Source organism: Carya illinoinensis, chromosome 1 (genome assembly GCF_018687715.1).
Source record: "Carya illinoinensis cultivar Pawnee chromosome 1, C.illinoinensisPawnee_v1, whole genome shotgun sequence".
Lineage (NCBI taxonomy): Eukaryota > Viridiplantae > Streptophyta > Magnoliopsida > Fagales > Juglandaceae > Carya > Carya illinoinensis.
The window spans coordinates 56,046,323-56,115,406 of record NC_056752.1 but is presented as its reverse complement, the minus strand read 5'-3'; the positions used below and the strand labels follow the sequence as shown (position 1 = coordinate 56,115,406).

Sequence of the window (69,084 nt, the reverse complement as noted above, 5' to 3'; positions counted from 1 at the left end):
CATTAAAAAATTATATTATAACAATATTTTATTCAGTTTTTAACAAAACATCTAATCTCATCTCATCTGTATAACCAAACGGGTTAGTATAGTCCAAGCCAGTTAGTTGCCTATCAAATTGGAGAAAGTTCAACCAGTTGATCGAACGCTACCAATCTACCACAGTACCACCTTAATTTTAGACAATGGCCAAATTGAGATGTTTATTTTGGATAGCAATAACTGCATATTTATTTCATCTTATTTCATCTAATTTTATCTCAATATCCAAACAACATAAATAAAAATATTTTTTAATTTCAAATTTTCAATTTTTTCATTTAATCATTATATAATCTTTATAACTTTTTCAAACTTAAAGATTAAACATAAAAAGTAATTTAACTTTTTCAAATTATTAAACAAGAATAATATTAAAAAATTATATTCTAACAATATCTTAAGTTTATAATGTTTAGATTTAATATTTTCTCTCTCTTTTCTCATAAACCCATAAAATTTTTCACTTAAACTATTTCATTATTATTTACAAATTATCTCATATCTTCTCACTATGCAAACGAGTACTTAATTCTTCAAGACTTCAAATACATATAATATTCCGTCTCTTATTGATTTATCTCATTTTTAGCTTATTTATTTGATGGTTTGAATCATACTAAATAATACTAATAGTCACTCCAGAGTTATACAAGTGTACCTTTGCACTGTATTTGGTCGCCATCACAATTGATCTTTGTATTGTCGCGTAGCTCATAACTTTTACTATGCATGCATCTTCGTGAACATTATATATAATATATGAGAAATGATAAAATAACAACTACTTTACCATTTTTATACAATATTTAAATAAAATAATATTTTATGAAATATTTATTTTAATTTTGATTTTGATGTGATGGATTTGAATTTAAAAAAATATTATTTTATTGACAAATTGTAAATAAAGTGTAGTTCGGTTCTCAGTCTATCGTTGCTCATAATATATAAGATGCTTTTATTTTTAAGCCTTCCCAAAAATAAAATCTAATTAATTTCCTGCATTATTCTCAATTTTAAATTGACTCTAAAAATGAACCCACCTCTCTCGATTAGAGAGTCAAGAGACCTGACAAACGAATGTGAAGTGAGAAAACTTCCCTCAGAAATCTTGGCCTAAAGGAAAAAGAAAAAAAAGGGAGGAAGAGATCAAAATCGTCCATGAAAGCTTCATTTGTTTGGTTGTTAAACCAAATTAAGCATATCTCAAATTAATTAATATTAATGATGAGATTTACTATTTTTTTTAATTTTTTATAAAAAGTTTAAACTTATTTAAACTTACTTGATACATTTCAATCGAAAAAGTTAAATGCATCTCAATTTTAAAAAGTTAAATTCATCTTAATGAGATTTATAAAATATTACTATTTACAACTGAACTCAACTCACCTCAATATTCAAACGTAATGTTAGTGTTTTACAACTAATAATATATTGTCAAATTATTACAACTGAAATAGGAAATAAGGGCCTGGAGCCAAGCTGGTTGTTTTGTATCCTAGGGCTATAAATGAATCAGTCTATTTGATAGCATGCTCAGTTAAACTTGAATCGAATTTGACTCGTAAAAAAAAAAAAAAAAAACTCGTTCTTGAAAGTAGATACCCGCTCAATTTGTAAATGACACATACACAACAAAACTCGATTCGACTCGGCTAAGACCCGTTAAAACCCACTTGTTTATGCTCGACTCGACTCATTAGCTCAATTCGATTAAAACTCATTCATATATTGATAAATATATACATACACCTATGTATATATACATATATATATATGTATTAGCTAAAAATATAAGCATACAATTTTTATAATTATATAATATGTAGAATTTTTACAATTTTGCCTATAGTAGTATGTAGAAACCATATATAAAATAGATATATGCTATCATATTAAGTATGTGTATAAATAATATATGTAGGCAAATAATATATTGTTATTTTGGATAAATATCAACTATTTAGATATTAATTATTTATAACATTTTTAAAATTTTATAATTCAATAGATGTTCTACTTGTTAGTTGTATAAATTCAATATTAGATATTTTATTTATTTATTTAATTTATTAATTATTAAATCTTATTAAAAAATAATTTAAACTCGACTCGAACTCTTTTGTAGGATGAGCTCGAGTTGAGAGTTTGGCTTATCGAGTTGAGCTAAACTCTCAACTTGAGCTCGAACTAAAAAAAAAAAAAAAAATCTCGAGATTAAACTTGAATATTTTGAATCGAGCTGAGTTCGGCAAGCTAAAGATCAGTTCGGCTCGGCTCAACTCAACTCAATTATAGCCCTATTTGTATCCCCACTCAATTTGAAAATTAAGATAATGAAAAGAACCGGCCGGCGGCCAGGTACCACTTAATTACTACTTTGAAAACGATATAAGAAAATAAAATTTAATTTAATTATATGCCAGCTAGCTTCCTCATTAAGAAAGTGAAGCATGTATATTATAATTTAGATGGAGGAAAATATTGGCAAAAGAAAATACCACGAAGTTTCTTAGATCTATGACTTTATATATATATATATAGTCTATCTTCACTTCGCCCTATATATACCTAATTAGATATTCGTCTATGTTTTAGAACCCTAGCTTCTTTATTTCTCAGCTGACCTAAAAAATTTACAGACTTGTTTTCAGAACTCCATGAAGTCCATGGTACTACAGGAGCAAGGATCTGCACCCAACCTTTTCTTTTCTGTTTTTGTTTTTTTCTCGGTGAAAAACTCAAAAACATATATATATATATATAAAAAAAAAAAAAATTCTAAGGGGATCGATATAATGCAAGAGTAATGATATACTTATAATTCTTTTTTATAATTTTTATATAATCATATATTAAATTGAAAATATTTATGTAAATTGATATTATTACTGATGCAAAGACAGAGAAAAAAACAAAACAAAAACAAAAGGATAACACGAGAAAGAAAGTATCACGCGTCTTTGAAAAGTCCTTTTTTTTGAACAACTTGTCAATTAGGACAATGCTAGGATAATCGAAAAAGGTAATATGCATTAATTATATTGATAGTACAAAATTGTACTTTTATTATTATTTTTTTATATATTTTGTAAATCACCTTAAACATTTTGAGAAAAAACAGAATTACAAACACATTAAACTAAACTTCCTTAACCAAGTTAAAAAAAAAGGTCTCCCGATTAAGTATTCTCGTTTTTATCTTATTTATTTGATGGTTTTATTAAGCATACTAGCTAAACGATAGTCACTCCCGAATTATATAATGTGCATCATGAAATTAACGAGTAATAGTCCATCCGAAGTTTGAATAATTGTACCTTTGCTCTGTTATATAATTTGGTCGGCATCACAATTGATCTTTTTGAATTGTCACACTGGAGGCTCATAACTTTTACCATCTTCGTGACCATAATATATAAGCTGCTTTTATTTTTAAGCCGTCCCAAAAATCTGTAACGAGTTTCAAAAATAAAATTCAATAAATTTCCTGCATGCATTATTCTCAAATTTAATTAAATTGTCTCTAAAAATGAACCCACCTCTCAAGAGATGATCAGTCAAGAGGCCTGACAAATGACACACCTGGTCATCAATTAGATAGATGCAGATCACCAAATGCACATCTTATTGTTTGTATCCCCACTTAATTTGAGAATTTATAAGGTCATGAAAAGAACCGGGCCAGGTACTAATTACTACATTGAATTAAAACTGAAAGAAAATAAAAATACAAATAAAAATAATTATATGCCTTATATGAGCTCATAAATAAAATGAAGTTTATAATTTCAACAACGTCACAGGGAAGAAAATACCACGAAGTTTCTAATAATTATAGGTGTATGCAGACTTTATTATATATATATATATATATATAAGATCTGCCGCGCATACTCGCGGCAATGAATGGAGAAATGAACAAGTAGAACCCTTCTTTATTCCTCAGTTGGCTTGAGAGACTTGTTTTCAGAACTCCTTGCTTCAATACGAGGAAGAAAAAAAGAAGAATCTCGCAGAACTTTGGTATGATCAGTATCCGATCATATTTGTTGAATATATATATATATATATACTACTTGCTTTTTCGTTTTTATAATATATATATCGTTCTCATTGAAGATCATATCATACTGCATGATCACCAGTTATATATTCTTTATATGTGGAATTTCATTTATTCTTGTTACCGGATCATTTATCATATTATTTATCCAAATTTATGAATGTTTTCACTTGAACTGTCTAGGAATTCTGAGATTGACAAATATACGAGAAGGGAAGCGACAACAGGCAAATCAAATCTTCTAATTAGAAGGCATGACGAAACTCACCGAGATGGAACATCCTAGCCACAAACATTGGCTTAAATTGAAGCGTTCCTCAGCACCTTATAAGTGCAACGGCTGTGATGAACTAGGGTTTGGTGCAAAGTACCGATGTAACAAAATGCTGTTTAAATGTAACTTTCATCTTCATGAAGAGTGTGCTTTACCCGATGGCGCCAAGAAACACCGCTTCTTCGAGAGCGATTTCACATTTCATAATTATAAATCTCCTGCAGACCCGGCCGCTTGCGTCAAGAAACAGTACCCCTTCTTCAAGAGAATGATCAACTGCATATTTTGTAATTATAAATCTCCGGCTGAGCCTCACAGATTTTGTGTTGCGTGTGGGAAGTACGTTGGAGGGTTCGGGTACCGGTCTTCTCGTAACGAAGAACGTGTCCTGCACCCTTGTTGCTTGAATCTCCCACTTAGTATACCTATTAACTTGAACCTCCCAGATCATAATGTTTGTACTGAGGCGATTCTAAACCTTGCTGAAAATACCCCATCAGACTGCCAACTATGCCGCAACGAGAGAAAGGGTTGGGCTTATGTCTCCATCTGTGGCAATCACTGCTATCATGTGGCTTGTATCCAGGAATCTCGGCTGGAAAGTTGGAAGAAGAATCGTTTCAACCAACAGAGTACCTCGAGTTTGGGGGTGTCAGAGATCATAAAAGTGGTTCTTGAGGTCATCATTCCTGTTGTTCTCGGTGCGACGGCGACGTAGCAGCTCCTTTGCTAGCTGGTCTATTACAGAATTAACTAGTCCCCGGAAATAGAAAGACGCCCCCAGCAGCGAGTCCCAATATCAAAAGATTCAAAACTGCTTGAGGCAACTCTCCTTTCCATTTCCATGTTGGGGGCAAGTCGTTGATTTCATATTTCTCTTTTTTTTTTTCTTTTTTTTTATTGTATTAATTAATTTGAAATGATTATAAGAATCTCACATCTTTTTGACTTTTTTTACTTTAATTTCTATATATTGTATTTCAAATTCTGTCAAGACGAGGTGTTGCCATGATCTATCATAATCTTCCGCAAATATTTATATAATATTGGGTCTGGTCAATTGTTAAAGCTTGCATTGACTCCACAGGTCCTTGATATGGGACTAGATCAGAAGTGTGTCGCGTAATTTGGTTTTCGAAAATGTCCTAGTCAATTATTACAGGTCAGAAAATTTGTCGATGTTTAACCTACGGTCTGGGTACGGGGTTTAATTATCTAGAAGTGGGTAGGGTATCGAAAAAAAGACAGGTGTATCCATTTTCAACTTAGAAGTATTTGACTTATCTTTATGATTTGTGTAACGTGTTCATACTGTGCAAAGATAAGCTAGCCGTAATTAGTGAATAAAAATGACTCATATGTATTAACTGACAAGAAAAAAAACAAAAACAAAAGGGTAACGTATGGGAAAGAAAGCCGACACTTGTGAGCTAATTATATATTATGATCGATCGATATAACAATGGGAGTTAATTAATATTTAGTTTTAGAAAATTTTAATAGTTACCTTTTGTAATGTGTCCAATTAATTATTATAGGTATCTGGAAACTACGTACACTTAATTCTTGCAATTATCGATCATTGCATTAATTGTGAATTGTTTTCAACAATCGACCCTCTAATTCGAGATTTAAGCAGCGATATATGTGCCTTCTTCATTAATATTTACCCAACCATAAATTAAGGTTGTGAAATAGACTAAATAGTACTAAATTGTCAGATCATTTTAACGATCGAACTGCATGCACATTGCAACTAAGGTTGATCACCTAGATCGAGATCCTGGTCTTTAAATCATTAACAGTAGCATCAATCACGTTTAGACAAGAATGAATCACGTGGAGATCATTTATAAGAAATCCAAAAATTACCAATAATTAATCGCACAATAAGTCGACGTTGACAACGTACGTACAGAAAACACCACGAAGTTGGGTGCATGCAGCATGCAGTGAAAAGCTTATAATAATATAAATTGATTTACAAGTAATTAATTAAGGACAAAATATTTGAAATATTCTTGCAAGTTGAACGATTTTGATGTGGTCCCAAATTAAAAGAGTTAGATCTCCGGCCGCGTGGAGAGAAAATTAACAGCTTGTTAGGAAAGTACCGCGAATTTGAGAAGAAATTAATAAGAGAAAGCGACGATGGACCAAATAGAAATTATTCTGCAAACTAGTTTCGATAGATAATTCACATGGAAGGAAGATAAGAGAATCGTTCAAAACACAAAGAAAATGACTCTGATGTTCAATTCAAAATTATCAAAATCTAAGAATGTCGAAAATTAAATCCACCCACAAGCTGGGCTGTAATAATTGTAAATTAGTAATATCATAATTTTACTAAAAATAGCAAAATCTCAATAATCACACAAAAAATAAATACATAATCAAAGAAGTAATTTGTCAAAAATCTAGCCCAAATCAAGTTTAAAATTACTTCTTAAAGGATAAGTGGAATATTATCACAAAAGTCAAAAAATAGCTAAAAATGGGGATTTGGGATCATATCTACGATTCTCATACCCATAGCCAAATTTATGACAAAAATATCAAAACGTGCCCAAAATTGTCACAATCAAGAAAAGATCACGATTTTCTGCCATCTTTACACTAATCTACCACCTCATAGTATTTAAACGTCATCAACGTGCAATCTGACAACTCAGCATCACCTGATTTGGATCTTCTTGCATCAGAAAGTGAACAGAACAATTCATGGTATATATATATATATACTAGGTCAAAATAACGTGCAAAGCACATTTGTCTTACAACTAATAATATGTTTTTTTATAAAACTTATAAAAATAGTTGATGGTATATATAGCTTAAAAGACATTGCTTCAACAATTATACAAGTAATATAATAAATAGAATATTACAAAGAAACTTTAACAAATAAATTAACTACTACTATGCTAATGTCAAGCTATGGAATGTGGTTTTTAAAATTTAGAAGCTTATTTCAACAAACCCAACTTTGTGACTTTTTTCAAGAAAATTCAAACTCCAAAAAATTGAAAAAAAAAAAAAAAAGCTTTTTCTCTTAGAACTCAAAATACTGATCCTAAACTTGTGGGACAACATGATTTAACAAGCAACGTGTTGCTTAATGAAACCAACCGGCTTAATTAATTGATTGAGAGAGAGAGAGAGAGATATATATATATATATATATATATATATATATATACCAATGTTGAGCGAAATCAAAATGCAGAAACAGCCAGAAAATGACTTGTAGTTTGGATATCTAACTTCCATCTTCTTCCTCTTCTTTTTCTATTTCTTCAGCTTAAGCTGTTTTAGAAACAGAAAAACCTACATCGATGGCACTGATCCGGAATCCGATGCCATCCGGCATAGAAAAGGAAGGTAGATCATTATTATCTCTCTCTCTAAAAACCACATTCCAGAGCTTTTTTTGATTTTTTTTTTTTTTGGGTTTTCTTGTTTTTTGTACTAAGTGTTCTTGGTTTTAGGCGTTAAGAACACGATTTTGCCTCTACGAATCTGAAGCTCCATTTTTTAGATTTGAGATTTTTTTATTTATTATTTTGTTCTCCTTGTTTGGAAATATCGGTGAAGCATGATTCTTTGATGGTGTCCGAGGAGGCAAAGACGTGGTCGCATAGTATTCTCTCACCAGTGAAGAGCGTCCTTATGGATATTCATTGTGTCCAACCAGTTCTTGATTTTCAACTCAGGACTTCCCAGTCCATCTCGTTGATCTGCGTTTACTTTAACGGAAAATAACAAAAAGTGTTTAAACATCCGTTAAAACAATAATTTCTGTTTGATAGTCACTTTATATATATAAAGAGATATAGTAATGAAGATCAGATTGCTATCAATTGGTATAACTTGGACAATGCTAGTCATGTGCATGCAGTTAGCGGTTGACAGTGACTAGTCTACCGTCTGGAAGTGGGACGGGGTTGAAGGGGTGGCACCGACGAGAATCATGACTTAACTCAATGATCTCAACCCCTTAATTTGGACTAACTGGTATAAACATATTTATCTTTAATTAGATAATAAGCTGGTCGACCAATTAGGAGTTGTAGGCCGTATGATTGAGATCATCAGGCTCATCATGACTTCGAGTACTAATTAATTAATGTTGTTTGTTTAATATTCGGCATGCAACTTGTAAATTATTATTAATTGGTGCGATCAGTGGAAAGATAATGCAAGAAAACATTGAAGAGGTCGGTTTAAAGTAGGACTGTTCATCCGGGCCAGTTTTTATCCAACCCGGCCTGGAACCCGGATAACCGGGTTCCCCGGTTATGGGTTTCGGTCCGGATTTGACCCGGGCCGAAACCCGCATTCATATAATCGTTCTACCCGGTCCGGACCCGGGTATGATACCCTGGTTATAAAACAGAACCCGGTTAACCGAGTGTATATAAAGTGAAAAAAAAAACCCTAGCCTCTGGAAGCCGTCTCCTACCTCTCTCGCGCGGAACCCTCTCTCCGAAACCATAGCCATTGTCCCTCTTTGAGTCTTCCCCCCTGCGTGTTTCATTCCTCTTACTCTCCCGAAACCTAGCTAACTCTCCTGATCGAAGCGTCCTCTTCATCCTCGTGCCGTCGTCTCTGTTTTGTGGCTCTGTCTTAGTCCTCTTCTCACTCACTCACACACACACTCTCTCTCTCTCTCTCTCTCTCTCTCTCTCTCTCTCTCACGCCAAAACCCTAGTCTCATCTACCGATCAAAGCGTCATTTTCATCTACGGGTATGTCTTATTTTCTTTGTTTGTTTTTTGTTGATTTTGGGTTTGTTTGTTCTCTCTGAAATGGCGTGAAAAATTTTATGGGTTTGTTTGTTTTTTTCTACATTTTGTTTTGTTTTGGAACCTGTCGAATGGAGTTTTTCTTGCTAGTTTATTTGGTTGCTCTGTAACGTAACCTTCAACTTGGATGTGTGCTAGTTTTGTTTTGTGTAGATTTGGTGAACTAGGTCTCTTTTTTGTACTTGGAACTTGTCAAATGAGGTTTTTCTTGCTTTGTTAGATTTATCTATACCTTGCTAACAATATGAAGTCTATTTTTGTAGGAATTACCTCACATTGCTTTGGCTTCCAAGTTAATATTGATGGAACGATATCCAAACAATTTATTTATCATATATGTGCATGAACCCAAAAAACTACACACTTCTAATGATGATGAGTACTCCTAACATAATTACTTTGTATAATATTAGGCAACAACTAAGCAGTTTTGAATTGTCTTTGCTGTCTTTCTTAATTTGTTAATTTAGGTGGTGAATTCGGCCAATGCTATAAATATATATATATATATATATATATATATATATATATATATATATATATATGTGGGTGTGTGTGTGTATAACCACAAATTTAATACCATCTTGAATATTGAAAGAGATGAAAATTGGAGGAGTAATATATACCTACAACTATTAGCCATTTACTAAAATCCTACAACTAAAAACAGAGCTTACATAAAAATAAAAATAAAAAATAAAAAACAAAGCTTACAATACATACATAGGAGATGACTAGGAGCTAGCTTTATACCTACAACTGTTAGCCATTTACTAAAATCCTACAGCTAAAAACAGAGCTTACATAAAAAAATAAATAAATAAATAAAGATCAGCAAAACATCAAGCAATACCAACAATAACTTGTTTTTTAATGTGTTTTTTATTACTTGTTTGGTTCTATCCCTCCACAAGTCATTAATTAGTTGATTGCTAGCTACATTCTAGAAGGATTAATTACATCATCCCTAATTTCTTGCATACACAGTAATATTGTGGAATTTATTGGCCATCATTTTAGGGGATTTAAATTTACACAAAAATGCTAGCCCAAAAATGAGTGGTAGAGATATTACCAATGGCAAAAATGAGTTGTTTGATGTCTAGAGCATGATAATTTTTGATCAAATGTTTTTGTATCATATTATATAATCATTTCAAGGTCTGCATAAAAATTATTGATTAGACTTAGTCATACACTCTTTGCAACTTTGCCAATTGTATACTTGATATATGCCAAATATTGAAGCTAGATACAATTATTTGATTTCTTTTTTTGTTGCTGGCCTGGTCTCTTGAGACTAAAATGTGCAAAGAGGTAACTTTAGTTACAAACTGGGAAGACGAAGCAGATTTCTCCTGTTTCTATCCATCTCAGGATTTTCTAGAACGACGAGAGTTTAGTTTTTCATTTTATATAAGAGTAATCCTGAGATTTTAGTCCCTTTTTTTTTAGCCTTGTCATGACCTTGCTTAATTATTAGCAAGAGCAGTTCTTTTTAAGTTGAGAAATCTGAAATTTAGTTTTTTTTTTTTTTTTTTTTTTTTTTTATATAGATAAAAGAAGAAATCTAAAATTTAGTTTCATGTGATGTTCATTAGGTCAGTAGATATTTTGACTATGAAGATTCAAATGGAGCAGTGAAGGAGATCTGGTAGAGTATTGCAGAAGCTCCTCCTGATTTAATTGATGATGATTAATCTATGACAATGACTTGTAATTTTATATTTTGTAATGTAATTAAATACCAAATAATGTAATATGAAGTGAGTTGAATTATGTGTTGCATGCATTTTACATTATAAATATTGAATTTCTATTTTTTAGATGCATTTAGTTAAAAAGATAATTAGTTTTATATAAAATATTTTTTCTTGAAAGGAATTGTAATAGATATAGGCTTTTAGGGACAAAAAAAAAAAAAAAAGAGAGAGAAGATTTTCAGCACTATCTTTTTCTAGAAAAAAAAAATTAATCATATAGCCTTTGTGGTTAAAAAAAAAAAAAAAAATTCGGGTACACCCGAAACCCGGAATTCCGGGTTGTTACAACCCGGAATCCATCCAGGTTTCGGCCCGGGTCAAAACCATGTATATCCGGTCTGGAATCTGGCCCAGATTTAAAATCTGGGTTTCGGGCCGGATATACTCGGATGAATAGTCCTAATTCAAAGTTACCGTCGAGACTATTAATGCTGCGTAGTACCTACATTAAGCAGCCTATACCAAACCTTTGATCATTTTCTATTTTTGTTTTTTATCCATCAAAAACATATATATTAAAAAACTTCCAAGGGGATTGATATCATATTGCAAGAGTAATGCTACACTTATAATTTCTTTTTATAATTTTTATACAATTATGCATTAAATTGAGAATATTTATATAATTGATGTTACTTATATAAGTTATTTTATAAAAATATCTCTCATTTACACATATTTGAATAATAATTATAAAAATACTAGTAATTATATAATTTTTCATAGAAAATAACTTCAGACCGGTTTATCCTACCAACCCTTATTATTGGAAGCCAATAGGCAAAAGCCACATAAGGGCTACATCACCAACTTTCCAAACTGCGGTGTAGGGGAACTCCTGCTCTCTCTCATGCAACACGAAAAGTGAAATTCCTCTCTGTGTGCTTCGAACCCATCAAGCAAAACCCTTCTCTCTCTCTTCTCGCTATCTGATTCACCCATCAAACAAAATCCCTCTCTGCTTCGAACCCATCATTTGGTCTTTCTTTCAATTCTTTGCGTCAGGATGCCCCCTCTCTCTCTCTCTCTCTCTCTCTCTCTCATCTCACTATCTCCCTCCCTCCCCCATAAAACCCTATCCCTCCATCATTTTACAATGAAGAACAAAGTTCGAAAAACAGAACATGGATAAAGGAAAAAAATTTCGACTTCCATTTTACAGAATGAAGGTACTTTTCTCTTTGGGTTCGATTTAATCTCTAAAAAGTTGGACCATCTATCACTTAATGATCAGAGGGATCTATAGGAATTTCTTTTTAATTTTTACAACAAAACTGACCCATCACCACAAACAATAGAATACCAAACAAATTTAATACCATGTTAATAGAATACCGAACAATAGAATACTGAAAATTTGTATTCGTGTTAATGGAACCAGCTCAAAAACCCCAATGGTAGCTGTTGATGGATTCCTGTTGCTTGCTTGCAGTATGAGAGAGAGAGAGAGAGAGAGAGAGAGAGAGAGAGAGAGGTGTGGTGGCTGGACAGAAATAGAGAAAAAAATTACCTGCAGCGCGGCACACAAGCTAGTTGAAGGGTCATTTATGTGTCACTATCTCATTCGTTTCTGTTTATCTCTACTTAGAGGATTGTCCTGCTAGAAGCGTTTCTCTTTTCCATAATTTGCAAACCATCGGTCCATGTAGAATTAAGGACCTATATATTAAGGCAAGTTGGCTGATCTTTGAATCAATTATGACAAGCTACAAGCTAGTTTTAAGGGGTCAATATATATATTATGGTGGATAAAAGTTCTAATATAATAAATTTCAACAATATTCGACCCTCTAATATTTCGAGATTTAAGCAGCGACGTGCCTTTTTCATTAACATCCAACTATAAATTAAGGTTGTGAAATAGTAAATTGTCAGATAATTTTAACGAAGTACTGCACATTGCAACGTCTTAATTATAAGGTTGATCATCTAGTTCGAGGTCTTTAAATCATTAACTGCATGAATCATGTTCATACAAGAATATATGAATGATCACGTGGATCATCGAGATCATTAAGAAATCCAAAAATTACCAATAAATATTATCGATAAGTCGACGTTGAACACGTACAAGAGAAAACACCACGAAGTTGGGTGCATGAATGTGAAAAGTTTATTATATAAATTGATTTACAAGTAATTAAGGACAAAATATTTGAACTAGTCTTGCAAGTTGTACGATTTTGATGTGGTCCCAAATTAAAAGATCGAGTTAGATCTCCGGCCACGTGGAGAGAAAATGAAAGTACCGCGCATTTGAGAAGAAATTAATAAGAGAAAGTGCTGAACAGAACAATTTGTTCCAGTACTCATATATATACATATATATATATATATATATGCAGTACTGAAGATCAGTTTGCTATCGAGTTTGCTAGCTAGCGACCGCTGCATATATCGATCACCGGCCAATTTGTTTCTTCAAGTGCGAAATAATCTTTTTTCCTGGTAAGCACGTACGTATCCTGGTATCGAATGTTTTTTTTAAGACAGTACTATTATTAAGTACAATTCATATAAAAATCCAAATTCATTTACGTTTTCGAGCAAATTAATGCATATGTGCCAGGTGATCAGGAATATTTCGATCAGAGACTGACAAACAACAAAAAGGCCAACAGTAGTGATAATCGATTACTCAAGTTAAGCTGCTAGCTAGTTTCTGATATTCATTGTGAAGTATGGTGAGACTTCCTGAGTTAGAGCACTCTAGCCACCCAGAACACGTGCTAAAGTGGATCAATGGCGTCGAAACACCTTATAAATGTGATGGCTGTAAACAAGAAGGGTTTCATCCTTGTTACCAGTGTATCGAAAATGGGTGCGACTTTCATCTTCATGAGCAGTGCGCTGCGGTTGATCGCCTCAGCTACATCACCCACCCGTTTTTCGGCAACACATGGTTAATATTTCATAATAAACATCTTCCGGCCATCAAGGTCTATTGGGTTGTGTGTTGCTTGTGGGAAGGGCGTCCAGGGGTTCAGGTACCAATCTTATTGTAATAAAGCACACGTAATACATCCTTGTTGTTTGAAGCTCCCGCCCGCTTTGTCAGCTCCTCAAGGTGATCAGGCGGTGAACCTGGAGCTACATAAGAAGGCCAAATGCTGGCCCACCTCAAAGTCATGTCTAAGATGCCAAAACAGAAAGATCTCAAAAGGTATCCATGGCTGGGTTTATGTCTCCACCAATGACGATTTCTGTTACCATGTGGCGTGCGTTCAGGACTTGATTTTGGATAAATGGAGGACCGATCAACTCCAATCTCCAAATGGTGATCCGGGAAGGCAAACCATACAATTGGCAATTGAGATAGTAAGTTACCTACAAGGAAGGTTCGCAAGATGCACTTGGGGCTGATAAAAATGGCTCTTCATCTCGTTATTACTGCAATCTTAGGAGAAGCAATAGGTGGGATGATTGATCTTATTTGATAGTTTTTATTGATCATGATCAATTTGTAACCGGACCCGAAAATAGAGAATTAATTACTCTCAGGCTTCAGCGGGCAGTACTCCCAATATGCTGCATGCATGTTCTAGTCATCTACGTATATGAATTACCTTTTCTTTGTATCCAGTCATCTACATACGCGCGTACAGGTCTTATCAGCTTTTCAAAAGTCTATGTTATGTACTTCTAAAAAAACAAAAAAAAAAGTCTATGTTATGCATGAGTACGTAGCAATGAGCTGATTTATTTCAAAGAGTGGATGGTGGTGGTGAGCTCAATTTTACTTTCTCGTGTTAGCTCTTTTCATTTATTTAGATTATTATAATTTCAATATTTTAACCATAGAATGATTTTTTTATCAGCATGCTACAAGAAAAACGAGTATTAATTATTAGAAAACAAACTTATTTTAATTAAAAATAGTCATTTACGCAAGAAATAATTAGATATATACAAATAACTAGTTTTCTTGTAATGTGTGCAACTTCTTAGAAGGCCTTTCTTTAAAGAAAACAAAAGAGTTATTTACCATTATTTTTATGATCATAATTCTTTCATTATTTCTTAATATGATATCAAATAATTGGTATATAAGTAAAAAAAATATATAAATAGTTTTCTAATAACTTGATGCCATATCAAACCGATGAATAAATGATGATTAAATTAATGGTGATAATTAACAACACTTCTCTCCACCAAAATATTGTACGTCTTTAACTTATAATATGAGAAATATTATACATTCATTGAATCATTATTCTTCTAATTTTCATATTTTTATCATTTGCTAATGTGATATTAAATGATTGCCACTTTAAAGGAAGATAATTAAAAGGACGATTAACAAAAATCTTTTAAAGGAAATTTTTCTTCATTCTAGTTTTTATCATCTCTAATTTTACCAGCTAATATGTCAAATCTTAAGTAGTTTTTATCTAAGTGGTTGAACTATATATATATGAATAATAGTATTATCTTTTTATATAATAAATTATTCCTGCAAAACATATTAATAGAAATCGCAAGTGCAAATTTCATATTTAGAATAATGATTAAAATAAAAACATGCAAGCTGGCTCGATCCAAGAAACAAATAAGAAGTGGGCTCTTTACCTGATGCATGGTTAAAAGTCATGTTGATAAGGAATTAATGCTAGTATCGTAAAGTTTTCGACCCAATTATCATGATCGATATACAATGGGAGTTGATTAATATTTTGTTTTTGAGAAAATTTTAATAGGTATCTTGTATAATGCGTCCAATTAATTATATGTATCTAGAAGTTAAACTTAATTCTTGCAATTACCATTGCATTAATTGTAAATTGTTTTCAAACAATCGACCATTGAGCAGCGGCACTCAAGCATCAAAGAACTCCTAAGCGATCAGGTCGGGGTATTCTTTTGTGGTAGAGCTAAGTGCTCTCCGATAGAGTCCCGATCATTGCAGAGAAGGAGGAGCATTCGGAGGGAACCTTGGCTTCCTGAAGTTCTCGACATAGGCATGCACCTGGGGGTTCGAAAGGAGGAAGGACAGACTTAGAGCATGCAGATCCGTCCTGGAATGCTCCCGCAAATACTCGCACAGCCGTTCTAGGCATTTCCTGAGCCGTACACCTAGATCGTGTCCCAAATGGCTTGAGTATTCGCAATCTAAGATTTGATCTCCACGAAGTACTTGGCAGTGGTTTCCCAACCAGACCTCATAACTGAGATGTCAAGGTCCCGAGCTATGATGGTATTATTCTTCTCAACCACCTCCTTTACAAGGGTGTTGGCCCAATCATTGGCCCGCTGCAGCTTTGAGCATTGCCTAATGACCGATGCCCGCTCCCACCGAAGCTCCTGAAACCTATTCCAGGCCAACTCAAGCCCTGCCTCCCTTTCGACCTGGCAAAGGGCATCCTGGAGGCGTTTGCACTCCGACTTCCACCGGGTGATTTCATCTTGGGCCCTAGCTAACTCCCACTTCACCGCTTTCTTCTTCACCTTGAGCCTTTAGGTGTCCTCCTTCAAAATCTTGTTACGCGTTTCCTCTGGTCCTCAACCTTCTCAATCAGCCTGTCCCACTCCATTGAAAAAGGGTGTTAATCTCCTGCCCCGCCACACGAAGTTTAAAGTGGCCAAAATAGACCAGCAACCCAAGCGATCGGTTAGCCTCCTCGAGCTCCTCGTGCTCCTTGCCGATCATTCCCGCCAGCTGCTCAGCAGCCTACAGTGCAAGGAACTGTCAGGAGTGGAAAGAGAAAGGCTCACAGAACAAATGAATTATAAGAAATATACTCGGGCAAAGAAGAGTCACAGTCTCCAAGCCATCCGCTCGGTTGCTTTGGCTCGGGCTTTGTCAAGACCCGGGTGAGTGGTTTGGCTCGCTATGGCCCCAGCATGAGAGGAGGGACCACCATTCTCCAAATGCCATGAAATGCTCCGCACGCCCTTTGCAAACACCCCAAAGACAATGATTTCCTCCTGCTCAGGAACCTGACCCTCCTGTTTGGGGGAACCTTCGTCAGCCACATGATGTGTCTTGTCCCTAGAAGAGCCCATGCCACCGGAAGAGGGAGTTTGTTGAGACGACCCCTCTAGAGAGGCAAGGTATAAGTCCATCTCAGGCCCTTGGGAAGAGTACGAAGAAGATGACCAGGCCGATTCGTCATCATCACTTAGCTCTACCACGGATTGTGAGCCTTGCTTGGCTTCCACGCAATCCTTAGCCCCCAGGCCGATAAAGGAAGAGGGGGAAGGCCCGGCTCCAACACTTGGAGAAGTGGATAGAACGACTTCTTCCTACCCTTTGGCCCCGGTGGCAATCGGGGTAGCACCGAGGGTAGCCTCTTGCTTTTCTTCTTGGCCCTCTACCCCGGCAGCAATTGAGGGGGCATCGAGGTTAGCCTCTTGCTTAAACTTGTCCTCAAAAGACACAAATGGCTCCACCGCCCTAGCCTTGCAGGGGGAAGGGGGGTGAGATAAGTGAAGGTGCTGAAGAAGGTAGCCTAAAGATCATTGGCGTCGCCTTCCTCCTCGAGTGAGAACACCAGGTCGATTAACAGAGTGGCGAAGGTCGTGCGCGGGCTTGCTGAAGAAGAAGAAGGCCCAGACGTGGTGCGCGACCCACTTTGAAAAGGATGTGCTCCCCTAGGTAAAAGAGATTGGGATCTCCGGTTACTTCTTTTCATTTGTTCAGATGATAATTATAATTTTAATATTTTAACCATAGAATAATTTTTATACTAGCATGTTACAAGAAAAATGAATATTTGTGATGAATTATTTACGATAAAAATGATTATTTGTGACAAAAACAGACTTATTTTGACAAAAAATAATCATTTTTACAAAAAAATAGCTGATCACAAATAAGCAATTTTCTTATAATACGCGCTGCGCACAACTTCTTAGAAAGCCTTTCTTAAAAAAAAAAAAAAAGGGTGTTATTTACCATTATTTTTATCATAATTCTTTCTCTATTTCTTAGTATGATATCAAATAATTGGTATATAAGTAAAAAATATATAAATAGTTTTCTAATAACTTATTGCCACCTCAAAAACTGATCAACAAATGACAATTAAAATGGTGATAAACAATACCTCTCCCCACCAAAACGTTCTGCCACATTAATTAGCTTATAATATGAGAAATATTATAAATTCATTATTATTCTAATTGTCATATTTTTATCATTCGATGAATGATATTAAATGATTGCCACTTTGAAGGAAGATAAATAAAAGAAGGATTAACAATAATTATTTAAAAGAATATTAGTTCTTCATTATAATATTTATCATCTTCAATCATACCATCTAATATGTCAAATCTTAAGTAGTTTTTATCTTAGTGGTTGAAATATGAATAATAGCATTATATTTTTATATAATAAATATATTTACAAGTCTCCTTGTTGACACACTTAATATACTAATAATGTGGAAGTTGAAATATCAGTTTAGACAAAAAAATATTGATACTTTGAGTTTGATTCTTTATGAATGCAATGAATCTTAGATGTATACACAGTCTCGAATTTAAAAATAAATTCGAATGCAAGTTGTAGGCCATATGATTGAGATCATCAGGCTCATGACTTCGAATACTTAATTAATGTTGTTTGTTTAATATTCGGCATATATACAACTTGTAATTTATTATTAGTTGGTGCGATGAGTGGAAAAATAATGCAAGAAAACATTAAAGAGGTTGGTTCAAAGTTACTGTCGAGGCTATTAATGCACCTGGGGGTTCGAAAGGAGGGAGGACAAACTTAGAGTATGTAGATCCGTCCCGGAATGCTCCCGCATATACTCACACAGTCGTTTGAGGCCTTTCCTAAGCCATACACCCAGACTATGTCCCAAATGGCTTGAGTATCCGCAATTTGAGATCTGATCTGCGCGGAGTACTTGCAGCGGTTTCCCAACTAGACCTCATAATCGAGATATCAAGGTCCCGAGTTATGATGGTATTATTCTTCTCAACCACCTCCTTTACAAGGGTGTTGACCCGGTCCTTGGCCCGTTGCAGCTTCAAGCATTGCCTAAAGACCGATGCCTACTCCCACCGAAGCTCCTGAAACCTATTCCAGGCCAACTCCAGCCATGCCTCCTTCCCGACCTCGGCACGGGCATCCTGGAGGCGTTTGCACTCCGATTGCCACCGGGCGATTTCCTCCTGGGCCCCAGCCATCTCCCGCTTCACCGCTTTCTTCTTCACCTTGACCCTTTGGGCGTCTTCCTTCAGAATCTTGTTATGCTTCCTTAGGTCCTCGACCTCCTCAATCAGCCTGTTGCGCTCTACTGAAAGGATGTTAATCTCCTGAACTGCCTAGCGAAGTTTAAAGTGGCCAAAATGGACCAGCAACCCAAGCTATATGTTAGCCTCCTCGAGCTCCCTGTGCTCCTTTACAATCATTCCTGCCAGTTGCTCAGTGGCTTGCAGTGCAAGGAACTGTCAGAAGTGGGAAGATAAAGGCTCAAAGAACAAATGAATTATAAGAAACATACTTGGCAAAAAGAAGGGTCATAGTCTTCAAGCCATCCGCTCGGTTGCTTCGGCTTGGGCTTTATCATGACTCGAGTGAGTGGTCTGGCTCGTTCTGGCCCCAGCATGAGAGGAGGGACCACCACTCTCTAACTGCCATGAAATGCTCGGCACGCCCTTCGCAAACACGTTAGAGACAATGATTTCCTCCTGCTCAGGAACCTGACCCTTCTATTGGGGGGGAACCCTCGTCGGCTGCATGATGTGTCTAGATGAGCCCAGGCCATCGGACAAGGAAGTTTGTTGAGACGACCCCTTCGAAGAGGCAAAGTATGAGTCCATCTCAGGCCCTTGGGAAGAGTGCGAAGAAGATAACCAGGCTGATTCATCATCATCACTTAGCTCTACCACAGATTGTGAGCCTTGGCTGGCTTCCGTGCAACCTTCGGTCCCCAGGTCAACAAAGGAAAGGGGAAGGCTCGGCTCCAACACTTGGGGAAGTGGATAGAACGACTTCTTCCTACCCCTTAGCCCCGGTGGCAATCAGGGGAGTACTGAGGGTGGCCTTTTACTTTTCTTCCTAGCCCCCTGCCGCAGTTGAGGGGGCATCGAGGGCGGCCTCTTGCTTAAGCGTGTCCTCGAAAGACACAAATGGCTCCACCACCATGGCCTCGCTGGGGGAGATGGGCGAGATAAGCGAAGTTGCTGAAGAAGGTAGCCTGAAGATCACCAGTGTCGTCTTCCTCCTCGAGTAAGAACACCAAGTCGACTAACAGAGTGGCAAAGGTCATGCGTGGGCTTGTAGAAGAAGAAGAAGGCCCAGCCGTGGCGCGCGACCCACTCTGAAAGGACGTGCTCCCTTAGGTAGAAGAGATCGGGATCTCTTGTTGCCTCTTTTCGTTTGTTTAGATGATTATAATTTCAATATTTTAACCATAGAATAATTTTTCTAGTAGCATGTTACAAGAAAAAATGAGTATTTGTGATGAATTATTTACGATAAAAATGATTATTTGTGATAAAAATAGATTTATTTTGACAAAAAATAGTTATTTTTATAGAAAATAGATGATCACAAATAAACAATTTTCTTATAATATGCGCGCAACTTCTTAGAAGGTCTTTCTTTAAAGAAAAAAAAGTGTTATTTACCATTATTTTTATCATAATTCTCTCATTATTTCTTAGTATGATATCAAATAATTGGTATATAAGTAAAAAATATATAAATAGTTTTCTAATAACTTATTGCCACCTCAAAAACTGATGAACAAATGATAATTAAAATGGTGATAAACAATACCTCTCCCCACCAAAACGTTGTAGCACATTAGCTTATAATATGAGAAATATTATAAATTCATTATTATTCTAATTATCATATTTTTATCATTCGATGAATGATATTAAATGATTGCTACTTTGAAGGAAGATAAATAAAAGAAGGATTAAAAATAATTTTTTAAAAGAATATTAGTTCTTCATTATAATTTTTATCATCTTCAATCATACCATCTAATATGTCAATTCTTAAGTAGTTTTTATCTAAGTGGTTGAAATATGAATAATAGTATTATATTTTTATATAATAAATATATTTACAAGTCTCTTTGTTGACACACTTAATATACTAATAATGTGGAAGTTGAAATATCAGTTTAGACAAAAAATATTGATACTTTGAGTTTGATTCTTTTATGAATGCAATGAATCTTAGATGTATACATAGCCTCGAACTTAAAACTAAATATTTTTAAAATTTTAAATTTATCTTCTAAATCAAATTATAATATACATGTTTTAATTTTAAAGCTTGGGCCGGATGATTTGGGCCAACGTCCGTTCTGGGCCAACTCTTCATGATCCAATCACATGTCAGGCCGGCCTCGGTACGGTATATGCACTATTCCAGCATGACAACTTGCACGAAAAATGTAGCGACCAGGGTAGCAACTAGCAAGAACCTGCTACTCCAGCAACCAAACAGACCCAAAGTGCACGCCGTCTGGCGTCTCCTCTCCTGGCTACAGCAGCGCAGAAAGGTAAGAGAAAAAAGGAAAGATCAAATCTCCGCATCGGAGAGAAAATGTTCCCCCAATTTGGAGCCACTGCGGAGACTCTGAGCAAGGCGTCGACGATGGTGTTCCGGATCGGAACGGATGCACACCTGTACGATGATCCGGAGGATGTAAACATTGCCCCGCTCCTTGAGAGCAAGTTCGACTCCGAGAAGTGCGAGGCTCTCAAGCGATTACTCGCTCTCATTGCCCAGGGCTTCGACGTCTCCAATTTCTTCCCCCAGGTCCCGCTCTTCACACCCGAACGGTCACTCGGTTTATATTTATAGTCTTCTGCTTGATTCCCGAGAATGAATAAGAAAAGAAGAGAAATTACAAGTCAGAAAATTAGAGTTGATCATCATTTTATGAATATCTCCCCATGATTTATGAGTGTGTTAGTTTTTGTTACTTATTTTTACTAAATCCGGATTAGTCGAATTGCAGGTTGTTAAAAACGTGGCGTCTCAGTCATTGGAAGTAAAGAAGCTGGTTTACTTGTACCTGCTCCATTACGCGGAAAAGTACGTCGACTCGTTGATTTTGCATTTTTCACGCTTTAATTTCTTTCAAATTTGACAGATTGTAAATTTGAGTATTTTAGTGGTAGTTCTGTAAGGTTTGCTGCGACATTCACTGAATACATATTACTGTATCCCACACGCACTGGGGCACTTTTAGTGGGGGGTTGAAGACTTAAAAATGTATTATTATATATAGCTTTTAATTATCTCAGGCTTACATTGCGCGGTGGTGAGTGGGAATAGAACTTAGGCTCTATTTATTTCCATCCAAGCATGTGAATATGGCGTATAGCCTCAACTGTTTGGTATTACTTACTTGTACTTATTTGATAATTTAGGCGTCCAAATGAAGCGTTGCTATCTATTAACTGCTTCCAAAAGGACTTGGGGGATCCAAATGCTTTAGTGCGGGGGTGGGCACTTCGAACCATGGCCGGAATCCGGCTACATGTAATTGCACCTCTTGTTCTGATGGCTGTGGGAAAGTGTGCTAGAGATGCTTCTGTTTATGTTAGAAAATGTGCTGCCAATGCCCTTCCCAAGCTGTATGATTTGCGCCTAGAGGAACATAACTCTGCAATTGAAGAGGTCTGGTAACTTGTATTTTAAGTAATGATATCTTTTCCCGGTTTCTTATATTTGAGAAGTAGATGATATATTCCTGGGGACGAACATAAATTGAAAGGGGTTTGTCCCTGGTTTTGTGCCCTTTGCAGATTGTTGGCATATTGTTAAATGACCATTCCCCTGGAGTACTTGGAGCTGCAGCTGCAGCATTTGCTTCAATTTGCCCAAATAATTTTTCTCTGATTGGACAAAATTATCAGAGGTTATGTGAGATTCTTCTTGATGTGGAAGAGTGGGGGCAGATAATCTTAATTGGGATCCTTTTGCGCTTTGTAATAGCGAAACATGGGCTTGTTAGAGAATCCATTATGTTTTCTTTGTGTTGTACAGAGAGTTCCAATTCTGAAAAGGATGGCTCCACTACCGAAATTTCAATAAAAGAAGACCCAGGATTTTTGTGTGGGGGTAATAACTTTGGATTAGATGTTGATGTGAGCGGGGATAATGACTTGTTAGCAAGCATGGTATCCAGGTGTTATATTGAAAGGCCGGATGAATACTTATCACGGTCAAGTTACACAAATAGGGGTCCTGAACTGAATGTTGCCCAATTTACATCTGGAAAAAGTAACAATGATGTGAAGATCCTGCTGCAGTGTACATCCCCATTGTTATGGAGTAATAATAGTGCTGTGGTACTTGCAGCTGGTGGTGTGCATTGGATAATGGCGCCAAGGGAGGATCTCAAAAGAATTGTCAAACCACTCTTATTTGTTCTGAGATCATCCAGTGCCTCGAAATATGTGGTACTTTGCATTTCCTTAAATTTTTTGGTCCATGTATATTTCATAGGTTCCTTTTATTTGCATCACTTTCGATTCTTATGCATCATGGCAAAAGATATTGCTTTTCTCCATTTCAAACCCCAGATATTTTTTGTTGTCTTATATTTTTTTTATTTTCAGTATAGTCTGGAAGATGGTAGGGTGGTTATGTCACTTCACTTTTTTCAGGTTCTCTGCAACATTCAAGTCTTTGCCAAAGCTATGCCTTCTCTATTTGCTCCACACTTTGAAGATTTCTTCATATGTTCTTCAGATTCTTATCAAATAAAAGCTTTGAAGCTTGAGATACTCTCTTCCATTGCTACAGATTCGTCCATTTCATTTATTTTTAAAGAATTTCAGGTTAATTCCCCTCTTTTTTCAATTGTGGCTTTTCAGTAACATTTAATAGACAAGTGGCCTCCTTTTGGAGGAAGATTTGTTAATGTTGTGCATTTGTCTCTATAAAACAGATTGAGCAATGAAAATTTGTTAACTTTCCGCGAGCTTTGCTGTTAGATTGTTTAATCACAACAAATGTTGCGTTAAATAATTTTTTACTCTTCTTAGTTTTGGCAGAAAGCAGGCTTATTAACATTATCATCATTACTATAGAAAGCATAATCATCATTTGATGGAGTTCAGTTTTTGTGGGGTAATCCACAAATAACTGAAGTCAGTAATGTGTTACACCCCTCTGTTTGTTCTGTTTGTTTTTGCTTTAATCAGATTGTTTAATTGACCGATAGAGGTTTAAGATAAAAATATAGTTGTGTACAATCAAGGGGTCTGTGGTTTGTGGATTAGATCTAACTTGCATGTCCCCAAAATTATTTGTAGTGTGTATCTTTGTTTGGTACATCCCTTTCATCTTCCTGTGATTTTAGTGCACGAATTGATGCTTATCTTTTAGTGTGTTGCTAGGATTATGTTAGAGATCCAGACAGGAGATTTGCTGCTGATACTGTTGCTGCAATTGGTTTATGTGCACAACGACTTCCAAAAACGGCAAACACATGCTTGCAAGGGCTGTTGGCTCTGACTAGACTGGGTCTGTTCCCTGCTACTTGTTTTATTGTGAAAAATGTTATTTTTCTCCCTGCTTGTTTTGTTAAAAGCAACATTTCACAATTCAGAATTTTTGTCGAGTGACATCGGATCTGTGGAGGGAGAAGCTGGTGTTTTGATTCAAGCAATAATGTCCATTAGGTCAATCATAAAGCAAGATCCACCCAGTCATGAGAAGGTATCTTTACTTTTCTGCGGTCAAGATGGTGTCATATGTTTCTACCATTCTCTATTTCATTCTATCTGAATAATAAGATGCTTTAGAGGAATCTGTAGAGGTAAGGACCACATTGAGTGGGAATAAGACAGCATTGTGACACATTTAATGTTGGAGATCATTTTCTGCATCTCCTGGGTGGTTTCGGGAAAGTTCAATGTAATTTATTTTTCTGCACTGTTGCGTTTATGTTTTCCCTTTTGTTGTTTTGTTGTTTTGTTGGATCTGATGTTACTTGGATGTGCTTCGTGCCTTTTTTTTCAATTACTCTACTTAGTTTAGCTATTAGTATTTCCCCCCATTCGCATGCGACCAGTTATCTTATCATTTCAGTATATATGTTATTAGTGCAGGCTTAGTCTTATATCACCTTTTCTGTTGGACTGTCAGATGGCACTACATATCTACGTGACTAGTACTTTTATCATATATGTTTTTTTTATAAGTAAAAATATTATATATATATATCAATAGGAATAACCAAGTACATTGGACGTATACAAGAAAACACCTAGCCCATATTAGAGAGCTCCTAATGACCCAAAAAGCCCGTGAAACACTACCCAAAATACACCAAGCCCAAATTGGAATGGAACACACCTCCCCAACCCCAACCCCTTGTTTCCCGTAAAACTAATACTCCACCCGAAACTCCCTCTACGAGAACGTCTTCACAATGATCTCCCTTTAGTCTTCCCTCGACTTGAGCTACCACCCTTAGCGTTTTAGTTGATTACCCAAGACTTGATTTGTTTTCAAGCACGTGGTTTGCCTCAATCGCCGTGAGTAGTGCTTTAAATTGGTCTTCACATTCTCCATATGAAAGCCCCACAACATGTTGAATCTTGTTAACCTTATGCAGAATCCAATCCCCCGCTATATTGTTTATTGGAGGAAGAGAAACCAAGGGAACAACATTATCCCCAGACATAGTACCCAACTGCACTCTCGACTCTAGACATTCATCCTCACAAGTAGGGGTGAGAACGGTTTGGTCTAGTCCGGTCCCCCCCGGGGGGGGGGGGGGTGGGTGATGGACCGAAATTTTTTTTCCAGACCAGACCAGACCTAACATCCCTCTGTTTAAAAAAAAAAATCGATTAATAAAAAAGAATTATTTAAAATAGTAAATTAAAATTAAGTGACTTTTTTTTTTTTGATAAGTAAATTAAAATTAAGTGACTTATTAAATGAAAATTACATAATAAGAAAATTACATAATAAATTGTACAATTATTAATATATACTAGTATTATATATTATATATATTAAAGAATATAATAATACATTGATCTGAATATATATAGTTATAGATTTAGTACCAATATATAACTAATAACTATACTAGTAGTGATAAATTAGTAATATTATATTAAATAATACTCTATGTAGTTATAGTGATTTAATACTAACATATTAAGTTAACTATACTAATACTGTTATAAATTTATACATATACTATAATTTATACTATAACTCTTATAATATGTCAATATATTAATATATACTAGTACTATATATTATAGTTATATATTAAAGAATGTAATACTCATGTAATATTGTGATATATTAATAATTAATTATATATAATTATTTATATAAATAATAATATATATATATTTTTATTTTCATTCGGTCTGGTCCGAGGTGAAAAAAATTGGACTGGACCCTGTCCGGTCGGTTTCTCCGGTCCGGACCGGCCGAATCTCACCCCTACTCACAAGTTTCCAACAACAAACCCATAATTTCCTCCCAGCCATATCCTGCATTCAAATCCCGAACCTGCTCAATAGCTATATGGTTGCTGTCCATTTTTTCTGTCACCATTAAAGGTTCCTCCCTTCCATCAACGAGGACATTGCTTGTATGTGCTCCACCCCCCGATGATCCTTTCAGTGGCACTTTGTCAGACCCTACTACTCCCTCAGAAGGCATAGAACAGGTAGGGGAAGCACTACCTTTTGTTGCCCCATTTTCATCTTCTAAAAAAGGCTTGTCTGTTTTTTCCAAAGTACTCAAGACCTTGGAAGGACCTCTATCTTCAACTGAAAGTGAACACTGTAAAAAAGTACCAACCCCATTTGCAACTGGTGACTGAGGGCAGTTAGACGACAAGCTATTGATGTCTTGAGTGATGCCAACATCCAATGACCCTATCTATGATGGCGTCGAAACGCCCTTTGCTAGCACGCTTGAAGTCTTTAAACCCGTATGATATACCCCCCCGCCTCCTCGTCCGTTTTCGACCCACCACCGAAACCCACGACTAGGTCTAACCCCTTATCCACTTTAATCATAAGATCTCTCACATACTCCATAACTCCCGTCAATTGAGCTTTGACAGCCCACAAGACCCCCTCCACTTCCCCCAATGTCACCTGACAGCCTTTGTCTCCAATATGTGCCTTACCATTTCCTTCTGCCGCGGAGCTAATCTCGGCCGGACTACCTGCTGGTGACCTCAACACCGAAGCATACGAGGTACCTTTGACCAAGGAAGGCCTTCCCACTGTCTTTCCATCAACAAACTCCCCTCCATTTGCATGCTTCAGAATAGCGACTTTGGACCTAGTAACGCTTCGAATGGTCTGCATAAAACTTTTCCATCCAATGCCATTTGCACCTTCTGGTATCACCAACAAATCTTTCCTCCTTCGACTTCGGAATTCTGAGAGTTGCAGAAAGTTGCCCCTTGCGTTAATATGATGTTCAATGATGAGAACTCCATTACCCATCCTTAACTCCCTGAAGAATCCTTCACGACAGTTGAGTTCTAAACAATCCTCTATCCCCTTAGCCACCCATGAAGCTGCTGTCCCACCTAGACACATGAACTTAACCATCATTTTACTTCGTTCAGATATGTGAAAACTATTTCCTCCCTCTTTCGTAGAAACGAAAGTTTTTTTATTCCACCTTCAACCACCTCTCACCTTCAATTTGAGACGAATCCATGTCGCGTGTTATCATCGTACCAGATCTGGGCCTACGAAAAAAATGCAGATCAAAATCCCTGTTGCTGGAGGAGGATCGCCGTCTGAGGGTCGTCATTGGAGTCGCCAGAGCCCATCAATCTTGTCTGCGGTGATGTGGGGTGGCTAAGGCACAGATTTTAAGGTCAATGTCACTCTTGAGAAAAAAGAGAGAGAATCTTGCAAAAATCCAGATCACCGGAGGGAGGACCTATGCTAGACAACACTCAGCGAAGTCGTCGGGGCCTGTCGGCCTTGTCTGTGACGGTGATGAGGTGTCACTCGCCGATCTAGGGTGGGTGAAGAGTGGCGGTGGGTTGGGTGCCTTAGGGCTTTTTCTCTCCGTAGCTAGCTTTCTTTCAGTTGCTTTTTCTCTCCGTAGCTAGCTTTCTTTCAGTTGCTCTTTCCACAAATCACTAATTCAAATGATTCTTATCCTGTGTACTTGGGCTATGCCTCATTTCCTTATGAATAAAAACTTTTGATTACCTATAAAATAAACTAATTCAAATGGTTCTTCACATTTCAGTTCGGTTTAGGGATGCTTGAGGAATGAGATGCGATGAGATGAAAATTTTGTAAATAGTGGTAAGATAGTTTGTGAATAGTAGTAAGATAGTTTGAGTTAAGTATTTATTGGGTTTTGGGAAATGAGAGAGAAAAAGTTTATTAAAAAATACTATAAAGTTAAAATATTGTTAAAATATAATTTTTTAATATTATTTTTGTTGTGGGATTTGAAATTTTTGATTTTTTTTGTTTGAAAGTTTGGAAAAGTTGTAATGATTAGTTTGAGTGTTTGTGTTTTAATGATGTTTGGGAAGGAGATGAGATGGGATGAGATGGAAGTTATTTCCAAACATCCCCTTAGTCTCTGCAGCACATATGTTAGTGATGTGTATGTGGAAATGCCAAGTATTCTTCAATTTTAAAGTAACCTTCCCTTTATCTTTCACAGGTAATAATTCAGTTGATTCGTAGTTTGGATTCAATCAAGGTACCTGCAGCCCGTGCAATGATTATTTGGATTGCAGGGGAGTATTGCTCTTTGGGGGATACAATACCCAGGATGTTGACCACAGTACTCAGTTATCTTGCTTGGCACTTCACCACAGAAGCATTGGAAACAAAGCTCCAGATACTTAATTCTATGGTGAAGGTATGTAAGAAAACTCTTCTATTACTTTGATCTCATTGACTAGTGTATATGCATATGATAGCTGAGAACATCCTTTTGCATTTAGTGTCTCTTGCTTCCATCCCACCTCATTGATTTATTCGACTAATGCTACGTTCGGGTGAGGGATTTTGATGTAGATTTTACTTCAAGTTGCAATTTGGATTAATAAGAGACTTGTCTAAAAAAATTTGTAGAATTTTGAACTCTGGATTTTCAAGCAATTAATCTCAAATTTCAAATTTTATGGGAATGTGTCATCACATGACTTCCATTAGCATCGACATTCGTATACCATCACTACTCTTCACCTTGCCCTACTATCGTTGTTGCTGTTGCCGCCACCATGCTTTCACGGCCTGTTGTCGCCACCACTTTTATCATCACTGCCACCACCATTGGCACTTCAATTGCTATCATTGCCACAATTGCTTTCATGTTGCTACCCCCCATCATTCTTATCGTTGTTTTCACTATCCCCATATTAGCAGTGCCTTTATGTTGCCGCCATTGTTGCACTCACATTGGTGCCGCCACCACCTTCCTCGTTATTATCAACTTTTTTTTTTTTTGGATAGGTAAACAAAACTATATTAATCAAAGAATAGGCCTAGCCCAATATATACAAGAAATGGCCCCTTTTTATCAACCTTTCTATAGTAACCTCTGTGAGCACCATTGCTGCATGACCAACACTGCCTTCATTGCCATCGTAACTATCATGTTATAGCAACACTGCCTTTGTTGCCAGTATTTTTGTGTGATGTAGCTGTCACCTCCATCGCCATTTTTAACATCATCACATTACATCACTCTTATCAGCAAGTCATTGACTCCATCATAACCATCATCTTTATAATTACCATAACACTTTGTTTTCTTAAATTTTAAATATAATCCAAATAATGGATTTTAAATTGATTGAATTGAAATTCATGTCAGTTCGGAATTCTAAGAAAAATTGAAGTTCTCACCCTAAATCTTTGTTTCTAGAAATGTGTAAGAAGTGTGATGTTTGGATTGCAATGCTCTTCCAAAATCATATCCATGGGTTCCATCTCTTTTTCTTTTTTTTTCTTTTTTTTTTCTTTTTTTTTTTTTAATTTTTAATTTTTCGTTCTTTATGATTAAGTCACTTTATATGCAGACACTCATGCTATTGATTGTTTTTTTACTTATGAAAAAGTCAGTTCACTTAAAATTCACACGCTCATTCTAGTAAAGATTATTGGCGGGTCAGTTTCTTTTATTACTATGACTTGCATTGAGATTAGCAAGTTACTAGTATGCATTACATATCAATAAATGATTTAAATTGAATTCTCGGATTTTATATTTGTAAATAGGTGTCGTATTTTTTTGGAGTGTAAGAATGTTTCAGATTTGGCAAATATTTTGGAGTGTAAGATTGCTTCATTTCCCTGGGGGCTCCTCACAAATCTGTTTTGATATGTGATGGGGTTATTGAGAAGATTGAGAGAAGGTTGGCTGGATGGAAAAAGTTATATTTGTCTAAAAGGGGAAGAATTACTTTGATAAAGAGTACGTTGTCTAATCCTCCTACGTATTTTCTTTTACTTTTCTCTTTGCGGACTGGGGTTACTAGTAGAATTGAGAAAATTTATCGTAATTTCTTATGGGGAGGAATTGGAGAGGAAAAGAAGTTCCATTTAGTTAGTTGAAATAAGGCGTGTCAATTGGTTTCATGTGGAGGATTGGGGGTGAGAAATTTGAGGTTGTTTAATAAAGCACTCATTGGAAAATGGCTTTGGTGATGTCATGAAGAAAGAGATGCTCTATGGAAGAATGTTGTTGCTGTTAAATATGGGAGTGGGTGGGGGGATTGGTGTTCTAATGACGTTAGTGAAGCGTATGAGGTGAGTTTATGGAAGGGCATTAGGAAAGGTTGGGGGGAGTTTTCTAAACATATTAATTTAAGGTGGGGGAAGGGAATTGGATTCTCTGTTGGCATGACATTTGGTGTGGGGAATCAGCTCTTAAATCAGATTTTCCATCTCTTTATAGGATTGCAAGGGATCAAAATGTTGTTGTGGCTGATTATCTTCCATGTACGGATAATAATATTCTTTGGAATGTTGACTTCATTAGAGATGTAAACGACTGAGAAGTGAATGTTGTTTCAGATTTTCTGGGAAGAATTTATAATAACTCTAAAGTGATGCAGGGAAGAGAGGACAGACTATTGTGGGATCATGCTGGAAATTTTAGGTTTTCATTCAGTTCTTTTTATAAGGTGCTTGATTGTCATTCTGGCTGCCCCCCAGGTCTAAGGTTCAAATCCCCTTGGATGCAAACAATCTCTAGGGGCCATCGGACTAGAGGATTTTCTCATTAAATTACCCGAGGTGTACTTGCGGGAAACTCCTTGCCGAGAGCCTGTGTACCCCTAGGATTAGTCGGGACAGTGTTCCTGGACACCTAGTGCTGATTAAAAATAAAAAATAAAAATTGTCATTCTTGCTGTGTTTTCCCCTGGAAAAAGCATTTGGAGGGTGAAGGTACCTACTGAGGTGGCATTCTTTAGTTGGGTGGTTGCTCTAGGGAAAGTATTGACCACAGATAACCTTAGAAAATGTGGTTTGTGTATAGCTGATTGGTGTGTCATGTGCACGAATTATGGTGAATCTGTAAATCATCTTTTTTAACATTGTGAGGTGGCAAAGTCTTTGTGGAATGAGGTTATTGGTTGGACAGGTTTATATTGGGTGATGCCTAAGGAAGTTGTGGATCTCCTTGCATGTTGGTGTGGTTTTGAGGCAAGGAAATGTGTTGCTGCCAGATGGAGAATGATTCCTTTGTGTTTAATGTGGTGTTTATGGCTGGATAGGAATGAGAGATGTTCTGAGGACAAAGATCAGTCTTTTGAAGATCTTCGTTATTTTTTCTTTTCTACTCTGAGTTTGTGGGCTAGGATTTTTGTAAGGAATGATGATAATGTATTGAACATCTCTTGGTCAAGACTTGGTCTAGCAACCACGCCTGGTCAAGAATAGATAGATTCCTCATATCTCCTTCATGGGAGATACAATCTCCAGACTCTTGTCAGAAAAGACTCACTCGTAGTGGTGAACAAAATAACCGGCAACCGATTTCACCGAAAATTTCGACCTGACTCGATCCAAATTAACCGACCCAAAGAGGATTGGTTCGGAATTCGGAATCTTCCGTAACCGTTCCGTAAAAAGGGTTCGGAATCGGGTATTAACCGATTTTCATTTTTACCCATCTGTCTTCTTTGGCTTTTGTTTTCTGGGATATATCATTTGGGTATTGTACTTGGAAAGAGATCCCAAACCAGATTCATTCAGAGAGATAGAAAGAGATTGATCTGGGTTCATTTCTGGCCATTGGCCAAGCGGAGCTTGGAAAGTCGACGATAATGGAGAATATCTAGGGAGGCAATAGAGTAGGCATGGGCTGAGAATCACATGTAAATGCTGCCTTTGAGCGATTTAATAGGAGGTTGAAGCAGCTTGAAGGGATTATTGATGGGACTTGAAGAACAGAAACAGGCTGGGGTTGTGCCTATAGCATTTCCATTTGAAATGGAAAATGCATATATCAGGGTGTAGCTTCATCGATTACATTGTCTTCCAAGACAGAGTCTAAGATCTTGTTCTCTGCCAACCCGAAGATAATGAAGCAATTATCAATGACGATGAAGAAAAGAGAAGCAAACATTTCAGATCTTGTTCTCCGAACTCATGTTCAAAAGACCTTGAAGATTCTACAATAACCCATTGAAAGAGAAAGCAAATATAAAATGAAAGAACAAGACAAAAAAAAAATAGATTAAAGAATTGCATTAATCGGCCGACGTGACTTAAAGCAAACTCAATTAGAGTCTGGTGCTGTATGTTACTCTACAGTCTCCACGTATTCAACCCCCCATCTACAATGTGACTTAAAGCAAACTCAAGTAGAGTCTAGTGCTGCATGTTACTCCACGTATTCAACCCCATATGTAACTGTAAGAAAGAGTACTCAGTAGTCAACAAGTGATGGCTATTAACCGGAAGAAAAAGAAAAAAACTGATGACTATTTAAAAATATTTAAATCGGGTCCGTACCGGAATACCCGATTCAGATTATCGGTTATTCGGGTAATCGGGTTAGCGGAAGCTTTTAGGGTCGGATCGGATCGGAACTGTGGCTTTTCGGGTCGGGTCGGGTCACTCCGAGCTAGGTATTGGTGGGAAAGTTGAAGGCCTTAAAGAGGGACTTGAAGACTTGGAATGAACAGGTATTCGGTAATGTAGAAGCAAAGAAGAAATCCTTGTTTCAAGAGCTACAAAGTTTGGAGGGTGTGGAAGATGAGGAAGGTCGAAAAGGGCAAGTAGTTACAGAACTAGAAAGGTTGATCTTAATGGAGGAGATTTCTTGGAGGCAAAAGTCAAGGGCCTTGTGGCTAAGGGAGGGAGATAGATCTACAAAGTTTTTTCACCGAGTGGCAAACTCCCATAGAAGGTTCAATACAATCGAGTCCATGAACATCGATGGCGAGGTAGTTTCTGATCAAGGAAAAATCAAAGACTATGTAGCTGGACATTTTGAGCATTTGTTGGAAGAACCCTTTGCATGGAGGCCTATAGTAGATGGGTTAGCTTTTGATGCCATTGATCGTATTAGTATGGCTTGGTTGGAAAGACCATTCGAAGAAGTTGAGGTACATCAAGTCATCAAGAAATTAAACAAAGACAAAGCTCCGGGGCTGGATGGTTTTACTATGGCATTTTTTCAGACTTGTTGGGAGGTGGTAAGAGAGGATATTATGCTGGTTTTCCAGGAGTTCTTTACTTTTGGTAAATTTGAGAAGAGTTTGAATACTACCTTCATTGCACTCATCCCCAAAAAACCGGGTGCAAGAGAGGCACAGGATTTCAGGCCTATTAGTCTAGTGGGTAGTGTGTATAAGATTCTTGCAAAAGTCTTGGCCAACAGAATCAGTAGGGTCTTGGATAAGATTATTTCCAAGTCTCAAAATGCATTTGTACGAGGAAGGCAAATACTGGACTCGGTTTTGGTAGCCAATGAATGTTTGGACAGTAGGCTTAAGTCAAAGATCCCGGGTATTTTGTGTAAATTGGATATGGAGAAGGCCTATGATCATGTCAATTGGAACTTTTTGCTCTATCTTTTGGGTAGGTGTGGTTTTGGGGAAAAATGGAAGGGATGGATACGTCATTGTATTTCTACAGCTCGGTTTTCAGTTTTGGTAAATGGTGAACCTGTGGGTTTCTTTAATAGTTCGCGGGGATTACGACAAGGCGACCCACTATCTCCTCTACTATTTGTGATCGTGATGGAGGCATTAAGTTGGATGGTGTCGGCTGCTATAGCAGGTGGTTTCTTTTCAGGATTCTCAGTGGGCAATGGGCCTATTACTATTTCTCATCTTTTATTTGCAGATGATACGTTGCTGTTATGTGATGATAATGTAGCGCATATTCAATCCTTGAAGGCCATTTTAAGATGTTTCGAAGCGGCTTCCGGTTTAAAGATAAATCTAGCGAAGACAGAAATGGTGGCAGTGGGGGATGTAAGTAATATTCAGGGGCTGGCCAGTATTTTGGGGTGTGGGGTATCCTCGTTGCCAATGAAGTATCTTGGCCTCCCTTTGGGGGCATCTTTCAAAGCGAAGACAATTTGGGGGGAGGTGCTAGAAAAATTAGAGTGCAGGTTGGCTGGGTGGAAAAGATTATATTTGTCCAAGGGGGGGAGGATCACACTTATCAAGAGCACATTATCTAATCTCCCACTTATTTCTTGTCTCTATTCCACCTTCCAACTAGCATTGCCTCCAAGATTGAAAAATTACAACATGACTTTTTGTGGAGTGGCATAGGAGATGAGTTTAAATTTCATTTAGTTGGATGGGAAAAGGTGTGCACACCTTTGTGTGTGGGTGGTTTGGGGGTCCATAATGTGAGGCTGTTTAATCAGGCCTTACTTGGGAAATGGTTGTGGAGGTATAATTATGAGAAGAAGCACTATGGAAAGGGGTGATTGATGCAAAGTATGGAAGTGCTAGGGGAGGTTCGTACTCTAATGAGGGAAGGGGGGCACATGGTGTGGGGTTATGGAAGTATATAAGAAAAGTGTGGGGGGTATTCTCTAGCAACACCAGGCTAGGTATGGGGAATGGCCAGAGAATCAGCTTTTGGAATGATGTATGGGTGGGTGATACAGCTCTTAATGTGGCTTACCCTGCTATTTTCAGCATTGTGAGGGAAAAAGATGCGAATGTGGCAGACTTGTGGGGTACTACACATGATGCTCAAGTGTGGAACATAAATCTCACTAGGGAGGCTCATGACTGGTAAGTAAGCATGCTGGTGGAGTTTTTTAACCTACTTCATAACATCTCCCCTAATGCTTTAATTGATGAGAAGCTGGTTTGGTGTGCATCTCGGAAAGGAAAATTCTCGGTAGGCTCTTATTATGAGATTCTTGCAGCCTCACCTTTGCCTAACTTCCCGTGGAAGAGTATATGGAGGAATAAAGCACCTCCCAAGGCGGCATTCTTTGTCTGGACAGCAGCCCTCGGGAAGATCTTAACCATTGATAATTTAAGAAGACGCGGTCTTATAATGATGGATTGGTGCTGTATGTGCAAAAAGAGTGGGGAAACAGTAGATCATTTCCTCCTACATTGTGATTTTGCTAGGGACACTTGGAATCATTTCTTTAGCAGGATGTGGTTAGCATGGACAATGCCGGGAAGGGTAGCTGAATTATTGGCAAGATGGAGAGGGATATCAGGGACAGCGCAGATTGCAGCACTATGGAAAATGGCTCCCATCTGTATCTTATGGTGCATCTGGAGTGAACGAAACAACAGGCTTTTTGAGGACTAGGAAAGATCTATAGAAGAATTTAGGGGTTTTTTATGGAAGACTTTATTTTTGTGGGCCATGGCTTTAGAGTATACTTCCAGTGTACCTGGCTTACGCCTTCTTCTCATTAATAAAATTTAATATTACTTATAAAAAAAAAATGTATTGAATCTGTTTCTGTTTTAGTTTCCTGCTTTCTAGTGTGCAGTAGCTATTTCCTTTGTATACTTCCTGTGTACTGGGGCTGTGCCTATTCTTGGTAATAAAATTCTTATTAACACATAAGGAGTGCTTTCTTCTATTTCTCTTCCACACCCCCTCTCAAAATTGTGTGAATTGTGGATGCTTCCCCACTGCTTATTGTGGAGTTCTTCAAAAAAATTTTGATTTTAACTTGCTTGATTTTAGTACGTAATGAGAAAATTCGTGCTTGGTCTTTTAATTGGCCTTTTCTACAGGTATTATTATGTGCAGAAGGAGAAGATCTTTGGAGCTTCAAAAGAGTCTTAAATTATGTACTTGAATTGGCTGAGTGCGACTTGAACTATGATGTTCGTGACCGTGCACGTTTTTTAAAGAAGATTTTGTCATCTAATTTAAATCCTCAAGGACTCGAGGAAGAAGCAAATGTTAGTCCCCAACACAAGGAGCTATCACATGTACTTGCAGAACACATATTTGGGGGACAGACAAAGCCAGTGTCCCCTGAACCCATGAACTGCCGGTTTTATCTTCCTGGTTCTCTTTCACAGATAGTTCTCCATGCAGCTCCAGGGTATGAACCCCTTCCAAAACCTTGTAGTCTGCTACATGATGACATCGACCTCTCTAATGCATGTCAAGGGACAAATGCCTTGGAGAGTGCCAAAAATAGTGACTTCTATGACACAGATGATCATGGCTCATTATCTGGGTCTTTGGATGAGGAAAGCACTTCTGATTATAGTCGGCAGGATTCTATTACCAAATCAAGCGTCAGCTCTGGTGGTGATGGGACCGGCTCTGCAAATGACGATGATGACAGTGTGGATCTACTGATTCAGATTTCAGATGTTGGCAATGCTTGTGAAAATCAGAATGGATTTTCTCACTCTGGGTCTGCCGATTTGAGGGAATTGATATCGAAGAGAGGTCTTGAATCCTGGTTAAATGATCAGCCTGGTTTATCCAGTGCGAGTACATCAGAACCAAGTGAAGTCTCTATATCTACAGCAAGAATCTCCATGGGGGATATTGGACGCCGGGTTAAAACGAAGAGCTACACACTCTTAGATCCTGCAAATGGAAATGGGTTGAAGGTGGATTATACATTTTCATCTGAAGTTTCGACCATATCCCATCATCTTGTATGTGTAGAAGTTTTCATAAAAAATTGTTCTTCAGAGGCCATGTCTGACATTTTTTTACAAGATGACGAATCTAGCAAAGGCTCCTATTCTGCAGATCAAACAATAGTTGCTACTGACAGGTGATTGTTATCCATACTTGTCAATGGATGTTGCCTGTTCTTTTTTGTGGGTTGAATACCTAACTATTTAGATTTAAGGGAGGTCCTATAGTGTGATGTTCCTAGAGATTTTACTCATGTCATTGGTTGCATACGTTTGACATCAACATATGAGACCCTATGTTTGGTCCATGCCTGAAGTCTAGATAAATTGTTGATCATAAAGGTACAATTATGATTTTTAATGCAAAATGTGATCTGGTTTTGGGGCAGGAAAATTTTGTGCCTCCCTTTGCTCCAACTTCCATAACTTACTGTTTTATACCAAAATTACTTTTTTACTGAAATTTAGTTGTTTTTAAAATCAATTTTTAACTTCACCGAATTATTTTATCATGGAGATATTAAGGTGACCAGATCCACCTTAGTTTCAGCCATCACGACACTGCCGTTTCACAAAAATCATTTATGACTGTATACACTCAACAGTATCTCTGTGACCACAGATTTTTCCTCCCTCCTCCCAATCCCTCCTTATGCTGGGATTTAAAGCACTAAGTCTTGTCGAATCTTTCTATCTTGGTGCTGCAGCTCTTTGGCATCCCATAATGACATACCGATTATAGTTTCTATGGAAGAGATCACTTCCCTGGAACCTGGTCAGACAGCAAGGGGGATTATCCAGGTTCGCTTTCATCATCATTTATTGCCTCTGAAACTCGCCTTATTTTGCAATGGCAAGAAGTTTCCAGTTAAGTTGCGGCCAGACATTGGATATTTTGTAAAACCATTTCCAATGGATATCCAAGCCTTTACCAATAAAGAATCTCGTCTCCCAGGAATGTTTGAATATGCAAGGAGGTCAGTCACCATATTGAATCCTCTTATAGTGCTTTCTTTTCTTCTTTTTCTTCTTTTTTTATCTTCTTCTTCACTTGCACCGTCTCAGAGGTGGTTTTGGATTCACAAATAGTGATGTTCAGGTTAATGTCGAACTATGAGACGAAAATTAGGCAACTATTTCTGTGCGTGTACGGGCGTGTGTGTGTGTGAGAGAGAGAGAGAGAGAGATATTTGAACTGCAGTATATGACTACCAAGTACGAGGTGGATAAATGGTGAATGCATTCGTTCTCCTTGTTCAATGCTTGGGTTTCAATCCTGTTACTCATTATAGTGGGTTCTTCGTTCCATGCATCCAATGAAGTCTACTCTTCTTAGGTTTTTGCCTTGGCCATGGGTAGGAGATGGTCCCACCATCTTCCTCCCTTCTTCTGCAGTGCATAAGAAAGAAAATGATATAAATGATTTGCAAATCTATCACACATCAAGATTCATTGATATCTGGTTATATATTGAATTATGGAGACAGCTCTGTTTCTACTACTGTTCTATTAATTGCTTGATAATGGGATTTCAGTCGTCTTATACTTTTATTTCCTTATAAAATTTCAATTTTCTTTCATTTTCTGAACTGTATTCTCTTGCATTATCCACAACAGTTGCAAGTTCACCGATCACATAGGGGAGCTAAACAAGGGCAAGGGCGAGAACCTAGTAACAAAAGACACCTTTCTTGTAATCTGTGAGTGCCTAGCATTAAAGATGCTTGGGAATGCAAATCTTTTCCTTGTATCAGTGGATATGCCGATTGCTGCCAATCTTGATGATGCATCTGGTTTATGCTTACGATTCAGCAGTGAGATCTTGAGCAACTCAATTCCCTGCTTGATTACCATTACTGTTGAAGGAAAGTGCTACGACCCATTGAAAGTGTCCATTAAAGTCAACTGTGAGGAAACTGTATTCGGTTTAAATATGTTGAACAGAGTTGTGAATTTCTTAGCCGAGTCGTCTCAAGCTCACTTATAATTGGCTGTATTGGGACAAATGTGAATTTTTGGGAAGAAGAAAGGTGGTAAACTCAAAGAAATTGACTCGTTGTTTAAAATATATGGTTGAATTTGTTATTTCATTCCAGTTTTTTAAACATTCTTGACTTTCTTTATACCAGTATTATAACGCAAAATAATCACATTACAGAAGCCACAAAAGGTTCACATTTAATAGTAGATGCATGCAATAGTTTGGATGTAAACCTTGTTTTTTGTAATTTCTCCTGAGACTACAATCTACATTCCTTCATTGAAACATTTTGAATGAAACAGTTTGTGTGGAAGCCTGGAATGTGATTATTTTGTGTTTATGAAGCAATTGTAGAGCGTAGATAGTTCTGGAATTCGATCTCGGTAAAGTTACCACTAGAACAATTACAATAAAATTATTTTCATAATATTAGCATGCTGTACAGGACATTGCTATGCTTCTTTGATTTGCAGTTCCTTGGAAATCGGCAGCTACATGGAATTCCTTGCTCTTCTTCTTTTCCACTTATGAAGGCAATAGGTAGCGGAACTCAGATTCATAAGGCTGGATCTCAACCATTCTGGATATAGGAGATCTTGTTTCCCCATTTAGGCACTCCATCATCAATCTCTTTAAGGACCCAGAACGAGGCAATTGGCTGTAAATCCATTCTAGTAGTGATTCCATGTCATCTGCGAAATCTCTCATATGCCATTGCAAAAGCTTGGGCACTACAATCTTTCTCTTGCTCGTCACTCCCACTGAAGCTTCCAAATACTCCACTTTTGCCCTCCCCAATTCATTCACCACTTCATTTGGGGTGTATACTCTTATCTGCACATTGGGGAACTTTCTTTTTCATTGACCCTTTTGAGTTTCTACAAGTTACTCTAAAAACAAATTAACGGGAAACTTTGTTTCAGTGAAATGAATTGAGAGTGAGTTAAAACTCACGGCTGGTGAAGACCAACTGCCTCGGCACAGGGCAAATGTTACATTGGGTTCTGGATAGCCCAGACCATAAGCATGGCGTAGTAGTGTTTCTTTCTCGTCCGGATGGCCCTTGCAAGTAGATCAATTGAGTTCGTTAGGCAAATAAAGAAAATACCAGAGGAATTTGGGCATCCAACTTAAATTTGACTTTGGTGTGAGGTTATGAAGTATTGAAAAAAAAAACATATGTATTTTAAATCCCAACACTCCGTATTTTTAATCTTTAAAACATTTGTAGAAATATAACGTGTACAATAGGAATATAACGAGTACAGATAACATTCAGCCAGCAGATGTTAATCTGGCGTACTTGATTTGGTTCCCATGGATGTCGGAGAATAAAATGCTCGATAGCCAAAACATTCAGTACTATTCCACCCACATTCACAACGGCCTGTGAGAAAATGAAACCATCTTATATCAGCACAATGATTTGGAATACTAGGTTTGCCCAAGATTAGGATACGCAGAGAGTGACATACCTTATTCATAATCGCCAGCAATTTTGCCTGTGTCGAAGGTAGCCCATGATCTAGAAATGCCTGAAAATTGATGAGAAATCATAAGTGAAATAAAATTGCCACATCTAACTTATCTGCTTAATGTGATCTCGTTGTAGGCTTAGGATTTTCTTAAGGTACATGCATTATGCAGGCATTGTAGACATTTATCCAGAATGCTAACTTCTGTTTGTAGGTCAAGAAAGACAAGTCTACATAAGATAGCTTGTGCATCAAAAACCTGCCAAAAGAGTGAAGAAAGCATGAGATTAATTGGTTGGCTTTTGCTTTATATGTAATTATCAGTGTGTTTAATTATCCAGAACCAACCTCAGTCTCCTCATTGTGGGTAAGCACTCTGATAATCGGCTGATGTCTAACGAGCTTCTCGTGATTTGGATGAAGTTCTTGTATTGCCCAACATCCCTTACAGTGCCGTCGAAATCTGACAATACGCCGTAAGGATCAAGATTTGAGGCATTGCCAGCAAATAGGAGTGTGGGTGTTCTGCAGTTGAAAGTGGTCTTTGCCATGAAGCCTTTTGATTTCATGCAGGGTAGAGAGAGCTTTGGAACTATAACGGATCCTTCTCTGTCCACGGATGTCTGGTTTAGCTCGAGAAATATGCCGATTAGGCACTTCATTAGTTTCTCTGACAATTCATTTGGTTTCTCAAAGCCAGTTTCTTTATTGATATGGCATTGGTTTTGGCTCAATCTATTGGTATGCCTCCTTGACATATGATATTCTTCTGTTCATCACGCCCAAAACCAATAGAGGAAAACAAATGGTGAAAGGAAAGAAGATGAAGAATATAAATATGCATTTTTACATAAATGATAACATGTTACTTTACATAAACATGATTTTTTTTTTTTTTTTTTTTGTGAGGGTTTACATAAAGAAGTTTCGGCATGTTGTTTGCATGTAACAGGACCATCCAATCTATGGCCCCACTATTTTCGGAGGTCAAATGTAATCTCAAAGGAGGATTTTGCTGATGTTAATTTCAATCCCTAGTGTAAGCGCGAGGTTTATGAACAGTCTTCTTGGAAAAAATCTTTAGTTTACCGTGGGATCTTGTAGAAGACATGCTTAGGATTTCTGATACAGAACCCAATGATGGTCTTCTTTCCTTTGTGATTCTTTCTTTCCTGAATTCATCATAATTTTGTGATTTGGATCGCTGATCATTAAGTACAACCCGGTTCTCTGGTCCACATAGTAAGTGACCGTCTTTTGGTAGATCTCTTATATGCTCGATTTCTCTTCCTCTGTTCTGTTCCCTCTCCTGTGGTAGATATCTTAAATGCTTGATTTCTCTTCCTCTGTTCTGTTCCCTTTCCTGGTACAACCTTAGTTTTAGTTCCTCAATTTTTCTCTCCAACCATATTATCTCTTCCTGAACCACTGCTAGTTCTTCCAGAAGCACTTGAACCTGCATTGTACATTAACATTGCTCTCTAAGCACATGCAGGCCTAACTTACCTGCATTGTACATTTATTTTACTCTCTGAGCCCAGGTAGGGCCTTAAGTTACTGAGCTATGATTGTTATCCTATGTTGGTCATACCTGAGGTGGAAGCAATGAGGAAAGACTTGGGTGGGAGGAAACTGGTCCCTCAAGTGCAAAGCGCAAAACCCTGTTGAGTGCCTGTTCCCCATTTAGCTCTCCTTGTAGTTTCATGACCTGAACAAAAATATGCATTGAGAAAGTTATGTGCCATTTCTTGTCCTATTTTCTTTGGATTAGGATTGGAAACGTACTCAAGTTCTAATTACCAAGAAAGGAAAAGAGCACAAGTTCTCACCTCTTCCTCGAGGTCGAGTCGTTTCTGCTTCTCCTCTCCTCGTTGCATTAGTAGGTCTTCAAATTTCATTACACACTCAAAAGTGGAAGGAACTCTTATAATATAACAGTTCGAGACCAAATACATGAAATGGTAGGGGATTAGTATGGTGGGTTCGTGAGTGCATCTAAAGTATATATGTGGGGCTGAAAAGGGTACCCCAAGAAGAAAGAGAAGGAGAAAAGCATGAGGGTGTGCGGTGGAACCGTGGAAGGATCCATTTGACTGCTGCGAGTAGACAGTTGGAATTTTGTTGGTATATTTGTGTAGTGCATGGCCATCCCATGAACACCCATAAGTCATAAATAAAGTATATTTTCATTTATGCCAACGGTGGGTTGGAGACGTGAAGCCCATGAATTAGAGCAGTTAAAACACTGGAAAAACATAGAAAATGAAAAATCAATTATGGCAAAAACCGCCGTCTGTGGGATTCGAACCCACGACCACGTGGTTAAAAGCCACGCGCTCTACCGACTGAGCTAAGACGGCTTTGCCGATACTCATTGTTTTAAAGTTATATTGACCATTAGCTGTTAACAATGAAATTCCTGCTCCTGAATTTGACTATCTGAGGGTGCAGTCAAGACCGTAGTTAAACCACCAACATTCTAATATCGATCTTATCTATAAATGTTATATCAACACACCGCCATTGCAATATAAGCTACAAAGCCATATTGATGTTGTATAAGATTGAAAACAAGAAGTACAGCACAGATTAACATTGACTTGTACGCTGTTTTTGTTACAATAAAGGAGAAGCTCTTCAAATTACAGGACTGCAAAGTTGTCACCATTAGTCCGAGGTGTGGTGAGAATGGTCGTAGTCGACGCCCTTTGATTTATTTGAACTTTGTGGAATAACAACTGCTAAAAACAACGACGATAACCTCTCTCAAATCATACCATATGTTATACCTTCGTCTTGTTATGCTGAAAGAACATTATCCATCAAACTTTAGATTAACTTTTATTATTTAAAATGAAGAAATTCAATGATTTATTGGTAATGGCAATACCTTGTCAATACAAGGAGATGAAGGTGTAACCCTCAATTTTTTATTTATTTATTTATTTTTTTACAAAAAAATCCACTCAATGATCGAATGGAGCATGAAGTTAATACATATTAATAGATTAGAAAGACTTTCATTGCTACTTCAGTTGTATGAAATCCACGCGAAGAAATCTTGAAAATTCCATGTGGACCAAGGCAGCAAGGGAACTAGTAGTGGTGGCTCTGCTTCCATCCCCCAAACTCCTCTTCATTAGATTTCTCTTCTACCTTCAAAATCGAACAAATAAATGAAACCCACATCAATCAAACAAGAAGCTAGCACTGTTAAAGATGTCATATTTTTGTTAGGATTCAGGTAAAATTAAATCAAACGGATCATGTATCACCCTGCTATTCGTTTCATCCTGCTCGCAGAAAACATTTAACATCTGTGTTATTTAGTAGTATTTACGAAAACCCAAAACATCCTAAATCCACCATCACATTGTCAATCCTATACTTGGAGATGTCAAGTGTAGCATCAGTTTCCTTCCTTTTCAATATAATTGAAAGCTTTACAACCAGCTTTCAGAGTCCATGAGATTTACAGATACCTTTTTGGTGAAAGTGACGCCAACTTCAATCTCTCCACAATAAGTTTGGTCGACTCGAACCACGCTATACTTGCGAGGATGTAATTCAGCAGTTCCATTCTCCACTCCTACTGCTAATAAATCCTCCACGTAGATGCTGCACTTAAAAAATTGAACAAGCATGAGAGAGGAAGCTTAAAGAACAAAGATGTATGTGCCCATCAAATGTTGTTTTGGTTGGGTGTGATGAGGTTTTTATGCTACACATTATTCCTCCACTCTCACTTTTCTATAGACACCAATACATGAGATAATCCTATCAACCACCGACCCTAATTATCTATAAGTCTTATGATCTTTTGTAATGGCTTCAAGCTAATGTCTTAGGTCAATTAATTGATATGCAAATGGAGAGTGAGGACTTGGCTTTGACTTCGTAAATTTTTCTTCCATTACGATTGGGTAGATTTCTGCTATTACTACATAATCAGCACAAAAAATTAACAATTTTTTTGAAGAAATTAAGAAATATTTCTGCAAGTCTTGAAAATCTAAACTACTGTAAACAATAAACATATGCTGTAATAATCTCTTACGTGGCTTGCCCAATGAAGTCATCAGTAGAGAATGTGTCATCATCCATGATTTTGAGAATGAGTTTGTACTGGTCCCCTACCCCTGGATACTCTACCCTGAATGTCAATTTCTCATTCCACACTGGAGACGCACCTTGACCTGCACCGCCGGTATATTTTTCTTAGAATTGGCTGAAACTATTGAAGACGCATACGTATACTGCTATGCATATAAGCAGTTGCCTTAGTTCTTGGGGATTTATCGTTTGTAAGAGTAGTATTTATATTGGTATTTCCCTTTAGTGCATTCATCAAACATTTTGAACTTTGAACTTCAAATACAGGGCAAATCTAAAGGAGCATGTCAAAGCTTGGAACAGGAAAAAAATGTCAGTGGACAGTAGCAATAAATTTTGCAACCCAAACAATTGGCCTTAAAACAAGACATTTAGTGTCTCCAAATTTCCAATCTTCATATTCTGTTAGTTAAAATGTTGAATTTGCCTTCTGTTTATCAAAGGGAGTTGTCTCCTTTATTCCCTATATTTAAGATCTAAGAAACAAATATTAGCTCATTAACATTGGTTACTGCAGAATTTCCGTAATGATATACGGCACTCCCTTAATCAGTCATAATTAATAAGATATTAAGATTGGCTCAATATCAATTGCGTTGGCAATGCCCTGTGTGTGGTGCTTCCGAGAAATAAGCGTGAAGTTGGAATCGAGACAGAACTAACCTCGGGCCACGCTGCTCTTGCGTTCTTGACTTTTGTATTGTATCAGAACATAAGGATCCATACGACCTGCAATACATCTCATAAAATGATAAATTTGCCAGAATTTGACTTGACTATAGTTGGACGGAGGTCATATCAAGATCCGTGAGGATTGCTCAGTCATTAAGAAAAAATTTAAAAAATATATAATTTTACTAACAGTCATTCCTTAACCATTAAGATTAAAATTAAAAGAAAAAAAATCAAATACAAAATGAGCAGTAAATAGATAGTAATCTTATCATTTTCCTTCATTGGAATCAATCCTTCAATTTTAGCCCAGAACTTCATTAAGATTAATAGATACAAACTAGTATAAACTTCGATAAATTTTGTAGATGTTCGTGATGATGATTCACATGGAATGGAATGATACTTTATATTGGTTAAAACGGGAATCAGTCTGGTCTTTATTTAATATGAAGCTTGTGAACACCATAAATATGAAGGTGGACAAACCGCAAGGCGCAAAGGAGAAAAGAAAAAAGGAAAAAAGATGCACTTGTGTATTTGAAATTATACCGAAGAGATCAGAGTCTCCAAAGCCTTTTGCATTCACCAGCAGCACCTCCAACGTCCCAATTGCCATCTCTGTCTCTCCTCTTCTATTCTCTCTCGATGAAGTTCAATTTCATCAAAATTCCAAGAAGCGTCTCTCAGCATGACTCTTGCATGGCTTATATACTATCGAAGACTTGCAATGAGTAGTTGAAAAACCGACGGGCGGTCAGGATATAGGAATGAAGAAAGGCAGGTTGGCTAACATATGGATTTTACCTCCAATTGACCAGCGCTATGAAACATCAACTGCCCGGCACGTTTGACTTGGGAAAATAAATAGAGAAAAACGAAAGGAATAAAATGGGGGCAACCAAGGAATGAAGAGTCATATTAAAAAGGATCTTCTTGGAAGCCCTCCATTTAATAACGAATACATTTGACCGAACAACTTAAAAACTACGGATTAAAATTTCAAAAAAAAAAAAAAAGGACTTTTGATATTCAGTTAAATATAATAATATCAAACGGTGCCAAGTGAACTTTCGTATTAAAAAGCCAATGACCAGGCCAAAGTTGGGTTCACAATTTCCCATTGATCTTTCATTCAACCGCGTGCATTGAAGGATCTAATATATTGCTTCACAATTTTGTTTGACTGCTATGCAAATTCCAATGTAATTTTGTTTGGCTGCTATGCAAATTCCAATGTAATCCACCGACTTCAACAGTCATGATCATTTCACAACATAATCTCAACTCCTGTCTACAATACAGCAGTCACCAAACTTGTTTAAGCACTAGTGAAATATATGTGCCTGCTCAACATTCAACTAATTCAGATCTTTTTTTTTTTTTTGTTGGGGGGGGGGGGGGGGGAAGATAAGGGGGTCTTTCCATTAAAACTGTAAGCCACTCATGCCAAACAAACGACCGGAAATTATATAATCTCTAACACTGAATTATCAAAGTTGAAGTATAATATAGATGAAATCAAACCATCAAACCTCTATGGGTCTCCGAGACATGCAACACAGATTCTTTTGCTTACTTCCTACAGTTCCACACAAACCTAAATGCCCGACCGTTCCCAATATGCATACCATTGGAACCAATGTTACAACATGAAAATTCATCTCGCCTTTCCCTTATCTGCTGCGCCTGGGTGACAAGTCCGCAGACCTAGACCTGGATCCAGAGGGTGACCTTGAGGCTCTACCAGGCGAGGACCTCCAGTGACCACGTGATTCCTCAGCCGCATATGCTGATTTCCTATAATGACATATTTCACATAAGCATATACACTCGCAATACACAATTATTTGACAAGAGTGCTAGCTACCAGAAATTTTACATAAATACCACCAGGGATGCAGTAAAAGCCACCAGTAGAAGCCCATTCAACCACAAACATGGGCTAGCCATCAAACCCATTTAACCACCCCCACACAGGCAACATTCTATGAGTAAACAAAAATGACTTGCGAGTGACCAGAAACAATTTCTGTCCGTATCCATATAATAACTTCTTTTTCTTTTTTTAATAACACTCAATAGCGCAAGTCATTTTCTCCTCTTTTGCGTGATAAGTTCCACAACATAACAAGTGAAATGGCACTTGGAATCCAGTTTGGGAATTATGATAGCTATAGTGTCCGCTTGCAATCACTTCATCACCATGAAGAAACACAGGTAACACTACACACCTATGCATTGAGCATGGTACAGGTAGATAATTCAAACAGTTTAGACAGATTCTGAAACTTACTCGCGATGCCCATTGCCAATTTCATTTTGATCAACAGCATTACCATAACCTGGAGAATAAGACCTGCCTTGATCAATATCTCGCTCTCTTCGAGGACCTCTTGGTGACCGTGGGTGGTCTGCTTGCCTTCTACTTGGGGAAACCGAGTAGTCACTCCTTCGTCTTGGTGCGGGTGAGTAGGACCTGCTAATTCAACAATCATTTACAAACATGCTAACCTGCCCAACTGACCACAGGTATAAAGATTATGTTAGTTTGTGAACTTGCAAGTGTACCTTGAGCGGTATCGATTTCTAGAACCAGAAGGCTGGCGAGGAGAGCGTGAACGGGATAGTGAACGAGACTGAGCACGCCCTGAGAGATATCAGGTTCAAAGGAGAATATTTTAAATAGGTGTTGCATAATTGTTTTTACAAGTACAAATAGGAGTCATATAATCAGATACAAAAATGAAAAAAACAAAGCTTTCTGCAGACCAAAATATGACAGTAAATCAACAAAATCATAAAACTTTCAGCTTTGTAACTTCAACCTCTAATTACTAGAATCTCACCAAACAATTCATTTTGCAACCATATTTATATGTAACAACTGAGTTAGAATTACAAGCGGGTTGCAAGCCAGGTGCCTAACTGTGGGTCCATAAAAATGCTACTCTCAGAAAACAATAGCAGCTGAGCTAGCAGGCATCTTGAATAAATAACACCCGAATCTCTAGAAAGGAAATTAGTCTTATCAACATGAGCATAGCTATCGACAAGAAAACAGCTATCATCTTCAAAGGTTTCGATTGCGAAAAAAGTTTTAAAACATTTTAATTGATACAAACCAGCTTCAAAGTTGAAAACAAATGAGGTATAGCCTTCAGCTTTATTGGTCTTCAATGAGAACAAAATTTTAAAGAGAGGCCATGCCAATTGGATGCAATTCATTCCTGATCCATTAAAACTTCAAAACAGTAACTTAGTATGGAAAGAGGAGCTTAGTTGAAACCCTAGACATCAAATCTTTTCCAGGAATTTTTCGGGTATGGGTTTTAAAAGCCTCGTACTTCCGAACACAAACTTGAGCTTCAGAGGGGGATACCTAAATCTGTCGATCTCCCTGAAGTTCAGGACTGGTTACAAATGGACCTACTCAAACACACATCCTGTGCTAAAATGCTACACAGTTCGACAAGCGCCTGAACACAAAAGTTCCTAGTTCACAGCAGGTACTCACAATGAAAAAGAGAGAAGGAAACACTATTTTTTAAAGTAAGATGAAATCGATCATTTGGGACCAATCATCTTAATAGATATGAAATTGATCACTTGGAAGAAAGCATGTTAACTTGCAATCTAAACTACTACAATTTCCTTTAAAAAGTTAACAGATTACATGCATTAAATGCAACAATCCCAACCAACAGGAATCTTAAAAATGAATCCAGCAAAAAATTAAAACAGTAAAGAAATCTCAACTGTAGAAGGCGCACAAATATAACGTGGCAGTACTTTAATTGATATTTGAGAAATTTGTCATATATCAGTACTAGTTAATACGGATTATAGAAGTACTGTAAAGTAAGAACGTCAATTGTAATAAACAGAATACCATAATAAGATGATCGCCGTCCTCCATGGCTCGAAGGTCCTCTGCATAGAGGACAACATAAATGAGAGGAATCACTAAATTAATATATAGAGTGTGAAAACTAACACCTGTAGGCAGAGGTAGAGATAGCAAGCGGGAGAACCTACCTAACCCTAGTCCTTCGACGCATCTCCTCTGGCCTCTTCCTTGTTTCAGCAGCAAGAACTACGGATATCTCTCTCCCAGCAAAAATTTGCCCATTCATATGATATTGAGCCTCTGAGGCTTCATAAGGATCCACAAACTGCACAAATGCAAACCCTCGAGGTTCCCTAGAAAGAAGACACAGAAAAGCTTCGTAGATGTAATGTTAAATCTGCGCAAACATTGATTTGTATGAGGGCACTGACTTGTCAAAAGTAGCATAGTAAGATACCGCCACAATGTCTTATCCGGTATACCTTTCTTTATACATCTAAATACCAGCTCCAAAGCACTTCCAGATAAGTGCATGCTGAACTTACTATAAGCAGCTAAAATCCAAGCTTAGTGGCTTCCCTTTTCTTTATACACAAGTATGAAAGTCAACTTCAAAAGAGGCAAGTGACTTGAAAATTCTTCACATTCTTGTAATTATAGGATGCACTTGAAATCAACGTTCCCACAAACAAAAATCCCTTCAGCTACTCTTCAATTGGTCAAGAATAAATCTTCCTCCCCATCAAACTTCTATTGGGTGTGTAATTATATAATTTCTCTTCATAAAGGAACATTCTTCATTTGAAGATTACTCTTAACACTCTCGGGGGGACCAACAAGTTAGGCAATGATAAACAGTAGGTCTTCATCAAAATTGGGGCTTGGGCTTGTTTTAACTTCAAAACATACCCCCTGACAAACCAGTTCAAATTTTAATTCACTATGGAGATGAAAAATAAACCTTCATAAATAGTTTACAATGTAACTCACTAGACAACTTTTTGCATCCGCAACTTGTGAACCACTTATGAAAAACAACTTTTGAATGAACCTTAACTAGAGATTCCTAACAAGGAAAAAAAGTAAAGAGGAGTCTCTCAAACAATTAGCAATATACATACATCCTCAACAATCTTATGAATATGATTGCAAAGAATATCAACATGAAACATAACCAGCTAATTACCATCAACATCACAGGTCATTTTTACCAAATCAATAATTTCTTTCAACAGGTAAATTAACAGATAATCTAGGTGTTTGACAGTTTAGACAACCCATTAATTACTTAAAAAATTCAACTACCAAATCACTCATTTAGCGTAAGACAATGAAGCAAAAAGAAGCTTCATCAGCATGTTAAAACTATAAATGACCAGCATTGTAATGTAGAGGGTGTCGAATTGTCATGCAGAATCTAACATCAAACTCTTTTGAAACCAACTAGCTTGATAAAGCAAGGAGACTTGGTAAGCTCAAGCTAGTCCCAACCTCCAAGTCCAAGCAAACCGAGCTCAACACCCAAAACTTTGCTCAGGAATTTCCACCACTACATTGTCATACTGAATAACTGAAATTTGAATGAATTGAAAAAAATGTTACAGAAAAACTTCTTGAATGCTCTGCTATTAAAAACTTACCCCGTATAATAGTCCTTTGGAATATAGACATCCCTAACAAGTCCAAATCTCTCAAATGGAACTCGAAGTTCTTCCGGCCTGCAAACAGGAATAAAGTACATAACCGACTTGTCTTGACTCTTGACAAATCAACAACACCAAATGAGAGATCTTCTGCTACCAACCAACTATAAAGTTATAAACAAAAACACACCAACATGTTCACTGTTCATTATAACACAAACCCAAAAGCAACAGAAAACATTACCTGCAATCCAGTGGAATATTGCGGACTAAAAGGCTTCCATGATTCTGTTCCTTGTGCCTACCGTACCCACCACCGTATCCCCTTCTAGGAGGGCTTCTCCCTCGACCGCCATATCCCCTCCTAGGAGGACTATAGTATGGTGGACTGTACCTCCTCATGATGGTACCTGACATCACAAGCATGGCCCATGTGAGCGTAATATATACTAGTTCCCAATTTTTACTTGCTACAAGAAATCTCCAATCCCATAACGAGTAAGATAAATTAAAAAAAAAAAGGCATGATATTTAATTATATGGTAGTATTTATGTCAGCATTTATGTTATAGGGCAATAATAGGCAATGTGAATTCTTGAAGCCGCAGAACCTGATTCCAGATCACATGCCAAGGCAAAAGAAACCCTAGATTCCCTACCTGGTTGCCGAGAAAGAATTTGATGCGTCGAGTTTTCAATTTTTTGTGGACATAGAAAGCAAAACCTTAAACTCGGCCAAGCATAACAAAACTATTTTACTAACTCGACTTGGACTTTGTCGACTCGAATCGGATTTTTTTCATTGATAAAAAATCAAGCCTAAAAACAGAACAAAAGATCGAAAATTTCGTTTCCTTTCCCGAGAATTTAGCCGGCGGAAGGCAATTCGTTTGACTTCGAAGAAAATCGCGGGACCAAAAGAAGACGCAGAAAAACGGAAAAGATAAATAGATATACCTCGAAGAACAAGAGACTCGACGAGCAAAGAAAAACCAAAATCTTAGACTTCGATCTCAAGTAAGCGTGACGAACTGTGTCGCCTATTGTGCTTTTATAAAAGCCTGGCATGGGAATGTTCCAAGATCGTCATGTTTAAAACCCTAGGTATACGAAGAACAGATTGGGCGGGTCGACTCGGTACTAAAAAAAAAAATGCCGATTGGAAGGGTCGACGGACCCTGTTTGAGTAAAATAAAAAAGGCCCAGACGAGTTGGGCTTTTCTTTTCCCTTTTCTATTTTTCGGCCTACCTAAATTTTCATCGAGATAAAAGACGAAGGGACATTAATCAAGGGATAAATCCAGTATTGTAACAAGGATTTCAGTGGTATTATTTAAAAAACAAAAGAAGTAATATTAGATCATCAAATATAGACAAATCCGAACCTCCAAAATGAACTAGATCTTCACCATCAGTGCATTCGGATGCTACTCTCCAATCTTTACAACTTTTTCTCTCTTTGTTGTACTTAAATATATATCTTCTTGTTTTGAACTTTTTGTTTTTCCCAATAGCATTAGAAGTAGTTCTATTTGGACTAGTTGGGCAAGAAAATGCGTGAAGTGAAAAACGCCCACCTTCCCGGACGCCCTTCTGAGTGTTACGAGTTTCAACCAGTATACTCGACGTCTAAAACAATGCTCTCAAATACCCAGGTGATACAAAGTTCTTTCACAAGAAACTTTTACTCAACCAAGAAAATGATGCATTATACAAAAGAAGCCAGAACCTAAATGATGCATTATAGAAAAGAAGCCAGAACCTATGTCATGAAATTTAAAGACAACAAATGGCAATTTTCATAGAGTCAGGTAACAGTTGTTCGTGAAATGGCCGTCGGCAGGTCAGAAAGAAGTGGAGCATCATTGCAGTCTCTATGGATGCAATTTACATCTAGACGAACTAGCCTAATAATCAAATACAGGATATAGATTGTACGAAGAAAGGAGTCAACTTGCTCGTGACTTTGCGGGCCATCCACAATCCAGCAGTTCAGCATAGTACACCGTTCATATACACTTCTATTCTAACATCTCATCAATGGACAATGTGTATAAAAAGAACTTCATTTCTGACTTGATTCATAACAAAATTTCTATTTCTCCGGCAACTAGGAGAGAGAATGGTCACAGTTAAAAAGGGGAATAATCCCAGCTGCCTTGTTGTCAAGCACAATGCACCTATTTTAGTCGCGCTTCAAACGGATCAAGGAAAGAGAAGATGGAAGCATATATCAACATCAACATGCAACTGTAACATCTGCTTGAGATTGCAAGTTTTCAGATTCAGTGAGCAAAGGACTCTTCTGGAATTTGTTTCTCAGCTGACCACAAGCAGCGCTAGCATCTAGGCCCCTTGTTTGCCTCACGCTGCCAGTTATTTTACGTGATTCCAAAGCAGCTGCAAATGCCGCCACCTGCCAAATGATATAAGAACCATGCATCTACATATAATGGTGCAAAATGATTCAAACAATGAGGTATTGAGGCATATGCATGCTGAAAACGTGTGCATAATAGCATGTGTTCAACATACAGCTTTCCTGTGTGGCCGCTGATACTCAGAGCCTTCTATTGGATTGAAAGGTATCAGGTTTACATGATAACCACGCCCCCACTCATGGAGAAGTTGTGCAAGTTCTACTGCGTGCTCTGTTTTATCATTGACTCCGGCTGCCATAAGTAATAATAATATTTAGAACACTGTTATTGACTTAATATAGATTTTTACAAGTATGAACAGGGAGGGACTAGACAACGAATAAAAAAACATTGAAACATCAGTACCTAAGAGTGCATACTCAAAGGAAACCCGTCGACTGGTATCAAGGAAGTAGTCCCTGCAATCTTTCATGATTGCATCCAGAGGGTAGGATTTCGCACTTGGCACAATTGCTTCCCTAAGTTTCTGGTTAGGGGCATGTAAACTGAGGCAAGAAAACACGATAATGAAGTTACAATTCTATAATCAGAAAAGATATTGACATTATAAAAGTGTTCACGAACAATGAGCTTCTTCCTAAGCCCATATAAGTTAAAGAACAGACCTAAAGTAGACCCCATAGATTGTTGCAGAAATGGGCCAAATGAGGAGGACGATACTACGCCAGCTGATTTGAAATCAACACTCTAGATATTGGTCAAATACTCTAGGGCTTAATTGGTAGGCAAAATTCACCATTTTGCATCAGCATCTGCTGGGGTAAAATTTATTCAACGGCTGAAATGCAGGGTTGCTTATGGGACACGTGTCCCTCATGTCCTATTATGGGATACATGTCTCACATCCAACAGGTCCAGTTCCTGTTACTGGACCCAAACCAAACCCAATGCCACTCAAATTCCTGATCTTAGTAAAATTTCAGGCAGATTTGCTTATCCATACTGGGTGTCTCTCTCTTTCACTCATTCAGTCTCTCTCTCACACACACACACAATTAGTATGACTGCTCATATAAAGCCCCTCAAGGCCTTGAACCAAATATGTAAAGTGGAGAGCAGAACAAATGTATTCTCAAATAGTAAAAAGGGGGTGAACAGCTATAGCATACAGCAGGAGTAAGATACTAATCTTTAGTCAATTTATCAATTAAAAATGTGTGCTTCAACAAAAACAGATGATTACTCACAAGTAAACAACATCATCAAATGGTAAGCAGAACTATCCACTAAAAATTTCTTATTATAAACAGCATACCTGACAGCCAATGTTGACTGAAGTTTGTAAGAAGCCAGCTTTCTAATTGTGTTTGGAACCCCCACAGTGGATATTGTGATCATTCTTTGCCCAATTTGCACATCCTTCAAAACAGGAAAGACCCACCAAAACAAAATGGAGTTATAATAAATTGCAAAGAGTTTATGTAAATGGGAATTTCTAGGAGTCAACTCTAAGTAAGTTAAATTAAAAGAAAAAAAAAGTTAAACAACTTCCAAAGAGTTGTCATAGATGAGTATTGTATTGAAGCAAACAGTTGCAAATAAGGTATGTGAAACAGTTGCAAACATACCTTATTTAAGCACCGATGTGCCTCAAGTACCGAGTCCAGATTCAACATTGGCTCGCCCATTCCCATGAACACCACATTTGTCACCCTATTCTTGAAGAGCTCCTCAATAGCTAATACCTATGCAAACAAACGTATATACAAACCATTTGGCCATGCCAAAGAAACTCAAGCTTGCTTGAATACATTTACGTTTTAAGCATATCATAACAATAACAGTTTTTTTTTTTTTATGTTTCCAAAGTTATTGATGTACCTAAATCCTACCAATGAAAAACAATTGATGAACCTCAATCCCACCTTAGAAATTTTGTTTCCAGAATTGTGCATATCATAAAATATTAAAGATGCTTTGCCACATAGTGAACATGGAAAGGACATCAAGACGAACCTGCTCAATGATTTCATGCCTCTTAAGGTTCCTTGAAAACCCCCCTTTCCCAGTGGCACAAAAAGAGCAGCGCAGTGGGCAGCCTACCTGAATATCCAAACAACAAGGAAAAAATGAAGCTAGAATCAGAATCTCATTAAAAAGGTGAGGGAATTTTGCCACAGGCAGATTCACAGATCAGAAAATCACCTGTGATGATACGCATGCTGTAAGGCGCATTAAACCTTTATCATCTTCAACTGGTATGCCAACGGTTTCAATCAGTCTGTTGTCCTCCAACTTAATCAATAGCTGCACGGTCCATAGAAAAACTCTATAATGGAATGTTTTTAAATCAAAATGGGAATAAATATTTCCACTCATCATATCCATAGATGCACTTGGCTATCAAGATTTCATGATAATAATTGAAACGGTGGCATCCCATCGAAGTATACAAACCTCCTCTAAAATTAATATGAACAATAGAACTCTAGCATCATTGGAATAGCCGACCAATAATTCATTCCAACAGAAACCCCACACTTACATAATCCACTCCAAAAAATGAATTATCATAACACAGTTGGAATAAGAAAAGATTTCAATTTAATTATCGCCTTTCACCTTAACAGTCCCATCAGCTGCAGTGACAGTGTGATAAATGGGCGACCGCCCAATCTTCCATCCAGCTTCTTGAAGATCATTCCTGAATGCTTGAGGTACTACAATATATTATAATAATAGTAGAGGAAACACAACATATATAAGTCGCCCAATTATTTAATGGAAGATTGTAACAGTAAAAAAAATGTGGCAAGAAAGGGAAGGACAGCATGTCTCACATTGACTGAAATCTTCAATTTCTTTGACCTTTCTCTTGTAAATAAGATGATGCAGTTGCTTTCCTCTATAGCTTTGCTACAAAATATCATTCCCAAATAAAAAAACTACGAATACAAAGTACGCCCGCAATTTCGAAATATATTTTGGAAAATCTGAACTTTAAAAAATAACCACGACATCACATATTACTCAATTTCTTCCACTTTCTAGGCAAACAAACAGAGAGAAAGGCTTCTTCTTTTTTTCGTTTATTTACCTGACCGAATTCGAGGGCGAGCTGTTGGAGCTCATGTTCAGACATGCCGAGGAGCACCTGCTGCGAGACGGCATGGGAAGCCCGTGCAGCGGAGAGAATAGAGAGGCCGCGGGAGCTTGAAAAGACAAGGGAGCGAGGGAGCATGACACGTGAGAGGGGAGCGGAACACATGTGCTGGATAACCGCCATTGAACTGGCAATCATTTCTCTGTGCTCCGTTTGGGGAATGAAGGCGGAGGAGTACGGACTATATTACGAGAGTGGGATTTTTCTACTCAAACCTTAAAAATTTTTCAGGTTGAAGAGTCGATAACAGCCTCTATATAATTCGTTGTCGTTTAGTTTGTTTGGGCCTTGGGACGACTACCATCATATGGGCCATATGGCCTCTTGGAAGTTTGGAGCGGGACCGCTTTCCCAAGGGCACTGATAACGGTCGGATGGATATTGGGCCGAGGCCTTCTATTAGTATGATTTGGGCCTCAGTCAGAGTTATTTGGGCTTCGAGAAAACAGAAGTTACAGAACGAAGCTAGAAGACAAACCTGGGAAAGGTTCTCTCTCTCTCTCTCTCTCTCTCTCTCTGTGTGTGAGAATATCCTGGGAAAGGTTCTCGATTGCAGAAGAAAATGCCAATATGTTTCTTTGAACGGATGATTAATTGCTGTGAAAAATCAAAGGCCAAATCACAATTCTGAGTATGTTCTTTCAACAGAATAATTAAAAAAAAAAAGCATATATTTTTTTTTCCTTCGTCAGTACGAAGCATTTAGTCATTCTCCAATTTGGTCATAATATCATTTGCTGGAGCAAAAATAAAAAAGAGGAGGAAAAAGGGAGTAGAGGTATGAAGTATTAAAGTTAACACGATTTTTTGAAATCATTAACAAAACAAAAACTGTACAAAAGTCAATAGCGGTAATACATACGCCGACCACAAGATATGATGTTCATCCAATCAACCATCCGTTTATTCTTGCTTCTTCTTTTTTACCTCTTTGGGAGTGAATAAATATAAAAAAAATACATGTGCTGAATGCCTTTTACTTGTTTCATATATCAAGGCTAGAAGTAGATGGTCTGGGATATTTAGCAGCCTTCTCATTGCAAGCTCCATCGGCACTCATCCTGCGATGTTTGGGACCGTTGCCTGTTGATTTTCGAGTAGAAATTCGTTGGTGTTCATTTTGAGAGCATCCAACGTCATTCGAATCATGAAGTTGCTCCAATATTCTGACCACCTCAACCATGTTTGGCCTGAACTTGGGTTCTACTGATAAGCATTGATTTGCAAGGTTGGCTGCTTTCAGTGCTGCAGACAAGGAGTACTGGCCTTGGATACGAGCATCAAACACTTCGAAAACTTTTCGTTTGCTGGTAAGGCAAGGCTTGGCCCAATTAACTAGATTTTGTTCTCTACCTGGCCTGTTCTTGTCCATTGCTCGTTTGCCAGATAATATTTCTAGGAGAACAACCCCAAAACTGTATACGTCACTTCTGATAGTTAAATGACCTTCATAAGAAGAGGATGAACATAGTATCAGATCCCAATACAGAAAAGTGTTTGGTAAACTGCGGCATTCATCAAGGGCTCTATAATCCATTCTGCAGGTACCATATTAAAGGCCAAGTTTGGAAACCCAAAAATTACAAACACGTGGTGAAGAGCGAGAAAGAGAGGTTTGTGGAGTTGGATTGATGGAGGAATTGACTTTACAAGGCTATAAACAGAGTAAAAGTGAGCAACCGGGGAGAATACTTGCCGGTACATCTTCTTAAATTGCCACAGGTTCTAACCAACTAAAATGGACAAGTTCCTTGAAAAGACAAGTTCTTTACTTTCCTGTTTCAAGGTTTGGCATTAGAAGCATGTATAAAAATAAACAAATACAGTTGCACGTTCAATGGTGGGTTACAAAATTTTGCAGATGGTATTTACGACCAGGAAAAAAGAAACTAGTGATGAAGTCATTGTTTCTGGCAATGATATTGGAGGACAACAGGTAAACCTTATGGCAAATAGTTCAGGCTTTTAAACTACAGGTGAAACTGATATATGCTGTAAATTTTAAGGTACCTGTGGCCATATACTCAGGAGCTGCATACCCATAGGTCCCCATAACCCTTGTAGAGACATGGCTTTTGTCGCCCGTTGGACCATCCTTGGCCAACCCAAAATCCGACAGTTTCACATTATAGTTCTGCCATTTACAATGAATAAATGGGTAAGAGCATGTTCAACTAAAATCCTCCAGAAGCCATAAAATTTTAACAATTTGAACAGGTTTAACGTACACTGTCTAGCAGGATGTTAGAAGATTTGACATCTCGATAGATCACTTGCACTTTGTCACTGTGAAGAAACGCAATGCCCTTAGCAGCACCCAGTGCGATCTTCATGCGATGGCTCCAAGAAAGTGGCTGAACATAAGAAGACCCTATTCCAAGATGCTTAAGATTCTTGATTATGATGTTAACAGGTATGTTTAAGATCCTAACCAATGGAGTACATTTAAAATCCAAGAAGTAAATAATGCAGAAGGATATATAAATTACTCACTCCTAAATAAATGATTCTCCAAGCTGCCCCGGGCCATAAATTCATACACCAGAAGCCGGTGGTCATCTTCCAAGCAGTAACCAACCAATTTCACTAGATTTGGATGATGCAGCTGCCCCAGGTAATTTATTTCTGCCTATATTTAAAGAACCTCCACGAAATTAATCAATGTGAATCCTGAAGATAAGTGTGCAATACCACCTGTTTGCAAAAACAACCTAGAGCAAGAATGATTGAGGATTTTCGGATAAATTTACTAGAATTATTGACAAGTTCAATCAATCCCTTTTAAAGTATTCAGACCATTACAAGCCAATGCACATTAGTTTCTGAGGTAATTGGCTTCAAGCTCAAAGAGGTGTCAAGAAATGCGCAGAAGCCAGAGAAGGGTAGAAATTAAACTCACCAACCATTCATGGTGACCCTGGAAACCTTCTTGGTTAAGCCTCTTCACGGCAATAACCATACCAGTCCCAGGCTTGGCAGCTGTAAATAAACGCTCATCGATCCATCCTTTGAAAACACAACCAAAACCGCCCTCACCCAACACACTATCAGGACGAAAGTTCCTGGTGGCTGTTTTGAGTTCATTAAAGGAGAAGCTTCTCAAATTGGAAGACTGCAAGATCTCACCCTCTGTCCGAGGAGTTGTAGGCACTGAGATAGGTGAAGCCTTGCTGCTTGTACAACTCAAATCGTTCCCTTCTTTGTTTCCATACGTGGAGTTCACATCTACACGGGTCCATGCCATGTAACGAGTAAATATACCAATTCTAACATATAAACGAGAACTCTTCTCATAAACTTCAAACCGAAAAAAATAAATAAATCTTCAAATTGACACGATACAAAAGCTTAGACTCAGTTGGTTGCTCATAGAACCATGGAAAAGATCACAGAAAGTTCATATCTCTAGATCTATTCACCGGCTCGTTTCAAGAAGTCGTAATCTGACCCGAATCAAGCCCAGATATGTAGTTGGACAGCAAACGAATTACATAGAGATTTTGAATTAAGATTCAGAATTTCTTTTCTTGCATTCCTTTCATTGCTCAGCAGTATGTCATTGTTTATATAGACCCAGATTTAGAACCCAAAATAGCCTCAACGTTCAGCCATAGCAAGAGTAAAACAAGTCAAGATTCCATCCAAAAGAACAGAAAGAGAGCAGGTAGAGGTGCTGAATTGCATGGTTCACCAATAAATAAAAGTTAAAGAGCATATCATGGAAAAATCAATGAAAAGCCATAATTTCTTAGCAGCTCCAAGACCCATCAAGAAAGGGTGAAAGAATTAGACAAGCGAAATATTGAAACTGCAATGATACCATTGTGAAGAGGGCTCTCAGCTTTGATCCTAACGCTAAAACAGGAGCCCATGGATTCGAAAGCTTCACTCCTCTCTATCTCTTCTCTACTCTAGACTCTCTGCAACTGCTTCAGCGTTGGATAGCAAGCCAAGTGTGAACAACTTGAAGCAGGGAAAGTCAAGCCGACCAAACCCCTGAAGTGAAGGCGAGTATTCAAGTGTGAGAGAGAGTAAAGCTTTTACTATCACTTGCATAGAGAATCGCCTGTTAAAATGCTTCAATCCTCTCTCACCTCCCTCTCCACGATACATATTGCATGCAACTGCTTCATAATAATTAAAAAATAAGACGGAAAGAAAAGAAATCGAGTGTAAACATGTAGCACGAAAAGTCAAAGCAACCAAACCCGTGAAGCAAAACAGGTATTCAAGTGTGAAAGCAAATGCTTTTGCGTGAGATTTAGCTGGCACTTGTATATATGACCTGCAACTGAAGAAAAAAAATAAACAAATAGAAATAAAACAGGAAAATAAAAAGAAGAACCAAGAAAAGAGGTAAAGCAATGTGCTGAGTAAAGTTGTGAAGATCCTGGACTTACGTGCGTGTTCATGTTCTTGGAAAGTTCTTTTTGTTAGACCCACGAGAAGGACAAGCATGCAATGGTTGACTTTAGCCAACAGTTTGATTGCTTTATCTGCAAGTGGTGTTTGGGGGGGGGGGGGGGGGGGGGGGGGGGGGGGGGTGGGTTGTTGAGAAATTGGCATTGAGAGTTGGAGCTCTATCCCTTTTCTTGTTAGCTCGCTGTTTTTTGTATGCAAAAGACGACAGCAATGCATAACTGCAAGGATTCTCAGCCACCTTGGATTGATCACCATAAGAACTCTCTTAAATTAAGCCAATTTGGGTAATATGATTATTTTTTGTTTGATGTCTTTAAGTACAGGCAACCTGATGAGTCCCATTTTGCAAAAATACAGCTTAAATGTCCATTCAGAGGCGTAAAGGCTATTAGTATTTTTAAGTATTTTAAGCAAAGCCTTTTTTTTCTGCCACCAATATTATATTGCGTCCTTATTCAGTGAACCAAGAAAATTTTATTCTTTTTTTATGGGCAAGATTTTGAAGAAATGGCCGCTGTTTGAATCAATGACATTCTTTAAACAGTCAATGTATCATAGATGTGAATAGTCCATGTATTTGTGGAAATTGGAAAACATATAAGAAATCAACGCAAATGCCATTTTCCCTCACCAAACTATGAGTTGACCAATAAATAGAAAGAAAGAAAAGATTTTTCTGTACTTGTGAATAAAAGATTCATTCACGAGTACGTATACTTTGTTTGGTACGTATTCCCTGACTCTCGTGCACCTACTACATCTAGTATAGGGATTGGATCTAGAACGACAGCATCCCCTATAAATTAAATAGAAAGAACCCCCACATGTTGATCAATCATTCACCATGAACGTGTAGACAAATATACTTTCGCAGAAGCTCCTCAAAAGACAAGGATCAAACTCATCATTCATTAATAATCTAACTGGGACCATAAGCTTGAGGACTGTTTCAGTAAAGCAATCATATGATATAAGGAAACATAGAACCAGCCTCAAGTAAAATCAATCTCAGCTTTACAGACCCAGACTGTCGATCAGGTAAAGCAGTGACAAAGACATTGACTAATTCCCGAGTTTTCAAACTACAGGCATTTTTTAAGAAATTAAAAAAGAAAATATCAAACACAGACAGCCAGCTTTCGCGGCAAGTTGTCCTGTGAGTGAAGGAGCAATGGATTAATGACCAAAAAGAAGTCATTGCGCAAGGCATGACGCAAGGCAGTCCTAAAGCTACATGTCACTGAACTGGCAAGTCCATCCTGGCAGAGGAAATGCTTTTCCAGTGCAATTGACATAAAGTAAAGAATCAGTTTGAAGGGGAAAAAAAAATTATGTCCAATATTGAGAGCAAGACCATGCTCATGTAATCTCAATAACGACCCACAACCAGAAAACCAAACCAGCAGGTCCGACTCCAAAAGGAAGCTTTCCTTCAAAACTAATTGCAAAGAGCAAAAGTCATGCCCGCCAGAGATCGTGTTATGCTCCACCAGTTCAGGTGGTATCTACAACACACATCTCAAACCAAGTCGAAAGACATCTTACATTTGGGTGGGATGCAATATTTAGGAAGTTCACTCTCACGCAGATGCCAATCGATGCAATTTTAACAGCCATACACTGGTTGCAAGGACCATGACCCATGGGTTAGTAAAGACCGACTAGAAATTTTTTTCTTTTTTCTTTTTTTATGACAGATCAAAAGAAATTTATTAAAATCAAGCGAGAAGGTATAGCGTAAATACACAGAGTATCCAAGAGTGAACACCTAATTACAAGCTAGGAAAAAGGCAGACTAGAAATTGACAGGCAACTGGTTCTTAAGGTTAGGTCGTTCGTGGTATATGGGCCCATTTCTGGTTGGCCACCTTCACCATAAAAGTATACACAGTTACAAACAAACATATATATTATGACGTTTCTAATGAAAGTCGGTTCTTTTGTTATAGCTTCAGGGACGGGAAAATAAAATGGTAGGCTAGACTTTAGATACCATTGTACCAAGTCACTCGCTTCCTCCAGGATTCAATCGCTAGCATGTAGCCAAAACACGCAAAAACATGTACAGATCGAAGTTTCTGGATATCAGGCAGCCTTTGTTAGAGGCACTAAGGATGGTAGCAGTTAGTCATCTTTATTCATAAATATTATCCAGTCCCCGATGCTGATTTGGATACAAACAGAAATTTCTCAAAAAAAGTAATTTTAAAATTTCATCACATGGATTTATGTCTCCCCATTCGAAAGCTAGAGGGTCTCACCTACTCATACCCAGTACAAAACTTAGACACTTTTCTTAACCTGGGCAGACTTGATAATGTCAATGAACTCCGGCTGTAGGGAAGGCAGAGATGGAAAACAAAAATAAGGGTGTGAAAAAAATAAGAGTTGTAAAAGACTAAACACCTAAAGCAACAACAGTTACAACACTATTACCTTAAGAGAAGCTCCCCCAACCAAAAAGCCATCAACATCAGGCTGAGCAGCCAATTCCTTGCAGTTTGCACCATTCACGGAACCTGCAACAGGTATGCAATTATGTTGAAGAAACAACAAAGCAAAATGGAAAGAACAAATGCTGAACTTCTTTAAAAATTATTCCATTTAGCGTGCAATCCCCAGCTATTGATGAAACAAAATGAAAACACACAGCATGATCCAGCCTACACTAAGCAGAACATTGACAAGACCAGGAATGAGAAAATAAAAAATCCAAAACTTTATGGCAGTGTTGGCAGAGGCACAGATTCACGCTGCCCTTTCCTTCTGGATCTCAGTGTCAACCAAATTTAGTGGTGCTGAAATGACTTATTCAACAGGCTATGAAGCAAACATGTCTACTCATTGCCCTTCAATATCCAACAATCACAGACCTTGCCCAAAAATTCAGTTAAACTTAAATCATTTGCAATCCTTCTATAGAGAGAGATGAGAATAGAGGGCATCAATGGCTTCCATAAGATTTTGATAACAAAATACATAATTTCTGTTCTCTGATTTATGATGTCCAGAGAAAACCAAAAAGTCCGCCTACAAGACAGAGTCAAGTTTTTAAGGAAGCTACATGTCAACTCAAAATATATATTTTTCACTTTATCAAGGGGAAAGAAAAAAAAATAAAGAAAAAAGATATGGAGGTTGCTCAATCAGGTGTTAATCAAGTTGATATATAGGCAAACACATTCCAGTCATATAACATAGCCCAAATTTGAACAAGCTGAGTATGTCCTATATGGGAAAAAGCTAAAATCAGCCGCATAATTCATAAGTCAATGCATTTGACTTGTCTTCTAATTGAGAAAATGACTAAACCACACAAAGGACAAAATCAAGTGCAAGGAGGGATAGGATAAGGAATTTTAAACCACCATTTATCCCAACAGCTTAAGTTGATGAAAAAATGTAGATTTTATTATTTATTTTATATCTTAACACTCCCCTCACGTGTGGGCCAGACTTCTCCTCAATGGATCGCCCAACATGTGGAATATTTAATTAAATGTGATAGAGTGTAAAATCAGGGTTGGAACTCAGGACCTCTGCTTTGATACCATGTTAAATCACCATTTATCTCAACAGTTTAAACTGATGAGAAGAGATAAATTTTATTATTTATTTTATATCTTAAAGGAAGAGACCTCCATAAATAATGCGGGTTGTTGCAGCAACTTCAGGACTGGTATTTGTGTGAAGCCATTTCCTCAATTCAGAATGTACCTGTCATATAGTTAAAAACCTTGTTTCAAAAAACTGAATGGTTGAGAAAAGAAGGCAACTTGAAGCAACAAGACCCACCAAACAAAATAACTAAAACTTTGCATACAGATATGACCAAGAATCTCATGATTGTTAGTCAACTATGGTAGCGCAATGCCCTCAAATGTTAATCCTTTACATTTAGTATGTACAGAGAGCCAAATTTAGAAACCAATGAGCACCTTTTTCTAACATATTTATCCTATCAAAAGCATCATATTTACTTTCAGTATATTATAGAAACGCCTCTTAATTAAATGTGAGACTGACAAAAAAATGAAACTAGTGAATTCATAAGATGAAAGCCTTACTTCCTGAGCCTGGGCTGGAGTAGCAACCTTCCCAGTACCAATAGCCCACACAGGTTCATAAGCCAAAACAACACTGGCCCAGTTTGAAACTCGTTCTGCAAGACAAATAACACCAGACATGATGATGATAAAGAATCAATGTAATCCTCAGAGCATGATTAACATGATTAGCACAATGCACGTAAATTTTAATACAACATAGCTTTCAATGAATACACGAAACACGGAGCAAGGCAAAGGCAAAATCATGCGTTAATAGATTTGGAACTTCCTCACAAAACAGTATTGCACTCATTATTTTATCTATATTATTTCGACAGCAAAGAACCTTTAGAAAGAAACTAAGGCACTATAGTAAAAAGATAAAAAAGAAAAAAAAATGATCAAAGCATGATTACTAAACATAAGAGTACTTGTGAGACAGCTTGCTTTATAGAGAAATAAATTCCTGTAGGACAGAGCAAACAAATAAAACTTTGAACTGAACAGAATAAGCAGTGCCTCATTAAGGCCACATTCCAGTTTGTGCAATTACTTTAGATCGACCTATTTACCTGCAATTGCTTTAGTTTGTGCAGCAACAACATCCACGGTAGATCCAGATTCTCGCTGCTCGAGAGTCTCTCCAACACAGGCAATCACCTTCAAACCTTGTGCAAGTGCATATGCGACCTTATCTCCAACAAACTGAAATAAACCATTGAGAATAGTAATTATTACTTTAAAGATACCTTAATGAATGTAAAAATAATGAGCACTTATAAAGTTGCAGCCAATGATAAAATCAAATGCCATGGCCAAAACTTGAGAAGTAAGGCCCTGTTTGGATACCCCGTTTGTTTACCCAAACCTAAACTATCTCATCTCATTTCATCTCATCTCATCATTATAAATTTTTCAAATCCCTATACAAAATATAATAAACAATTCAACTTTTTTAAGTCTCAAAACAAAACTAATATTAAAAAATTATATTATAACAATATTTTATTCAACTTTCAACAAAACATCTCATCTTATTTCATCTCATCGTTACAATTTTTTCAAATTCCCACACAAAATATGATAAACAATTCAAATTTTTTCAAATCTTAAAACAATAATAATATTAAAAAAATAATATTCTAACAATATTTTATTCAACTTTCAACTCATTTCATCTCAACTCAGTATCCAAACCACACCTAATTGTCTTTAGAAACCAACTTACCTCATTTGACTCGTTTAATATAAGCCGTCTCTCAGAATGACCAAGAATAACCCAAGGAATGCCCAAATTGACGAGCATCTCTGCACTGCATGTGGATATTAAATCAACTTTGAATGTTTTCAAACAAAGAAATGCACACACATTGTCTGAGTAACGAAAAATCATAATGAAAGATGGCCCATGATAGAAATTTTGCCAGCACGTGAGCCAAAAGGCTAAAATGGAGAAGTCAGGGAACAACCATTACATTACTAAACCTACGCAACATTATTTACATCATTTTAAGTAACCACTGAATGCAAAAAGTCGAGATTCCTTTAAGAAACATTATTCATTAAACAATTATCTCAAAAAAAGAAAACTTATATGTTTAACTAAAAAAACCTCGAAAATGCATCACAAAGTCCAGACATTTCACAATACAACCCGTGGACCACGAGAAGATAAAAAAGAAGAAGAACTACAAGATCAAAGCATACCTGACCTCCCCTGTATAAGCACCTCCTTTTTTGACCCAACAATTTTGTGCCGCAACATGGAAATCAGGCCTCAACAAACTTTTTACCAATGGAAGAAAAACAAATGGAGGGCTTACCACAACCTCTGCAAGAACGTGTTTTCAATGCATTAACGAAGCAATGAAGCAAAGAAATGTAGTTACTTTACAAATGAAGTGAGGATAAGAGTGGAAAATTGTCACATGCAAATGACAACAAGAATTAAGAACAACAACAATAACATTACTCGTCAAAATAAATATTTGAAAATCATAATTACCGCAGCCGGATTAAGTTCTTATTATCTAACCGTTCCACTGAATTTGGATTAAAATAATATGGAGGAGAGAACTTCTGAAATCTTAAAAGATTAGTTGTTCCATGGAACACGACAAAGTTTCACCCGATGATAAATAAAATTTTAACAAGCCAAAGTGAAAAAGAGTATATATTACAAAAAAAAATTACGGCCAAAACTGAAACTTTATTAGTGCCAATATTCAAGTTTCATTGCAAATAATGTTCTCACTCATGCTGCAAAATCTAAAACCATAATAGCAAATTATGTATCATGCAGACGCTCGTAGTAACCGTAATACTGGAGAAATGAGCACCAAACAGCAATACTGATACAACAAATAGAATCCAATCATTCGCCTACCCACGACATCGTGTGGAGGCACTTGGGCTTCATTTAGTGTGGCCACTATCTTCTTCACCTCCTCAGTGGTTCCGTTCTGCATCCACAATCACGTTCAATTCAAGACAGGAAACACAAAACTACCTCTGTTTATGTGTGCATTGTTTTTACCAAATTAAATAGATGGGCAAGCGAAATAATACCAAAATCTGCTCGACCGATAAAAACAAATAAAAAAAAGCTATTGAACAAATAAATTATTCGCTAACAGCGGAGAAAAAAGTAAGATCGAACCAGCCGATCAAAAATATCAACTATTCAGATAGTTGCAACCTTACAGCACTCAATTTCACTCTCTATTTCTTTTTCTATCATACTCATTTTTCTATCGTCAACCAAACAAAGAGAGAAGACTCACGCATTTCCAGTTTCCGCCGATAAAGAACTTCCTGGCCATCTTTCACAAATGATCGGAATTCGCAGAGTTCGCTGGCGATGATATCTGGATAGTTTGCTGGGCGATGATAGCTGGATCGCGGTTGAAATGAAATTACAATTAAAGCCTCGAATGTGGAATATGCTGTAAGCATCAGGCATCTATTGGTGTTTACGGGGAAAGGTGACAGCGGATGGGATGGGTAGTATCGTCAATAGAAGTAAAATGACGTAGTGGTCGAGTGGAGCGCATGCAATCTTGCTCACGGTCCATGTGGCTCTAGCCGCATGTTTTTGGGTCACAAAAAAGTGGGTGGTGATAATCGGCTTGGGTGAAGGGCCGCCGTACCCACGTAAATCTTACCTCCTTTATGGGCCAGTCGTGCCTATCTCTTCAGACATTCATTTTTTTTTTTTTTTTAAAATAAGATAAAAGCCTCTTACTTTTATTTTTGAAGCCTAGTACAGATTGGAGATTTGTTATTTGAATTTCACCAAGTACAATCAGTTTTGTATATATTTTATATATTTTATTAATGTAATTGATTAAAATAATTATTTTTTATTTAAAAAAATAATATAATTAATCATATCAATAGAATGTATAAATTTTATATATATATTTTATTAATATAATTGATTAAAATAATTATTTTTTATTTAAAAAATTAATATAATCAATCATATCAATAGAATATATAAAAAATAAATAGAAATGATTCCATATAAAAAATTTGTTGTTATTTTTTTTTTGGTAATTGCCTAAATAGTGTTACCCTTGGGTTGGCCTTGCTTGATATATACTTACCATTCATTATGACTCATGAAGCTGCTACAAAGACCAATAGAAGGAATCGATAGTGATGCCTAACTGATGTTGCACTATTTTTTATATTAATAAAAATTAAATGGTTTGAGAATTAAGGTTTTGATTTTCGTTCCATTCTAGCTGAAATTGTCATAATTTATCATTTCGATGTAATGTCTGGTACACACTATCATCTTGTTCTGTTTCACTTCAAATTCTGATTATTTTGTTCCCGTTTTGGTCTCCATTCCATTTCTGGATATTTTTGTAATTTTCTTATATTTAGATGATTATTTTTGTAAATTTTAAATCTAAATTGTATTTAATTAATTCCAAAATATAAAATGTTGTATAATTTTAATTTTTTTTATAACTTAAAATGTGTTACCTCATTCTTTTTTTTAAATATCATTATTTTTAATAATTTATTTATACTTTTTTTTTATATCTCAACTCAAGTTTGTGATATTTGTAACATATATTCATTTTATAAATTTTCAATTCTTCCATATATATACACATATACATGATATACACTTATATATATATATATATATATATATATATGTTTTTATTCTATTAATTATTAGTTTATATATATATATAAAAATATTTATATATAATTAATCTCAAAACAGTACACCGAAACAATATCGATATCGAAATATTTTATTCAAATTCCTAACTGAAACAGTCATTAAAACAGTATTCAAAACTTTGCTAAGAACTCGTAACCCT

The 69,084-nt window shown here is 37.1% G+C and overlaps 8 protein-coding genes, 1 long non-coding RNA gene and 1 other non-coding gene across 18 annotated transcripts; 3 read left to right on the top strand and 7 right to left on the bottom strand.

Annotated features, from left to right (window-relative positions):
- The first annotated feature begins 3,935 nt into the window (after nt 1-3,935).
- LOC122303702 lies at nt 3,936-5,335 on the top strand. The gene is made up of 2 exons (XM_043115605.1): nt 3,936-4,071; nt 4,295-5,335. Exon 2 carries the CDS (start codon nt 4,366-4,368, stop codon nt 5,101-5,103), a length of 738 nt encoding a protein of 245 aa, XP_042971539.1. The 5' UTR covers nt 3,936-4,071; nt 4,295-4,365; the 3' UTR covers nt 5,104-5,335.
- Nucleotides 5,336-13,307: 7,972 nt separating this feature from the next.
- On the top strand, nt 13,308-14,534 carry LOC122303695. Its single transcript, XR_006240794.1, has 2 exons — nt 13,308-13,404; nt 13,526-14,534. It is a non-coding gene; the product is annotated as an uncharacterized LOC122303695 (long non-coding RNA).
- Nucleotides 14,535-21,331: 6,797 nt separating this feature from the next.
- On the top strand, nt 21,332-39,079 carry LOC122291072 (AP3-complex subunit beta-A). The gene is made up of 11 exons (XM_043098721.1): nt 21,332-21,697; nt 21,900-21,976; nt 22,315-22,564; nt 22,693-23,349; nt 23,557-23,730; nt 24,292-24,418; nt 24,504-24,613; nt 28,583-28,783; nt 36,117-37,126; nt 37,697-37,966; nt 38,607-39,079. Exons 1-11 carry the CDS (start codon nt 21,482-21,484, stop codon nt 38,974-38,976), a joined length of 3,462 nt encoding a protein of 1,153 aa, XP_042954655.1. The 5' UTR covers nt 21,332-21,481; the 3' UTR covers nt 38,977-39,079.
- Nucleotides 39,080-39,187: 108 nt separating this feature from the next.
- LOC122291078 lies at nt 39,188-42,563 on the bottom strand. Of its 2 annotated transcripts, none has more exons than XM_043098731.1 (9): nt 42,275-42,563; nt 42,037-42,153; nt 41,535-41,951; nt 40,794-41,214; nt 40,605-40,704; nt 40,446-40,505; nt 40,274-40,357; nt 39,925-40,032; nt 39,188-39,804 (listed from the first exon to the last, which is right to left on the bottom strand). In XM_043098731.1, the coding sequence occupies exons 3-9, from the start codon at nt 41,905-41,907 to the stop codon at nt 39,496-39,498; spliced, it is 1,455 nt and encodes a 484-aa protein (XP_042954665.1). In that variant the 5' UTR covers nt 41,908-41,951; nt 42,037-42,153; nt 42,275-42,563; the 3' UTR covers nt 39,188-39,495. The 2 variants fall into 2 exon arrangements, with proteins under 2 accessions (XP_042954665.1, XP_042954659.1); XM_043098725.1 differs by having other exon boundaries at nt 41,535-41,901.
- Nucleotides 42,564-42,732: 169 nt separating this feature from the next.
- On the bottom strand, nt 42,733-42,805 carry TRNAK-UUU. Its single transcript has one exon. It is a non-coding gene; the product is annotated as a tRNA-Lys (tRNA).
- Nucleotides 42,806-42,968: 163 nt separating this feature from the next.
- LOC122291065 (16 kDa phloem protein 1-like) lies at nt 42,969-46,604 on the bottom strand. Its single transcript, XM_043098716.1, has 5 exons — nt 45,783-46,604; nt 45,222-45,287; nt 44,503-44,641; nt 43,928-44,063; nt 42,969-43,601 (listed from the first exon to the last, which is right to left on the bottom strand). Exons 1-5 carry the CDS (start codon nt 45,847-45,849, stop codon nt 43,542-43,544), a joined length of 468 nt encoding a protein of 155 aa, XP_042954650.1. The 5' UTR covers nt 45,850-46,604; the 3' UTR covers nt 42,969-43,541.
- Nucleotides 46,605-46,677: 73 nt separating this feature from the next.
- On the bottom strand, nt 46,678-51,871 carry LOC122291056 (serine/arginine-rich SC35-like splicing factor SCL30). 2 transcript variants are annotated; one of them, XM_043098708.1, is made up of 8 exons: nt 51,681-51,871; nt 50,968-51,133; nt 50,721-50,798; nt 49,269-49,433; nt 49,123-49,163; nt 47,802-47,880; nt 47,527-47,712; nt 46,678-47,030 (listed from the first exon to the last, which is right to left on the bottom strand). In XM_043098708.1, the coding sequence occupies exons 2-8, from the start codon at nt 51,123-51,125 to the stop codon at nt 46,907-46,909; spliced, it is 831 nt and encodes a 276-aa protein (XP_042954642.1). In that variant the 5' UTR covers nt 51,126-51,133; nt 51,681-51,871; the 3' UTR covers nt 46,678-46,906. The 2 variants fall into 2 exon arrangements, with proteins under 2 accessions (XP_042954642.1, XP_042954644.1); XM_043098710.1 differs by having other exon boundaries at nt 47,527-47,709; nt 51,681-51,868.
- Nucleotides 51,872-52,469: 598 nt separating this feature from the next.
- On the bottom strand, nt 52,470-56,603 carry LOC122291015 (probable dual-specificity RNA methyltransferase RlmN). 2 transcript variants are annotated; one of them, XM_043098671.1, is made up of 10 exons: nt 56,202-56,584; nt 55,945-56,020; nt 55,727-55,824; nt 55,310-55,411; nt 55,121-55,207; nt 54,733-54,849; nt 54,420-54,523; nt 53,510-53,649; nt 53,259-53,395; nt 52,470-53,139 (listed from the first exon to the last, which is right to left on the bottom strand). In XM_043098671.1, exons 1-10 carry the CDS (start codon nt 56,403-56,405, stop codon nt 52,963-52,965), a joined length of 1,242 nt encoding a protein of 413 aa, XP_042954605.1. In that variant the 5' UTR covers nt 56,406-56,584; the 3' UTR covers nt 52,470-52,962. The 2 variants fall into 2 exon arrangements, with proteins under 2 accessions (XP_042954605.1, XP_042954607.1); XM_043098673.1 differs by having other exon boundaries at nt 52,955-53,123; nt 56,202-56,603.
- Nucleotides 56,604-57,053: 450 nt separating this feature from the next.
- LOC122291026 (probable serine/threonine-protein kinase PBL10) lies at nt 57,054-62,659 on the bottom strand. 6 transcript variants are annotated; one of them, XM_043098691.1, is made up of 8 exons: nt 60,668-62,659; nt 60,476-60,558; nt 60,088-60,391; nt 59,167-59,492; nt 58,761-58,896; nt 58,496-58,638; nt 58,278-58,401; nt 57,054-57,713 (listed from the first exon to the last, which is right to left on the bottom strand). In XM_043098691.1, exons 3-8 carry the CDS (start codon nt 60,137-60,139, stop codon nt 57,253-57,255), a joined length of 1,242 nt encoding a protein of 413 aa, XP_042954625.1. In that variant the 5' UTR covers nt 60,140-60,391; nt 60,476-60,558; nt 60,668-62,659; the 3' UTR covers nt 57,054-57,252. The 6 variants fall into 6 exon arrangements, with proteins under 6 accessions (XP_042954625.1, XP_042954629.1, XP_042954616.1 ...); XM_043098695.1 differs by having other exon boundaries at nt 60,476-60,552; XM_043098682.1 differs by having other exon boundaries at nt 60,476-62,659.
- Nucleotides 62,660-62,804: 145 nt separating this feature from the next.
- LOC122291061 (triosephosphate isomerase, cytosolic) lies at nt 62,805-67,685 on the bottom strand. The gene is made up of 9 exons (XM_043098714.1): nt 67,522-67,685; nt 67,125-67,200; nt 66,446-66,569; nt 65,967-66,051; nt 65,311-65,443; nt 64,757-64,851; nt 64,328-64,406; nt 63,126-63,208; nt 62,805-63,023 (listed from the first exon to the last, which is right to left on the bottom strand). The coding sequence occupies exons 1-9, from the start codon at nt 67,558-67,560 to the stop codon at nt 62,973-62,975; spliced, it is 765 nt and encodes a 254-aa protein (XP_042954648.1). The 5' UTR covers nt 67,561-67,685; the 3' UTR covers nt 62,805-62,972.
- Between the last annotated feature and the right edge of the window lie 1,399 nt (nt 67,686-69,084).

Coding starts and splice junctions, on each gene's coding strand:
- LOC122303702 (XM_043115605.1), top strand. CDS start 4,366: ATGACGAAACTCACCGAGATGGAACATCCTAGCCACAAACATTGGCTT.
- LOC122291072 (XM_043098721.1), top strand. CDS start 21,482: ATGTTCCCCCAATTTGGAGCCACTGCGGAGACTCTGAGCAAGGCGTCG. Junction 24,614..28,582: donor ATCCACCCAGTCATGAGAAG/GTATCTTTACTT, acceptor TATCTTTCACAG/GTAATAATTCAGTTGATTCG. Junction 37,967..38,606: donor ATGTTTGAATATGCAAGGAG/GTCAGTCACCAT, acceptor TATCCACAACAG/TTGCAAGTTCACCGATCACA.
- LOC122291078 (XM_043098725.1), bottom strand. CDS start 42,400: ATGTATTTGGTCTCGAACTGTTATATTATAAGAGTTCCTTCCACTTTT. Junction 42,154..42,274: donor GACTCGACCTCGAGGAAGAG/GTGAGAACTTGT, acceptor ATTTTTGTTCAG/GTCATGAAACTACAAGGAGA. Junction 40,506..40,604: donor ACAATGCCTGCATAATGCAT/GTACCTTAAGAA, acceptor ATCAATTTTCAG/GCATTTCTAGATCATGGGCT.
- LOC122291065 (XM_043098716.1), bottom strand. CDS start 45,849: ATGGCAATTGGGACGTTGGAGGTGCTGCTGGTGAATGCAAAAGGCTTT. Junction 45,288..45,782: donor TGGAGACTCTGATCTCTTCG/GTATAATTTCAA, acceptor GATGTATTGCAG/GTCGTATGGATCCTTATGTT. Junction 43,602..43,927: donor GCGTCACTTTCACCAAAAAG/GTATCTGTAAAT, acceptor TCGATTTTGAAG/GTAGAAGAGAAATCTAATGA.
- LOC122291056 (XM_043098708.1), bottom strand. CDS start 51,125: ATGAGGAGGTACAGTCCACCATACTATAGTCCTCCTAGGAGGGGATAT. Junction 49,434..50,720: donor CCAAAGGACTATTATACGGG/GTAAGTTTTTAA, acceptor TCTTCTTTCTAG/GGAACCTCGAGGGTTTGCAT. Junction 47,713..47,801: donor AGAAATCGATACCGCTCAAG/GTACACTTGCAA, acceptor TTGTTGAATTAG/CAGGTCCTACTCACCCGCAC.
- LOC122291015 (XM_043098671.1), bottom strand. CDS start 56,405: ATGATTGCCAGTTCAATGGCGGTTATCCAGCACATGTGTTCCGCTCCC. Junction 54,850..55,120: donor GGCATGAAATCATTGAGCAG/GTTCGTCTTGAT, acceptor TTGTTTGCATAG/GTATTAGCTATTGAGGAGCT. Junction 53,396..53,509: donor CTTTGAGTATGCACTCTTAG/GTACTGATGTTT, acceptor TACTTATGGCAG/CCGGAGTCAATGATAAAACA.
- LOC122291026 (XM_043098682.1), bottom strand. CDS start 60,139: ATGGGCTCCTGTTTTAGCGTTAGGATCAAAGCTGAGAGCCCTCTTCAC. Junction 59,493..60,087: donor TGAGAGCCCTCTTCACAATG/GTATCATTGCAG, acceptor GGACCCGTGTAG/ATGTGAACTCCACGTATGGA. Junction 57,714..58,277: donor TCCTGAGTATATGGCCACAG/GTACCTTAAAAT, acceptor CTTCTTATGAAG/GTCATTTAACTATCAGAAGT.
- LOC122291061 (XM_043098714.1), bottom strand. CDS start 67,560: ATGGCCAGGAAGTTCTTTATCGGCGGAAACTGGAAATGC. Junction 66,570..67,124: donor GCCTCCACACGATGTCGTGG/GTAGGCGAATGA, acceptor ACGTTCTTGCAG/AGGTTGTGGTAAGCCCTCCA. Junction 63,209..64,327: donor AACCCGCATTATTTATGGAG/GTCTCTTCCTTT, acceptor TACCTGTTGCAG/GTTCCGTGAATGGTGCAAAC.